General features: G+C 35.1%; 3 protein-coding genes across 6 annotated transcripts in view; 2 read left to right on the forward strand and 1 right to left on the reverse strand.

Annotated features, from left to right (window-relative positions):
- The window catches only part of LOC142349179 (uncharacterized), a 20,565-nt gene extending 11,879 nt beyond the window's left edge, over positions 1–8,686 (forward strand). The window contains exon 4 of the mRNA XM_075400591.1: positions 8,228–8,686. Coding sequence (XP_075256706.1) covers positions 8,228–8,544 — 317 coding nt within the window. The 3' untranslated portion in view covers positions 8,545–8,686. The remainder of the gene's footprint in view (positions 1–8,227) is intronic.
- An 8,876-nt stretch (positions 8,687–17,562) lies between these two features.
- LOC142349425 (uncharacterized) lies at positions 17,563–26,770 on the reverse strand. Of its 4 annotated transcripts, none has more exons than XM_075400970.1 (4): positions 26,299–26,770; positions 24,065–24,447; positions 19,901–20,385; positions 17,563–18,698 (listed from the first exon to the last, which is right to left on the reverse strand). In XM_075400970.1, the coding sequence occupies exons 2-4, from the start codon at positions 24,082–24,084 to the stop codon at positions 17,611–17,613; spliced, it is 1,593 nt and encodes a 530-aa protein (XP_075257085.1). In that variant the 5' UTR covers positions 24,085–24,447; positions 26,299–26,770; the 3' UTR covers positions 17,563–17,610. The 4 variants fall into 4 exon arrangements, with proteins under 4 accessions (XP_075257085.1, XP_075257083.1, XP_075257084.1 ...); XM_075400968.1 differs by having other exon boundaries at positions 24,065–24,611; positions 26,269–26,770; XM_075400969.1 differs by having other exon boundaries at positions 24,065–24,611; positions 26,246–26,770.
- Positions 26,771–37,917: 11,147 nt separating this feature from the next.
- LOC142349180 (uncharacterized) lies at positions 37,918–38,601 on the forward strand. The gene has a single exon (XM_075400592.1). It carries the CDS (start codon positions 37,918–37,920, stop codon positions 38,599–38,601), a length of 684 nt encoding a protein of 227 aa, XP_075256707.1.
- The last annotated feature ends 33,488 nt before the right edge of the window (positions 38,602–72,089 follow it).

Consider the following 72,089-nt stretch of genomic DNA (forward strand, 5'->3'; position numbering starts at 1 on the left):
AAAAACAATAAATCTGGACGTCCGAAACTACTTTTGCAGCTGTTGTTGGTTGTAGATTGTTTGTAAATCAATAATGCTTAGGTTGAACGTAGTTTTGTTTAGATGAGTGAGGGTTTTGATCTATTGTCAAGTATTCAGGTCCATGATTAAGAGGCTTGTCAATAATTGCTTTGCCAAGGAATGGGTTTCCACATTCATCTTGAAGGGTTGGAAAAGGTACGTTGACGTTTCGGAAGCCTCTCTGACTTTCAGGGGTCAAAGCTAGACTGAAACGGTTAACAAACTGCTTTTGTTTGGATTGAGAACCGCTGAATTCTAAATCATTTGCCGTTAGAAAATTGGGTAATTGGTTCAACTGATGATCCAAGTCTGACATGTTGAGAGGCCGCAAAATTAAGGTTTCTTGCTGATGATTAGCATTGGGTTGTTCTAGGGTGTTTGATGCCATTGGATGATAATGACTAGCATGATGTGGTGAGTTGGGGTCAACAAACTGGTTTCTGTTCTGTTGATGGAAATTTTGTTGTTGATTTATCAAATGGCTAATAAGAGGATCCTGGATTTGCTGGTTGTTCAGGAACAGTGATGGCTTGACTGGTCTTGGAGAAATGGGCGGTGGATTAATGAAGACTGTTTTGTCGTTCGGTTGTGAACTGGCTGCTTGCTCGACAAATGTTTCTTCAGTGATAACATTACGTGTTGGTGTTGATCGTTCTGAATACAGTCGTTGGCTGCTTGGGCGAGAGGGAATTATGACTTCATCGCGAAATCTTGTTGAGGACTGGCTTAATAGACCATCATCGTTCAATGTGTCAACTTCCAGTTCGGATTGCTGCAGTCTGGATGTTAAGGGTTTCTGTCTGTCCAGAATCGAAGTTGCTGTACTCTTGTGAGGCTTCGCCCTCAACACTGCTTCTGTCTTCCTGTCCAAATCTGTTTGCAGCGTTTTGGCTCTGCTTATCAGTAGATTTATTGATCGGAAGCTCTTTCTATCGTCTTTCGCCTTCTGTAACAAATCAAGCTGGCTTCTCAAAGATTTTTCCGTTGATTTCAACATGTGTACTGCAAACTGACACTCGTCGTTGTTTCTCTGCGACATCTTGATCTCTGTTGTTGTTGTTGTTATGCTTGTCTTTCAGGTTAAATTGAAAACGGCTAAAAACCGGAGCGACGAACTTTTGATGTCAAAATCTAATTTGGCTAATCAGCCAAAAAATTTCCTATAAAAGTTCAGCGACGCCAATTTTTTCAAAAACAAGAATCCTAAGGTTGTGATGGTGCTAATTATAGTAGATTTTATTTGCTAAAGAAGAAAAAAAATTCGTTCGAACGTTTATTGTCTTTTTTTAACAGGACCAAATAACTGCTACGAATAGATTTTCTTTTTTGTTTTCAAAGTTTTTTTTTTCGGACAATGACTGTAAACTTTAGTTTGTGCTTTCTCACTGAATGTTAGCAAAAAACAATTAGTTCTACTGTTTTACTTTTACGAGAAGCCCAAAAGGAGGTTGCTGAAAAAAATTATATGAAAAGTTTTTTTTTTGCGGAGCGACTAGGCAACGAGGGTTACAAGAAAAAACGTTGGTTGTTGAGTTGTCTCTGTGTTGATTTAGAAAAATCCACTAAGGACTATACTGTGTAGAACTGCTTGAGGTGCTTAAGAAATGCTTTGTTTTTTTGAAATAATTTAAATCTTCTAAATGGGGTGACTACTGATACCAAAAAGAAAAGGCTTCTCATTTTACTTCTGAAACCAGTAAAAATTATCGATTTCTTCTCGATAACTACTGGAACCGTGCAAAATTTGTTCTTCTGATTGGTGACTACTGAGACCCGCAGGGGAATAGGGACTTCTTCTCGGTGACGTTTGTGACCGCGGACAAGGAAAACATTAAACGGTTCTTAAAGTTAACAGAGGAAAACTTTTTGCGTTTGTTTTTTTTGCTGAAGGCTATATTTTATATTTATCGTTTTGCAAATCTTTCCAAAAATCAGAACTTTGTTCTAGCTGGGAAGTTGTTTTATGTGTTTCTTTATCGGAGGTGTTCTTGGGATTTTGTAATCAGAGTTTTCTATTTTTAAAGAAACCTGTTTCGAACTTTTTTCTGTAACTCTTATTGATTCCAGACTCCGAATATGATATATTCGAAAAGAAAAATTTTGAGACAATTTCAAAATCTTACTCAAAAAATGAGTTAGATTGTTTGATTTACAATATAGGTTTTTTTTGTGCAGTCCGAAAATCGAAACCGTTTTTCTTTTCTTTTTTCGAAAGGCCTTTTTAACTTCTCTTTTTTTTCTGAGGCTGACTAATATATCTAATAAGTATCAACTTTCGGCAATTGGACGGTAAGTCAGAGGGCTAGTTCGACAATTTGGTTTGCTTTTCAAGGCGATTTGGAGTCAGAAAAATAAACTATTTTTCTGAATTTTTTCTGATTTCAAAAAAGGAATTTTCTTGGCTATTCGTGTTATTGAGATCACAATTCGATGTTTTGACCTAAACAGCTTTCTTTCCAGTGTAAAATTAATTCACAAGGCTAGCATAAGAGTTCAAACTGCAATTAGACAGGATATAAGGTCGGGAAATCAAAAGGAGTTTTTTTATTTTTCTGGCTTCATAAAAAATTTTAAAAAATTCCTGATCTTTCTTGTTTTTGAGATCCCAGTGTACTATATCGACTAAAACAACTTTCTGGCTACTGCAAAACTAACTCACAAAGATAGTTCAAGAGCTTATTTTGTGAATTAATAGGGTATGGGGGTCAAAAAATCGAAATGGGTTTTTTTATTTTTCTGATTTCAGAAAAAATTTTCTGACTTTTCTCGTGTTTGATGACTCACTATACTAAATCGACCAAAAAAGCTTTCCGGCTACTGCAAAAAACCTCACAAAGACAGTTTAAGGGTTTTTTTTGTGATTCAATAGGATATGGGGTCAGAAAATCAAAATGGGTTTTTTGATTTTTCTGATTTCAGAAAAAATTTTCTGACACTTCTCGTTTTTGATGACTCAGCATACTATATCAACCCAAAATAGCTTTCTGGCTACTGCAAAACTAACTCACAAAGATAGTTTAAGATTTTATTTTGTGAATCAATAAGATATGGGGTCAGAAAATCAAAATGGGTTTTTTGGTTTTTCTGATTTCAGAAAAAATTTTCTGACTATTCTCGTTTTTGATGACTCAATATACTATATCGACCCAAAATAGCTTTCTGGCTACTGCAAATCTATCTCACAAAGATAGTTTAAGAGTTTGATTTGTGAATCAATAACATATGGAGTCAGAAAATCAAAATGGGTTTTTGATTTTTCTGATTTCAGAAAAAATTTTCTGACAATTCTCGTTTTTGATGACTCGGTATACTATATCGACCAAAAATAGCATTCTGGCTACTGCAAAACTAACTCACAAAAATAGCTTAAGAGTTTATTTTGTGAATCAATAAGATATGGGGTCAGAAAATCAAAATGGGTTTTTTGATTTTTCTGATTTCAGAAAAAAATTTCTGACAATTCTCGTTTTTGATGACTCGGTTACTATATCGACTCAAAATAGCATTCTGGCTACTGCAAAACTAACTCAGAAAGATAGTTTAAGAGATTATTTTGTGAATCAATAAGATATGAGGTCAGAAAATCGAAATGGGTTTTTTTATTTTTCTGATTTCAGAAAAAATTTTCTAACAATTCTCGTCTTTGATGACTCGCTATACTATATCGACCCAACATAGCATTCTGGCTACTGCAAAACCAACTCACAAGGATAGTTTAAGAGTTTATTTTGTGAATCAATAAGATATGGGGTCAGAAAATCAAAATGGGTTTTTTGATTTTTCTGATTTCAGAAAAAAATTTCTGACAATTCTCGTTTTTGATGACTCGGTTACTATATCGACTCAAAATAGCATTCTGGCTACTGCAAAACTAACTCACAAAAATAGTTCAAGAGTTTATTTTGTGAATCAATAAGATATGGGGTCAGAAAATCAAAATGGGTTTTTTGATTTTTCTGATTTCAGAAAAAATTTTCTGACAATTCTCGTTGTTGATGACTCAGTATACTATAACAACACAAAATAGCTTTCTGGCTACTGCAAAACTAACTCATAAAATTAGTTCAAGAGGTTATTTTGTGAATCAATGAGATATGGGGTCAGAAAATCAAAATGGGTTTTTTGATTTTTCTGATTTCAGAAAAAATTTTCTGACAATTCTCGTTTTTGATGACTCGGTATACTATATCGACCCAAAATAGCTTTCTGGCTACTGCAAATCTATCTCACAAAGATAGTTTAAGAGTTTGATTTGTGAATCAATAACATATGGAGTCAGAAAATCAAAATGGGTTTTTGATTTTTCTGATTTCAGAAAAAATTTTCTGACAATTCTCGTTTTTGATGACTCGGTATACTATATCGACCAAAAATAGCATTCTGGCTACTGCAAAACTAACTCAGAAAAATAGCTTAAGAGTTTATTTTGTGAATCAATAAGATATGGGGTCAGAAAATCAAAATGGGTTTTTTGATTTTTCTGATTTCAGAAAAAAATTTCTGACAATTCTCGTTTTTGATGACTCGGTTACTATATCGACTCAAAATAGCATTCTGGCTACTGCAAAACTAACTCAGAAAGATAGTTTAAGAGATTATTTTGTGAATCAATAAGATATGAGGTCAGAAAATCGAAATGGGTTTTTTTATTTTTCTGATTTCAGAAGAATTTTCTAACAATTCTCGTCTTTGATGACTCGCTATACTATATCGACCCAACATAGCATTCTGGCTACTGCAAAACTAACTCACAAAAATAGTTCAAGAGTTTATTTTGTGAATCAATAAGATATGGGGTCAGAAAATCAAAATGGGTTTTTTGATTTTTCTGATTTCAGAAAAAATTTTCTGACAATTCTCGTTGTTGATGACTCAGTATACTATAACAACACAAAATAGCTTTCTGGCTACTGCAAAACTAACTCATAAAATTAGTTCAAGAGGTTATTTTGTGAATCAATGAGATATGGGGTCAGAAAATCAAAATGGGTTTTTTGATTTTTCTGATTTCAGAAAAAATTTTCTGACAATTCTCGTTTTTGATGACTCGGTATACTATATCGACCCAAAATAGCATTCTGGCTACTGCAAAACTAACTCACAAAAATAGTTCAAGAGTTTATTTTGTGAATCAATAAGATATGAGGTCAGAAAATCAAAATGGGTTTTTTGATTTTTCTGATTTCAGAAAAAATTTTCTGACAATTCTCGTTTTGATGACTCGGTTTACTATATCGACTCAAAATAGCATTCTGGCTACTGCAAAACTAACTCAAAAAGATTGTTTAAGAGTTTATTTTGTGAATCAATAAGATATGGGGTCAGAAAATCAAAATGGGTTTTTTGATTTTTCTGATTTCAGAAAAAAATTTCTGACAATTCTCGTTTTTGATGACTCGGTATACTATTTCGACCCAAATAGCTTTCTGGCTACTGCAAAACTAACTCACAAAAATAGTTCAAGAGTTTATTTTGTGAATCAATGAGATATGGGGTCAGAAAATCAAAATGGGTTTTTTGATTTTTCTGATTTCAGAAAAAATTTTCCGACAATTCTCGTTTTTGATGACTCAGTATGCTATATCGACACAAAATAGCTTTCTGGCTACTGCAAAACTAACTCACAAAAATAGTTGAAGAGTTTATTTTGTGAATCAATAAGATATGGGGTCAGAAAATCAAAATGGGTTTTTTGATTTTTCTGATTTCAGAAAAAATTTTCTGACAGTTCTCGTTTTTGATGACTCGGTATACTATATCGACCCAAAATAGCATTCTGGCTACTGCAAAACAAACTCACAACAAATTTCATGAGTTTATTTTGTGAATCAATAAGATATGGGGTCAGAAAATCAAAATGGGTTTTTTGATTTTTCTGATTTCAGAAAAAATTTTCTGACAATTCTCGTTTATGATGACTCAGTATACTATATCGACACAAAATAGCTTTCTGGCTACTGAAAAACTATCTCAAAAAGATAGTTTAAGAGTTTACTTTGTGAATCAATAAAATATGGAGTCAGAAAATCAAAATGGGTTTTTTGTTTTTTCTGATTTCAGAAAAAATTTTCTGACAATTCTCGTTTTTGATGACTCGGTATACTATATCGACTCAAAATAGCATTCTGGCTACTGCAAAACCAACTCACAAGGATAGTTTAAGAGTTTATTTTGTGAATCAATAAGATATGGGGTCAGAAAATCAAAATGGGTTTTTTGATTTTTCTGATTTCAGAAAAAATTTTCCTACAATTCTCGTTTTTGATGACTCAGTATACTATATCGACCAAAATAGCTTTCTGGCTACTGCAAAACTAACTCACAGAGACAGTTTAAGAGTTTTTTTGTGATTCAATAGGATATGGGGTCAGAAAATCAAAATGGGTTTTTTGATTTTTCTGATTTCAGTAAAAATTTTCTGACAATTCTCGTTTTTGATGACTCGGTATACTATATCGACTCAAAATAGCATTCTGGCTACTGCAAAACCAACTCACAAGGATAGTTTAAGAGTTTATTTTGTGAATCAATAAGATATGGGGTCAGAAAATCAAAATGGGTTTTTTGATTTTTCTGATTTCAGAAAAAATTTTCCTACAATTCTCGTTTTTGATGACTCAGTATACTATATCGACCAAAATAGCTTTCTGGCTACTGCAAAACTAACTCACAGAGACAGTTTAAGAGTTTTTTTGTGATTCAATAGGATATGGGGTCAGAAAATCAAAATGGGTTTTTTGATTTTTCTGATTTCAGTAAAAATTTTCTGACAATTCTCGTTTTTGATGACTCAGTATACAATATCGACACAAAATAGCTTTCTGGCTACTGCAAAACTAACTCACAAAGATAGTTTAAGAGTTTATTTTATGAATCAATAGGATATGGGGTCAGAAAATCAAAATGGGTTTTTTGAATTTTCTGATTTCAGAAAAAATTTTCTAACATTTCTTGTTTTTGAGATCCCTGTGCAATACATCGACTAAAATGGGTTTCTGGCTACTTCAAAACAAACTCACAGGGCTAGATTAACAGTTTATACTGTGAATCAACAGGATATGTGGTCAGAAAATCAGAATGGATTTTTTGAATTTTCTGATTTCAGAAAAAATTTTCTAATATTTCTTGTTTCTAAGACTCCAGTATGATATATCGACTAGAATGGCCTTCTCGCTATTTGAAAACTAGCTCAAAAAAACTGTTCGAAGGCTTTTTTGGTATTTCATTAGAATATGCAATCAGAAAATCAAAATGGATTTTTTTGATTTTTCTGATTTTGCGACCGTTTTTCTGACTTTTGGCATTTTTCTCACCAAATTTTTCTTTCAAAGTACTTAAATTGCTTTTATTTGCCTTAAGAATAATAAAACTAGTCAAAGTTTATCAATCGAGGTGTTATAGTAACAGAAAACAGGTTTTTGGGGGACAAATTTCAGTTTTTTGGTGGCTCTTTGTCGAAAAAATTAGAGATTTTTGTCTCGATCTAACCGGGGAACAGAAAATCAGAGGTGGCGTCTGAGACCTCGGGCGGACTTCTGCTGGTGACGTCTGAAACCAGTAAAAAAACTAGAACCTCTCGTAGGGGAGACGTCTGAAACCCAACTTCCAAAAAAAATTGTCCTTGGTGACATCTGATTCCAGTAAAAAATCCATGCAGGAGATCATTGTCTGCTCTTGTCACAACCAAGTAATCGTTAGCGTCTGTAATTGTAACATCAGAAGGTTGAATGTCGGTTAGTTACCATTAATATGTAGTGAAAAACATATTTCTAGCATTGAAAAAGTCAAATTCAGATGTTTTGTTTCCATGTTTTTTTGGTAACTGACAGTTAGCAATGTGGGACATAAAGTCCAGTTTTTTTGCGGCAAATCATCTTAACTTCCGTATTCAGCCATCTTGAAGTTGCATCCGCAACATGCTCTACGGGGGCAACAGGAATAAGAAGGCAAAACACGAATAAATCCACCAAATAAATATTGTTTCCAATTCCAGTTAGAATCCATAAACCCAAATTAAATTGAATAAAACTATATGCAACCCCCTTTGCCTAAAACCGGAGCGCAAAAAATATCAACAAAAAAGCTAATCAACGAAAATTTAATTGGATTTTTAATTGGATTTGATTCCTTGGCAATGTTCATCGTTAGTTGGGAATATTATTTTTAGACCAATACGCGCAGTTCTGCCAATGTATGAAAGACAACAAAAATCGCCTATATGGAAACGATTACGACTGTTGTGTCAAAGCTGTCAAAGTTGGGCTTGATTCGGGTTGTATTACCTTTAACACCGGGGGTGTTCTAATGTTCTATAAAGTTCACTACGAATGCGCGAATGTTGCTCCGGCGTGTTTCACAGAAGGTATAAGTGAACTGGCGAGTAATTTGAGCGATTTGAGCAATTTCGGAATTGCAACCAGATGCACCTGGACTGTTACGATATTTATTGTGTTGGCAATTAATCAAATTTTGAACTATATATAGTAGCTATGCTGAAATTACCCGGGGCGAGGATTTCCCCCAAAAATAACTGGGAAAAGAGTGTAAAGAGTGTAAAAATAAAAAAAAATTACACCCCTATTTCTTCGCTTAATTAAGGGTGGAATAGTGTAATTGAAAGAGTGTAATTTTAAAAAATAAAAGTGGAAGACTGTAAATATAAATATTTACACTCTTAAAAGTTACACTAATTAGGGGTGAAATAGAGGTGAAACCTAAAAGTTACACTAATTAGGGGTGAAATAGAGGTGAAACCTAAAAGTTACACTAATTATGGGTGAAACCTCGGCCCGGGTAAGTCAATATTTCACCTGGGTAAAACTGAACAAAGCTAATGCGAAAACAAAACGAGTAAATATATTCTGTTTTATTTTGTTATGTCTTCTTAGAGGATCTGCGGGATTCTCAGCTCCAGTCCGGGCATCAAATTGACCTCTCATTGTTCAGAGAACTTCCGAGATTTACGACTTCCTTCGAACAGCTATCAAGACTTATACTTTTGGACCCTTATGTGCTTGAGTTTGATCGGATCTGAGGCCAAAAATGTTGCCATAATTCTCCAATCCTGTGTGTGCAATGACCGGACAGCGCCTCACAAACTGTTAAGCTAGAAAATGTCCAAGTTCAAATTGTCACGACAGATGTCCAAACGCGTCACAAAGTAATATTTCAATACACTTTGACGCACGCCAAAAATAGCGTATTATCCAACATTTGAATGTCGGAGAGACTTTTCAATGCCGTCCGTGTTCAGAAAAGCGAAGAAATGGGTGCAAGATTAATGGTTACATTGTCTTGTATTGTCTCATTAAAACGTTATTTTTTTCCGTGAAGAATTGTTAGCACGACATTAACAAAAATGTTGATAATTTGATCTTCATTTTTGGTACCCAGATTTTTCCGTCCTGAAAACTCAGTCATTTTGATCAAAATCTGATCCAGTACACTCCACAAGATTATTGCTGCCTTATTCCATTTTAACTGGATTCTGGGCAGTTGATGAGTTGGTTCACGTTTGACCCACCAACCGATGCGACCTTTCTTTCACAAGTCAAGAAGAAAAAGAAAAAAAGAGGCAGAGTCAAATATCAGCTGTCAATTACAAACAGTAGATAGCGTCTCATGTAAGTCGATGGGAGCAATTAATAGCGAGAAAATAATATTTGCCATTGATAGGAGTAGAAGACAAAACAAACAACAAAATCAATTAACAAAATAAACTAATACTTACAACCAAAATTCAGTATTCACTTTCAGCAAACGCTTAAAAAAATAAATAATCAAGTGCGCAGCAGATAATACCAGAAAAAAGTCTAAAAATCTAAACAGCAGCAATTAAAACGTGAACTAACATTTATTTGGCATCAGCAAAAAATTGTTTAGGCCTCCAGATAACATGTGGGGCTGATCCTTACTGAGACTAACTAACAAGTCGACCAAAAAGGACAAAGAACAAAAATTTGAAAATATGTTTAATTTCTTGAAAACAATTTTACAGTGGAAAAAACATTGACTCTCAACTGAAACTAATGTTAACTTTTTTATGAGTCCATACAAAGAGCCATTGAAAACTCTCATAATCCGGAATTTGTCATACGACTAAGATAGAAAAAGACAATTACGTCTAAAAATGAAGTACTTTGTTAAAATTTGGGAGCAAATCGCGTCGAGGTTGTTAAAACCATGAGCTATTCATTAAACTCGGTTCATATGATTATCTCTCATCATCAAAGCTAATGGAAACAGCCACTAATGTGGTAGTAATATACGACATCAAGAAATAAGAAAAATGGGATATATATATATATATATATATATATATATATATATATATTGATCAAATCAAAAAAAGCTTAATGAAAACAACAAAAACTACAGAGCCACAGCATCATTAATAAACAAAAATTAGTAATCAGATAAAATAAAGATAAGAAAATCATGATAAAAGGTGTAAGCTGGGTTTAAATTAGAGAATAGCTAGCAAAATCTCAACTAAGTTTAATCAAAACAAAATTTCAATTTCATGAGAGGCCGGTTGTACCTCAAATCAGTGGAGACTATGACTTAAGGAATCAAATTAACAACGAGTACGGATGGGCCTCAAAACTCCAAAAATAATTTTACAAAAACATATTGTGGAATAACTAGTAGATTAATAAACAATAGATTAGAATATGGCTGTTTAGTTGAGGTTTTTTTCAACATCAATGAGCCTTTGTGTTAAAGGTACTCTGCGAAAAATACAACAAATATGACAAAATGCAATGCAAGTATCAAAAAGTAGAAAAAAAATTCTGAAACCACATAGCGTCATAGCCGTAGAACCATCAGCCTTCCGTTTTGCAGAATGTGCACTGCAAGACACAAAGGCAATTAAAAATAAAACTAAAAAATTCCATTGCACTTTGCAAGATAACGGTTTCGAAGCCTTTGAAACCACACGCTATTCAATAAAACCATTCTCTTTGAACACATGTGTTTTTAAGACTGTTAAGACCCGTTATTAATATGATAATTGGACAGGGCAAAAAAACAACAAAACGGCTACCAAAATGGGCAAATAAACAAATGTGAAATATATATTTAAAATTCGTTTTATCGACACAAAAACCGTTTGGCTTTAACTTACTAGAAGGGAGATACATTTTGTGTTTTCTGAGACCAAGCAACAGGTTGACAGATTTTCGAAAACGAGACAAAATTCAAAAGTAAACTGAGATTATTGTAAAACAAATATATGCGGATAGATAAGAGCTATTAGTAAAAAACTGAAAGCCTTATGTAAATTCAAGTATACCCTATAGGAAATTCAACTGGATCCATGTTTCTGAAGACTTTGTTGTCGAAATCGTTGAAAATTTTTTCTGTAAACAAAATATATAATCACGGTACCTTTGAAAAAATCCTGAGTAAGTAGGAGTCAAAATGTGTTTGGAAATTTTCAGGTCTGTAAACAAACGAAGTAAACCGCTCAAATAGTTTTTAAAAGAGACATTGCCTCAATAGTATCATAATGTTTTTGATTGTCAAAAACAATAAGGAGACCAACACTAGCCATGATAATTCAACGAGTTTGATTGTAACAGCTAATGATCCCAATTGTAACCAAAATAGATATAATGGCAATAAAACAATGTTAATATATCACAACTGAAAAGTTCAAGTTGCTTGATGATTATTTAAAGTTAGCCAAAAGGGGCAAATTTTGTACATCAGAACAATTTTAATAAGGAATGTAAAATTAGCTTTCTTTTTGATTGATTCATGAGGCTTTCAGCAAATTCAGGTCTGTACCTGCGGCAAAAAAGGGGCTGCTTAAATTATGTTTGAAAATTTTCATTAGATATGCATCAAAAAATGAAACAACTATATTTGTTTTCAAATAGCTGTTCAATACACTTTCTTCAAGAATTCTTCCGACATCAGTTGTTTTGGGACAGTTCTTTGTTTTGTTGTTTACAGACCATACATTTGATTGGTATTGGGTCGCCGTCTTTTTTGACGATTGCTCGAAGAGGGGTGTTGATATTCTAAATGTTTTCTGTCGATGGAGCAAGTTTGTTCATGACTTCAGGATTTGATTTTTGTTTTCAAAAATTGACCTCTGTTTTAGATACTTGATTTCTCTTTGCAGATATTGAAATTTAGACTTAACTTTTAGTTTCACAAATATTGTAATCGTAAACTGACAACAAATATTAATGTAAAACGGGAGTTTTGATCAGTTATCTTTCAAAAACACACTCCCTCCTCTGTAATCAAACTATAGACACCTCGAACCGCCTCCACTTGAAACCCATCACATACTTGCCACATTCTTGTCACCAAATCCCTTAATTGAATATCGATTACCAAGTTTTTGAAAACATTTCCCATGGTTTTCATAGTTAATAAATTTTTGGGTTCTTTCATTCATTTTTTCAAAATACTTCTTATGTAGGTGAGGCTAGTTAAGCGATTCGAGTCGTTTACTGTTTTCTACCGGCAATAGTTTTCTAGCTGACGCAGTTTTTCGATGACTTGTATTTTTGTTTTTTTGGACATTGACTTCTCCTTTAAAACGTTGACTTCTGTTTTCCAGTCAATGACTTTAACAGTAACTTAATGTACATAGCTACTGCTTCTAAGGGCAAAGTTCGAAGGGCAACAAAAAGGGCAACAAAAACAACAAAACAACTACCAAAATAGTTGAATAACTAGAAGTAAAATTTATTTAAAATTCGTTGTATCGACACATTAAACGACTTTCACCTACTAGAAGGAAGATACATATTGTGTTTTCTGAGACCAAGCAACAAGTTGACAGATTTTCAGAAACGAGACAGAATTAAAATGTAAGCTGAGATTATTGTAAAACAAATATATGCGGATAGATAAGAGCTATTAGTAAAAAACTGAAAGCCTTTTGTAGATTCAAGTATACCCTATAGGAATTTCAACTGGATCCATATTTCTGAAGACTTTGTTGTTAGTCGTAGAAATCGTTCAAATTTTTATTCGGAAAACATAATATATGATCACGGTACCTTTGAAAAAATCCCGAGTAAGTAGGAGTTGAAATTTGATTGGAAATTTTCTGGTATGTAAACAAACACCGCTACATTAGTTTTTAAAAGAGACATTGCCTCAATAGAATCATAATGTTTTTGATTGTCAAAAACAACGAGGAGACCAACACTAGCCATGATAATTCGACGCGTTTGATTGTAACAGCTAATTATTCCATTTGTAACCAAAGTAGATGCAATGGCAATAAAACGTCAATATATCAAAACTGAAGAGTTCAAGTTGCATGATGATTGTTTAAAGTTAGCAAAAAGGGGAAAATTTTGTTTACCAGAACAGTTTTAATAACGAATCTAAAATTAGCTTTTTTTATTGATTCATGAGGCTTTCAGCAATTTCAGGTCTGTACCTGCAGTAAAAAAGGGGCTGATCAAATTATGTTTGAAAAGTTTTCTTTAGATATGCATCAAAAATTGAAACAACTTTATTTGCTTTCAAACAGATGTTCAATACACTTTCTTCAAGAGTTCTTCTGACATCAGTTGTTTTGGGACAGTTCTCTGATTTGATGTTTACAAACCATTGATTTGGATTGTATTGGGTCGCCGTCTTTTTTTACGATTGCTCGAAGAGGAGAATTGATATTCTAATTGCTCTCTTTAGATGGAGCAAGTTTGTTCACGACTTGAGCATTTGATTTTTGTTTTCAAAAACTGACCTCTGTTTTAGATACTTGATTTTTCTTTGCGGATATTGAAATTTAGAAGTGGAGGCACCGCCTCCACTTGAAACCCATAACTTACCTGCCACATTCCCGTCACCAAATCCCTGAAATAAAGATCGATTATCATTTTTTGAAAATTTTTCCCATGGTTTTGATAGTTAGTTAAATTTTGCGTTTTTTCATTCATTTTTTCAAATTATTTCTTATGTAGGTGAGGCTAGTTAAGCGATTCGGGACGTTTACTGTTTTCTACCGGCAATAGTTTTTTAGCTGAAGCAATTTTTTCATGACTTGTACTTTTGTTTTTTGTTTTCCGGCATTGACTTCTCCTTTCAAACGTTGACTTCTGTTTTCCATTCATTGACTTTAACAGTAACTTAATGTACATAGCTACTGCTGCTAAGGGCCAAGTTCGAAGGGCAACAAAAAGGGCAACAAAAACAACAAAACAACTACCAAAATAGTTAAATAACTAGAAGTAAAATATATATTTAAAATTCGTTGTATCGACACATTAAACGACTTTCACTTACTAGAAGGAAGATACATATTGTGTTTTTTGAGACCAAGCAACAAGTTGACAGATTTTCAGAAACGAGACAAAATTATAATGTAAGCTGAGATTATTGTAAAACAAATATATTAGGATAGATAAGAGCTATTAGAAAACAACTGAAAGCCTTTTGTAGATTCAAGTATACCCTATAGGAATTTCAACTGGATCCATATTTCTGAAGACTTTGTTGTTAGTCGTAGAAATCGTTCAAATTTTTATTCGGAAAACATAATATATGATCACGGTACCTTTGAAAAAATCCCGAGTAAGTAGGAGTTGAAATTTGATTGGAAATTTTCTGGTATGTAAACAAACACCGCTACATTAGTTTTTAAAAGAGACATTGCCTCAATAGAATCATAATGTTTTTGATTGTCAAAAACAACGAGGAGACCAACACTAGCCATGATAATTCGACGCGTTTGATTGTAACAGCTAATTATTCCATTTGTAACCAAAGTAGATGCAATGGCAATAAAACGTCAATATATCAAAACTGAAGAGTTCAAGTTCCATGATGATTGTTTAAAGTTAGCAAAAAGGGGATAATTTTGTATACCAGAACAGTTTTAATAACGAATCTAAAACTAGCTTTTTTTATTGATTCATGAGGCGTTCAGCAATTTCAGGTCTGTACCTGCAGTAAAAAAGGGGCTGATCAAATTATGTTTGAAAAGTTTTCTTTAGATATGCATCAAAAATTGAAACAACTTTATTTGTTTTCAAACAGATGTTCAATACACTTTCTTCAAGAGTTCTTCTGACATCAGTTGTTTTGGGACAGTTCTCTGATTTGATGTTTACAAACCATTGATTTGGATTGTATTGGGTCGCCGTCTTTTTTTACGATTGCTCGAAGAGGAGAATTGATATTCTAATTGCTCTCTTTAGATGGAGCAAGTTTGTTCACGACTTGAGCATTTGATTTTTGTTTTCAAAAACTGAGCTCTGTTTTAGATACTTGATTTTTCTTTGCGGATATTGAAATTTAGAAGTGGAGGCACCACCTCCACTTGAAACCCATAACTTACCTGCCACATTCCCGTCACCAAATCCCTGAAATAAAGATCGATTATCATTTTTTGAAAATTTTTCCCATGGTTTTGATAGTTAGTTAAATTTTGCGTTTTTCATTCATTTTTTCAAATTATTTCTTATGTAGGTGAGGCTAGTTAAGCGATTCGGGACGTTTACTGTTTTCTACCGGCAATAGTTTTTTAGCTGAAGCAATTTTTTCATGACTTGTACTTTTGTTTTTTGTTTTCCGGCATTGACTTCTCCTTTCAAACGTTGACTTCTGTTTTCCATTCATTGACTTTAACAGTAACTTAATGTACATAGCTACTGCTGCTAAGGGCCATGGTCGAAGGTTCATTTTGAGAGCTTTTGTTTCCGTAACAGTCACTCCTCCCTACCTCTCAATACCAACTACCGAACCCGCCGATTATCTATTATCTACCTAGCCCCGCTCCTACCTACCTAGCCCCACCCTCACTTAGATACCCTCCCCGTACACGCCTAACTCTTCCTGACCCCCTCCCCTTCCTACCTAGCTACCCCCCCCCCCCACCCCCCTCCCCCCTCCCACCACCATCCTAAACCCTCAAGCTAAAAAGTTCTCTTCATTTTTCAAAACACTGTAGTTCTATTAGGCATATATTTTTTCTCTTCGTTATTTCCAGTATGAGAAAATTTGCTCTTCCACTTCGCTATTTCTGATTTCTAGCTTACATTGCACGAACTTTCTAGTTCCTTCTGGTATTCTGGCGCCTGTTTTTTTAGGATAATTTTACGCATTTTTCTGATTACTTTCGGCTTTTGAATCGGGATAAACAGGTAAAACTCGGCGGTCATTGAGTGGCAATCAAGCAACTCAACTAGATTTAGTTGTCGTTAGGTTGCTTAATTTACTGTAGTGGCTGGGAATGTATAAACTCTTGGAGAAAACGTCTTTTTTGAAAATTTTGACCACAAAAGTCTGGTTTTTCCTGTTTTTTTTTAGTTTTATCTCTAACGGCAATTCAATTGATATTTAGTTTAAGCTCCAAGTATACTTGCACAAGCTAGAAAAGTTGCTCATAATTGTTTTTCGAGGCATGTGTTTGGGTAATGCAAAATTAATTTTAAAAAAAATTGAAGTCATTTTTTGAAAACGTTTGTCGTTTTTTAAACTTTTCGGTTTTTAAAAGCTAATGAATTGTTTATAGGGTATGTATTTGGATTAGCAGAGTGTTTATAGCGACGAACAGATAGTTTTGAAGATTTTTCAGAGGAATTAAAGCAAATTTTCATTAAATTTTGATTTTTTCAAGTTTTGAGACTTTTACTTTTTTCGATCTTTAGGAGTTTTTCGATCTTTAGGGGCCAGTGAATCTTTTTAATTGCTTCAAAACGATTTAGAACAATAATTTTAGTGAGAACAAAATTGTTTTAAATATTTTGTTATGAGAAATTTCAACAGTTACCTTTACTAATATTTGCCATTTTTTCAAGTTTTGCCCATTTTTGATCTTCTTTATTTTTTTTTACTCTTTAGGGGCCAATGGAGCTTTTTCCAATCATATTTTTGTGTTTGTGGATGGATTTTGATTGAAATAATTGCTCAAAAACTTTTGTTTTTGAATTTTGGCCTATTGATTTTATTTTTGTCTTTTTTGCTTGTTTGTATCTTATATCTGCAAAGTTTTTTCGCTGGCATATGAATTAGTTGTTTAGCGCATTTCGGCAAAAAGGATCTGATTGTGATTAAATAAGTATGATTGATTTAAACAAATTTGCAATGATTTTAAAATGTGCAAGCTTTTGAAATTTTATCATTTTCAATTTTCCTGAACCCAAGACGTGAAATTTTTTTTGAAGTTTGTCTGCTTCGCGCATAAATTAAACGAAATACAACTATGCTTTTGAAGACAATGACATCAGGAAGCGGAAGCGAATCTTCAGTATTTTTACTAATTTCCTTTTGTTTTTGACTGCTTCTGCCTATATATGCATGCCTATATATCCAGCAGGTTTTGTTTTCGAATCCAGGTTCTCTTTCCTTGCTTTTTGATGGTTTTGATTGAAAAGCATGGTATTCAACACGACTATCCTGAAAGAGTATACGTTTTGAATGCCGTTATTGTTTTTCTATAAATTTGTGAAACTATATATGACTATGAAACTGTGCATGACATGGCGTAACTTGGGGAGGTTGTGGTTTAGAAAAAAGGCAAGATCCAGATTAACTTATAATTTATAAATAAAACTAACAACAATATTTTTTTCAACTATCAGTAGATGAAAAATCAACAGAGGGTAACCGATTGTAAAAGTTCAAAGTCTCTTTCAAACCCTGGAGCACCGCATTGGCCGATTCGTCAGAAACCACGTGAACAGCATAGACTAGATTCCAAGTTAAGCACCCGTCGTAAGTAGCCACATTGTTCGCAAAAATCGACCCCCCGAAGACCTCGTTCGCTCCGAACGACACCTGATCGATTTCATACTCGGCGCTGGATCCCAGATCCTTCGGACCGTCAATGATTCCCAAGTTTGAGATACTGAACAGACCAATTCGTCCAGCGCTGCTGTGTGTTGTCGTCTTTTTAAACATTTCGGAAGCGAATGAAGGGTGGTCCATGAAAGGCGCGACTACATTGATAGCTTTGATTGTCTCCGAGTTCCGAACGAGTTTGTGAATATCTCGGGTTATTTGCCGAGCTAAGCTCCAAAAATAGTCGTACTCGCATTCCCGTTTTCGAACTGGACGAACCGAAATTTTGACGACCAGAGGCGATATTGAGGTATAGTTCGCCACGCATTGATCGTACCGGTGGTCCAGGAAATATTTCCTCAAATCTACCGGAATTATGGCACGAAAAGTTGATGATTTTGTTATTTTGCCGTTCTGCATTTGCTTAACTGAAGCGATGCTCATAGCGGCGACTAAAGTGCCGGTAAATGTGCATTTTTGATGCTTTGTGATTTTGATAAGCTTGGCAGTCATTTCAGAACTGAGTTTGAATGTCAGAATCTTAGGAGCTGGTTGAATTGATTTATTTTTCCAGATTGGGGGTTCAAATATTTCCAGGAATTCGTGATGGAAAGGGGGAACAACTTTAGTTTTGGCGAGAATTTTGGACCCTAAGGAACCCAAAAACTCGAACCAGACCGGGAAGTGGATGTTGGGCACAACGTCTTCAAGGGCGACAGGGATCTCTTCATTTTTTGTGACGTCAAAGGAGGTGGAACCCGAAGGAGTGTCGGCAGTGGATTGAAGGAAGTATCGGTGGAGAATTTTTGGGATTTGTTTGTAGAGTTCGATCATGGAAACTCCGTCGCATACGGTGTGGTTGACTACCAGAACAACTCCTGGAATTAAAAAAGTTAAAGTAAACAGATAAACAAAAGCAAACAGTCCAATACATTAGTAAGTGTTTAAGAACACTAAAAATGCTGAATTTCTGTATACAAAATAAACAATTTGTACCGTATTTACACGTGGAATAAAGTCAATAAATGGATCAATAAATAACATCAGCAGAAACAATATGAAGGACACCAGTTAAAAGAACCGGTCCAAAAGTTTCCAAAAATTTGTAGAAGTGCATTGAAAATCGGTGAAAAATTTTGAAAATATATTTTTGTATCCAATTTACTAAATGAGAGAAATGATTTGATTTTCAATTGAATAAAATATATTTTAATCACAAAGCTCTCAAAGAATTCAAATACAAATCGCTGATATGATAAGACTATCGTGCCCTCAAATAACCTTCAGGGCAGACCATTCCAGACCTAAGTGACCTCTGATCCGACAATATCCAGACCATTGTCCAGATTTCTGTGACCTCTAATACTTTACCAGACAAAGAATGTAACTCGAGCGTACAATATGCGCTACTGTGCGCTAGAAATGTCTGATCAGAGGTCACTTCTGCCTGGCCGTTCGGGGTGTAACCGAAATATTTTCATTGCTATAATTTTTTAAAAACGAAAAAAAAGTAAATTTATAAAATCTTGTTTCACAGCTGATCATTGTTATTATTATCAGTTCAACTCGAATCAACAAATCAATCTCAAATCAATCTCGCTACCTTTTTGGAAAAATCGTTTGAGGTATTTTGTCTCATGGTATTTTGTCAAAAAATTCTCTAGGTCGGTTGCAATCAACAAAGTTGTGTGGTTCACACACCAATGATTGAGAGTTCAATCCCCTGCCTCCGTGAAGCTGTCTATGTGAGGATGAGCTCTTACTTAACCATAGCTTCAGGTTGACCATAGCCTGACCAATGTTGGCTGCAATGATGGTACCACGCGAAAGTTTCAGACGCAAAAAAGTGGCTATAGTCACTAAAAAAAGCAATGCTGCTCATGAAAAGATCAGTCTGAAATGTGGGGAATAATAAGAAAAAGGGCAGCCGAGAACTAGGCCTAATGCTGTTCCGCTGCGATTACGCAGAAACCACAATTATTATTATTATTATATGATTTTTTGCCACAGTAAACTAAACGAATAAATGATATCTCTGCTCTTACACAAAATATGCAAATTGTTGTTTTGTTATTTTTACCTGTTCTGAACTGGTATCCCCCATTATTGTTTACATCCTGATCATCATCGGGCAACTCGTAAACAATCACCCGCCAGAGAGGTTCCCGGTCAACATTGAATGGAATACAAATCTCTTTTTCCACTTCCTGGATCAGGTTCTGTCCGGGTTGCAGTTTCCGTTTCTGAATAATGTCGTCGAAAGGAATTTCTGGAATTTCTTTGAAGTAAAAATGTCGCTCATTTTTCTTCGATCCATGTTCTATTATGTTCATTCGCAGTAACGGCGCAAAATTCCAGTAATTTTCCACGAAAAGCTTGAAAAAACAATCATCGAGCTCACTTTTGGACTTAAGAATGAACTTGCAACCGATAATTCCGACGGACAAATCGGTGATGTATTTGAATCCGCGTTCGAGTCTGCTCAACTCCCGTGCGACCCCGGGTGGGGCTTGAACCCGGGGTCTCTCGGTTGCGGGGGAGTTAAGTTTCAGTGATCCATATTTCCTGCGATAAACAAGAAGAAATGACAAAACCGATGCCATTAAGACAAAAAGAACTAACCAAATTTGCATTTCCAGACCGTAATAAATGTTAACTTAACCAGGAAAAATGCCAATTTCGACGTTGGTGTTAATATTAACGGATGACGTTTCTAAGGGTTGTCAGATGATCAACCGTTTATGATTGAAGGAATTTATTACTATGATAAATAAAGGGGGGTTGAGTAGTGATAAATAAACAAAATCCAAAATAATTTGCACTTTCGTTGGTATATGTCATAGTTCGAATTTGACAGAAGAAATTTGTTTACGTTATGATTTATTCTTGGCATTTGACACGGTCAATTGGTTAGTAATAGTTAGTAAATAAACACAGTAGTTATTAATGACATGATTTATTTTGTACTGAATGGCAAAAATTCTAATGACTTGTTGGTATTCATAAAGATTACTAGCATATTTTTGATTACTAGCATATTTTTGAGGTTAAGTTCTACATGCATTCAGAATTTCTTTCTACAAAACCAGGCTGTTCATTTTTGAAACAAAACTGCAACGCGTGAAATTTCCTCTTCAGATGTACGTTAAAGCCATCTAAATTATTATCAAAATTTTGCAGAAAAAAAATTAAATAATTACCGGCCCTCTCTTGGTTTTTTTTCATTCTTATATGTTGATTTCTCGATTATAACCAAAATTTGAACTGATAAGTTTCAGTCCGTGTGACTCAAACTGCGTCATATCATTTGGAAATTGATCATGTTGGGGTTAATTAAACTTTGAATGTTCGTTTCATTGCGTAAAAGTTGAATTCATATTGTCCCAGCCTTCTGATAAATAGATATTATAATGTCGCTTTCTCAAAAAATCTGGTGAACTTTATCTGGGGTTTCATATTGAAACCGTTTTAAAAATTGTTTTGTTTTCTTTTTTTGCACTCGATTTACAATTTGTTAGCATTTTTTCGTATACATTTCTCATGTTCCGGGAGCATCATGTAACAGTAACAAAAGCTCTGAAATTGAAAATAAGCTGGCAAAATTTTAACTTTGAAACACAAATCTCGTCAACTGATGAAATTTCCAACGCATATAATCGACATAAAGGCTTCGATTTGTTTTCGATTCATATACTGGAAACTACAAACAAATTTTTTTAACAAGGTTTCTAAGTAATGTATTTTAGCAAAACTTCAGTGTAAAAATTGAGTGAAAACAAAATGTGAGAAAATAATCGAGTGGAAAAGTTCACCTCGTATCTAGTCGGTGTGAGACATGACAAGGTACTAAAGCAAATAGTGGCAACGCTAATCGGTAGGACAAAGTTTTAAGGATTTTTAAAAGTTAGTTTTAACAAAAGATGAACATTCAAAAATCAGTGGCTTTGAACTAGCTTCATCGCATTAATTTTGGATGCCACAACCAGCCTTAATTTGTTGAGCTAGCAAACAGAGCAATTTTGCCGATCATTATCTAATGATAATTTACTTCCTAGCAATAAATAGCCCGTTTTTGTGAAAATACTTTTGATTTCATCAGAAGTACTGTCCTGGGAAGAAAATAAATATAAAAAACAAGCATCATATGCAACTTGGACAAGATCACAATATCTTACTCTTCCCAAGAAATCATTAACACACAGAAGAACAAAAGAAAAACCAGATGTCCTAAAAATCTACCCGGAAAATGTAATGGATTGAAATGATATTTTTCGCGAAATTGGAAAAAATTTTTTAAGCGTTAATTCACCTTTTTTGTCATAAATAATTGTGGATCAACTTCCTAACTTTCAATTAAGGTCAAAACTTTTTCATAGAATTTTTCAATCAATTTCCTAACTGCAAATTTTTTACAAATCTTTGCTTTTTACTATTCTTTGTTTTTAATTATAAAATGTTTTTGTCTGAGATAGTTCAATATGTTGTTAGCCAATTTTCTGGATAGGTGAGACCTGAGTGCTTTTAAGTTTTTTGAGTTCATTTATTTAGCAAGATTTGAAAATTTGTGCCAAATGTTTACACCCCATCTTTAATCAATCATAAATTATCAAGTCTCTGTCCTGAAAAACATTTAATTCCTAATTTATCAATGCTTTGAACAATTATTTTCAAACTAAGCACAGTGGTAAATATCTTTCATCCCTGTCAAAACTGTCCATCATTTTGCCATTGCAGTTTCAAGATGTACAAGTACTTAGGTTTATCCTATGATGTTATCTACAAATTTAAGAAGTAAAATCTAAAGAACGGTAATGAGTAAAAAAAATGCATAAAAGAACGTCTTATAAAAATATACAATTTGTTTTCGTTAATGATTGTAATTATTAGTTAACAGAAAAAAATAGAAATTTCTAGTCTGATAGCACCTCGCCAAGTATTCGAAAACCAAAAACAATAAATTTTCCCACCGAAACTTTACTCTCTGAGTTAATTCTTTGAAAAAAATTAAATGATAGAAAAAATCTTCAGCTTAGTGCATAGCCAATTTTTCAATGACTATATTTATATTAATTACAATTCAAAATTGGTCTTATGTGATTACCCACACGAACATTTATTTATCAGGCTTCTTACCAATTTCCAAGGAAAAATACCAGAGTTCTTAATATTTTTAGGGCAGCTAAAACCAGTAATGTTGAAAAATTGAGAAAAAGTAGTTCAGTTGGTCAGCACTGATTCGATTCCCAAAACTGATCGAAATTTGTAGAGCGAGTTCTTTTTTTGTGGACAGATCTGTACGTCTGTTCAAAAACATCTCTACTTATGAAATGATTAAAAATTTAGATAGTCCGGTCAAATTTGAAATATTGAATAATGAAATATTTAAATTGTCGATTTTGTGATATTTTTACATATATGTGCTCAATTTGCTCCTAATACTTTACTTTTCAACTTCAGATTAAAATTTTCAATAAAAACAGCTCGTCATTAGTTTTTGAAAAATTCATACAGAATTTCTAGGGCACTGTAAGTGAGTCACGCTCTTTCTCGGAAGGTGTCCCACTTTTTCACCCCTATTTATTTAACCTCCTATTATATAACCCCGATTTATTCACCCCTCTATCATTTAACCCCTCTATCATTTAGCCCCTCTATCATTTCACCCCGATTTTAATCTTTTATAAAATAAAGACTATTTATTTAGCAATATAATCATTTGGCCATGGCTTGCGGTCCATGGCCATGCCTTAGCGGCCCGTGGGACTTGATATGAAACTATCACAACCGAACATGGGATTAAGTTATCTACTTAATTCTGACAAAGTATGCCTTTAATGTCGACTCCTAATTGCCGGGATGAAATGATAGAGGGGTGAAATGATACAGGGGTTAAATGATAGAGGGGTTAAAAGATACGGGGTTAAAATATGCGGGGTTAAATGAATCGGGGCGAAAAGAAGTAGAACCTTCTCGGAAGTATGATAACAAAAAAAGTGCACTTTGAAGTAGATAAATTTTTTTTAAAAAATGCAAAGTTGTTCTCAATAGTCTGTGGGCATTATCCACAATTTTGAGAAATAATTAAACAATTATGCAAACCAATCTTAATGTTTTTCAAAAAAAATTTAACCATTCAAAAAAAAAGGATCAAATTTATTTAAATTACCATAATTGGTTAATTTGTTAAATAGATTAATTAGTTAGCAAAGCTAAACAATTTATTTTTAAACATAGTTGTTCTTACCTCTTCGTTCCAGTCGCCATTGTAAAGCTGAACACATTTTGTAACAATACTTCTCAAAATGCCACAAACAACACAAACAGTCAAGGATAACAATTGTCGCTTCCTTATTTTTGTTATTTTTTCTCTTTTTAAGTCGTCGAATTTCTATCAGTCGGATTTCTAGTCTTCGGTTTTCTACCACGTAAATGATAATTGCTGGCCCAAGAAAAGCCTTCCTGTTGTGACTGTAATCCGGGCGCAGAATGGTTCCATTAAAATAAAGGAAGCGGGTTTTGTGTTAATTGGATTGGGTATATGTAAATTATTGGTACATGCATTTTGTTCATTTTGTTTTTGGTGTGTGAACTGCCTTGCTCTGCCCGAAAGGGCAAAATATCGCCCAACTGGTCGAATAGGGGTTTAACCGACAAAAAAAATTCGAGAAATTTCAACCAGAATTTTGTGTAAAATGAGCAATAAGGACTCTCGAGCTGCGATTGGTCGATTTGGTATTTCGAGGACGAAAAGGTATTTCGTGAAGGGAGAAATAATTGGCAATTTTTATCAACTAGCGCAACCAACCAAAGTGTATCAACGATAGGGGTGGGGGGGGGGGAGGAGCGCCTCAATTGCCTGTCGAAAGTGTCCCAATTGTAATGGTGAGAAGAACTAGAGATAATTTGACCGATCAGATTCTATAGACCAAGCCGAATTATGTCGGCTTAAATTTCGCATTTTACCTTGTCGGCTGAACGCCATGTCGGCCAATATTCCTAGAAGTGCTAAAGTTCTAGAGGCAAGAACAGACTGTACCGACTAGCAGAAAGGTCAATTAGCAATTCGATTTTGAGCTCTGTAACTTTATGGACCCCCAAAATATTAGACCCAATTATTATGGCAAAAATTTTTCAATCGATTCGCTTAACATATATAATTACATGGTAATCAGCTTGGTAATCATTATTGAATATTTGAGAAGGAATAATCGTGAACAAGTCAATCAAAACGCGACCAGGTTGATGCAAATATTTGACGTCAATGGCATCATATTATATGTTTGGTTCTTAGGGTCTTTAGGGTCTAGAGGGACTATTTTATAGAGCACTAGAGATGAGAGCTAATGAGAAAACTCCCGTTGTGGTTTATAGATATTTAAAAAAGTGAATTTTTGACAATTCTGGAATATTTTGACGCCCAATTTTGTTAAAAAAATTTAATTAAATTTTTTTGGCATTTTTGGAATAATTAGTTTTTTTTTATATAATAATAATAATTTTGCTTCTGCTTAATCACAGCGAAGCAGCATTAGGCTTTGAGTCTTCAGTGCCTTAATGGTAGCCTGTTCTTAGCTGTCCTTTTTTTCATACCCCACATCTCATAATGTTCGTTTTGTGAGAATGGATGCTCTTTTTTGGTGACTCTGGCAAATTTTTGCGTCTGAAACCTTAACGGGGTACCCTCATTGCAGACATTGGTCAGCTTCTAAGTGAGAACTTTCTCAAACAAACAAACTCACCGAGGCAGGGGATCGAACTATCGATCATCGGAGTTTCAATCACACACCCTACCTCTCGGGTATTACGCCATTTGCAATTCTACATTACATTTTGGTTGAAAATTTGAGTCTAACTTTTGAGATATGTAGATTTATTTAGCCTAAGAATTAGTGAAGCGTTTATAATTTTGCAATTGTTTCAATTTTCAATTTTCAATAATTTTTCAATTGTTTGCAATTGTTTCACGTTATCTCTTTGAATGTGAGCCAGCACTTTTTCAATTTTCTCAACCGATTGAGAGACATCAGTTTAGTACTAGTAGTTTATTAAATTTTGGGTCTAATTATTAGAGTAAAGGGAAGAGCAATGTGCTTTAAGTGTGACCCGAAGCCATAAAAATCGGTTGATAAATTTTTCATTCGGACAATTTTCTTTAAAAAAAGCAAAAATTGTGTGGAATTTCTGCTCATTTTTTATCTTATTCAGAAATTCGGGAATACTTTTTTTCGGAAATATTCGACTCTTTTCTACAACAATAACGAGCAATGATTAATTATTGAAAAAGAATAAAAATAATTTACAAAAATATGAACAGAGAAAAATTGCGCATTTGGCGTAATTTTTCTGCGTAATTGTTCCAGGCTTTACGTTGTAATCATTAAGCGGGTTGTGGGTTGGAGGAGAGGCTGGTTGCAATGGAAACGACCCAATTTTGAGGATAAGTTTTACCATTTTGTGCCAATTTACAATTCTGCTAACCAAAAAAATGCAAAGTTTATTTCTTCCTTTGTTAATTTTGACCTTTCAAAGTGAGGAAAATGCTTTAGCGGTGCTGGAAAAATTTAAATAAAGGAAGAATTTGTAATCCGCCAGTAATGTATTTTTGCAAGGAATATATTAGCAAAATAAACGAAGATGCAAAAAACAAGTAATCTTTAACTATTGTAGATAATTTGCAGACACAATTTTTCGCTGTTCGGCTGTTATGACTCGAATACTTTTTACACGCTTAGGAATGTAATACGAATATTTGTAAATAAGTGCATAAATTCAGTTTGCAAAAACAAATATCTGCGTTCTCAAACTGTAACTTAGTAACAAAAAAATTGTGGGATGTTTTGCAGACTCAAACTGAGTTAGAAATTGTGATATTAGTTATAATGGTGCTTTATAACTAACCAGAAAGTCCTTTCTAGTTTATTATTAAAGTTAACTCAACTATTCAAGTTCAACAAGCAGCCGCAAAAGCTTAAATTGGATTTACAATAGTATAACTTAACCGCATTGGTAGAATAAGTCAATATTTTGTAAGATATCTTAAAACCGAGCCAAGTTCTGGGAAAGGATTATAATAACTAAGCCTGGTTATAACCCGTTCTGGTATTGTGCAGATTAAATAAGTTCACTGTCTAATGTGAGAAAAACCCTGAAAATTTGATACGGGGTGAAGTATAGTCTGGTTTCTATTTATAGCGCAGCAGTATTTCATATTTTTGCATGCTTTACCAAAAGATTTCAGAACCGATCTCAGAAGTTAGAAAGACAATTAAATCGAATGTTGGAGTCGGATGCTCCCCTGTGATCGATGAATCGAAAAACTTGCAAGAATCTTGAAGAAACTTTAAGAAACTTTCTGTGAATTTAAAGTCTTATAAGAATTTTGTAAAAAGAACTTGAAAGATTTTCAACTCTCGCCAATTTTTATGTTCATAACGCTTGAAAACTTTTCCACTTTTCTTGTGAACAACTAAAATATCTTTTTTTTTGTATTTCAGCCGAGATTCATACCATGCAAAATTCTGGCAAGAATCTTGCAAGTTTTGAATCCGTTCATCGCTAAGATCAACATTAACCTTCAAAAAACTTATATTAATTGGAGGGAAAAGGCTGAATTTCATCAAAAGACTACCTTTATTTCCTTATCGGAAATACCCAAAATTTATTAATGTTTTCAGTAGTCAAATGAATGCAATTTTCGTTGCGTTTTAAGCGCATTTTTGGTAATCGAGTTTTGTATGTTCACAATTTGTTGATATATTTTTAAGATTTTGCGACATAAATAGCATTTTTGCTGAATGAAAGCTTACCATAAAAAATGACTAATGTTTTTAACACAGCTAAGCTAATAAAACGTTAAGCAATATTTTTGTGCTTTAGAAGTTTAACACTTCGGGAAATTATCGATGTCTAAAAAGATATCGTTTGATAAAATCTTTAAAAGGATTTATAGACAACAAAACAAATATTTGTCTCAAAGGAGCGAAAAGTAACTGAAAATGCGTAGCAAAAAAATTAAAACAGTACGAAAACCAAACGCACAGTAGTAAACAAAAAACATCGATTTCCGATAGACTTTAGGTAAATAATATGGAACCCTTAGACGCCCATTAAAGACACCAGCACATAGTTTCAAACAAAGTAGGATCGCTCGCTATTTTTTGACAACTAGGCAGGTACTCATTCCCCATACTTTGTTCAGCTCCGGTTTATATGTTCAATAACAAGCTGCCAGTTAAAAAGTTGCAGTTCAAAATGGTTAGAAATTCTCCGATCAAGGCACCGTGTGAAAGTAAAAGTCATTTTATATTAAAAAAACCGCTTTTCATTTTGATTTGAGCAACTATTGTCCACATGTTGCTGTTGTGCTAAATTGCTCTCAAACAAAGTTTTTAGCAATTATATTAGTCGTGTGGTCTTTAAATAGTGCAATTTTTTGCTTGACCGATTTTTCGTCCGACCCACTTGACTTTTTGTTGGAAGAGCTCACATATAGCCTTACTCATTACTAGTCTCCACGTATACGATTAACCAAATTGGTTTTTGAGACAATTTAATGATTTGAAGGGTGGTTCTTAATCTTAAAAATTTGACCCACTCAGTCATACTCCTCCTCCCCCTAAGACTCATCCCACTCTGAACACTCCCAGACTCCATTCTCCTAAAGATGGCGATTCGAACCCCCTTTGGCCAATCCTTTATCTACCCCGGCCCAGCTGTTTACTACCAAAGCCAAGCGCTCACCGGCGGAGGGGAATTCGCCCGACGTTTATTGATAATCTATACGCTGATTATACCCAAATATGTTTGAATATACTGAACGTCAAATTTAAGTTAGCATCCGCCACTTTTACATTTGCCAAAATTGTTACGTAAATTTGCTCCAATTCCTTCGAAAAAAAATGTTATTTGTGATGATCTAATCTGTCATTAGCCTCACTGATACGGATCTTCAAGCTAATGCACAACAACAATATACGAATCTGTCAATCTAATGAACTCCGGGCAATTTTCAAGGTCAAAACAAAATTTTCACGAACCTTTTCGAGTTCATTATAAAGTTTTTTACCGCAATGGAAGTAATTGCTTCAAATGATAAACGAAAGAATACAATCAATAGAGTTCACATGGATTTCAACTTACCGGCGTTTAAGGGAAAACTCCAAATTTGTATGTGGAAAATAGTATCTCTGTAGGTACTCCTAAAAGTTTTTCAGATCTCAGAGCTACAAAACTTTCTCAGTAACCTGTCATTTTGTAGAAAAATCAGAACAATTAACGTGCCCGTAGTGAAAAAATTCTTCGAATTTTGTCAATTGGAATGAAAAACTGCAATTTTGCCAACACATTTTTTCTTTTTTTTATTTTTTCAATAGTCAGGGTAGTGACTACAAGCGAGCAATGCTAACAAGACGATTGTTTGTTGAAACTTGGCATGTAGTAAAAATCATCAGCGGATATATTAGTCGAATAAATGCAAAACAATTTCAGACATCTGATGTTGCGAAAAAATTTAAATATTGTTGAGATTGAAATGAATGCAATTTATCCGCCTGCGATTAAACTGATTGGCAGTCAAGAGGATTTAATCAACTACCAAAAATGAGAATTTGAGTCCGCAACCGGACCAATTATTGAATGGAGGAGTAAAAATTTCGAACAATCAAATTTGTCACAATATCAGAAAAAAAATCGCCCTATTTTCTCAAATGTAAGCTCTTATGTCTTGCAGCAAATTAACAATTTACTGTGTATGGCGGTGTCTCACTGCATTTAATACCATTTCATTCAACCTAAAAATGTTTATGCTTGCACAATGTGTTTAGCATGGGACAAAAATAAAAGTGTGATGGTTTCGAAAGAACATCCAGAAACTTAGAAGTTATTCCTGTTAAAGTTTCAGAAATCCAAAGAGTAACCTATCTGAGGAACTCTATTGCTATGTCGATAAGTAAGGGTCACGAAACTAAAATGTATTGTATTTTGTCTTGGCGTCACCATTATCTTATTGAACTATCAATCAGATGTCAAAATTTAAATCCTCCGCCCACAGAAATCTGACTCTAACATCCACTGATCTTCAACTGATGAAATTGGTTCTGACAAAGTGTTGATGAAAATAGATAGTCATGTCCAGGATTCGGATCTAAGATTCACATGCCAGTTTTCGCATGGATAGGTCTTATGAATACGGGCTAATTTTGCATATTTTTAGTTCCAATTTAAATTTAAAATTCAACTTATTGAGTTCTTTTGACCCGTTTTGTTGACCAGGACATTAGAGTCCAGGCCACAGAGCGACCGATAAATTTTGGATCTACAAAATTCCGAATCTTGTACTGCATGGACGATGTCATTTGTGGCGAGATGTCGTGCATAGAAGAAAGAGAACAAAATCAACACAGACGGTACCGCAATGAATCTACAGATAACAAATCTCTTTTTTGGGACGTGCGGGACAGAAGAAGTTCTTGAACTTAGGAGCTAAATGAGTCCTAAGAAGTTATTGAACACTCCTTTTAAAGACATCAAAAATGCAATTCAGAATTGCAGAGAGTAGTAACGGCAGAAGGTGTTAAATTTCTTTCTGTCCGTAATGCAAAATGTAATGGAATCGGATAATGATTTCCTAGTACGTCTCAGAGAAGAAGCACAATACTTTGACGTCTAAACATTCAGAAAAATTACCAATCCCGGGGAGGGTTCGTGAAATTAAAGTCTATCTCAGGATCGAAGGACTTTGAAGCAAATCTTAAACTACTATACGATATTAAAAAAAGGAGCAAGTTGTGTTGCTTAAATGAATACGAGTTTACAGTTCAGAAGGCAAGCAATGGCGTTTACGAGCAGTTGATCAATTAATAAGACTTTCACTGTGAAAAAAAATTGGCCACAATTTAAAAAGACATTTTGTAACTCATACAAAAAATTCATTGATTCACTGCTAACACAAGAAACACTTCGCGCACTAAATGTGGAGGTAAGCTATCTTCTAGTTGATCTTGTTCGAGGATAAAGAAAACACGCGACATCCCTGAACAGGTGGAACACTTCACAAAAACGTGTAGAAGCAAACCCCAACTAAATTCAATTAAAAAGATTAATAAAACAATTTTTGTGAAGAGGAATATAATGCTTCAGGGCAAGCAACTTCAGCATTGGAGTTAGGATTGTTTCATACTAAGGAACAAATTGTTAGCATGTCGGCGACATAAGAAAATATCTATATAAATAACGGCAAAGTAAAAAACAGGTAGACGCAGGCACAGATATTACAGCATGTGAGCGATATGGGAATATATCTCAATAAATATCTGCGAAACAAAATGCAAGTGGACACAGTGGCTGATAGCACAGTAATGACATCCAAATATTTGTCTGAGCTTTGAGCTTGGTAAACGTCATTTAGATGGTAAAATAAGACATCTCAACGCTTAAGATGGTCATCTATTAGCGCTTTTGTGTTAACTTGCTTGTGACATGGAGTGGAACCGAAGCAGGCACTAAAGCAACTAGCAGTCGTGCAGACTGAAACAACATTTGAACTGATTGGGAGAGACCTTCTACCCAAGCACAGTGTGAGCAGCATCACAACCAAACTGTTATCTGCTGTGTGCTCTGAACAGTTAAAAGCTCACATGAAATTACTACCATGATCACAACTATTGTTCTGCAAAGCCAGAATAAACCTCTGCTTCTTCGAGACAAGGTCAAGGAGAAGCTGGAAAAGATGGCGAACAGGGCATCCTGGAGACCGTGCAGCAGGGAGGAGTCACGAATGCACGTCAGCAGTGGCGTGACAGAGAATGAAGTGTCAAGAACCGACAACTTGTTTGGACTTGAAAATGTATATCAAGGGCAAAGTCATGACCGAGGACAACCCAATCCAATACATCAACACAATATTTCATAATCCTCATGGGGCCTGCTTTTTTGGCAAAATAGACCTCGCAGATGCATACTATCAAATCAAACATGACAAAGAGGCCAAGGCAATGCACACGATCAACACATCTCAGGGACCAAATGTGCCAACTACCTCAAGTTTTAAGGTAATTTCTTCAATCCTCCAGAATTGAATCGAATCAACTCTCAAAGGAATCAAAAGTGATGTGAAATTTCCAAACGATTTGTTGATCTATGGAACTACCAAGGAGCAGTTCAACAGGTGCATGCTTGCAATCAATAGTCGACTACGTGAGAAAAACATTACTTTTAAACAGAAAAAATCTAATTCAAAACCAGTCAAAAGTGTTTTTAAGGACCAAATAGCACAAGATCTCAAATTCTTTGAAAAATTTAAGAGTGCAAAAGCACCAACAAACAACAATCAAATCGAATGGTTTGTTGTGACAGCAAAATTCTACGGAAGAATGATTACCGATTTCGCTACTGAAATGCTACCACTAAGTGACCTGAAAAATAGCAATTTCTCAAGGCGCAAAATGCAACAAAAAGTCTTTGGCAACATAAACAAACTAATTATGTGATAAGGCCTTGTACAGCCTTACAATTCGCAAACAGAAGCCACATTAAATGCTGACACCCCGTGTTGCGATCCTTGCTTGAAACTTAAAAGTAAGTTGTTATTTACACAACATGTTGTCCCATTATACTGTTCTGAATGCGTTCCCATCAATCGCGTATAATTATAACGGTTGAAAACTTTGAAAATAGTAAAAAAAAATGCTCAGTAACTAAAAAAACTTGGACCACTCATAGCTCCCCAAAATCTAGGAGCTAGGACTCCAAAAATGGGCTTGTTTTTAAATTTGGATCTAGGCCTTTCTAATAGTGCTATTGTGGTTGGCCAGTTTTGACCTTCATTTCACTTCCGTTTTGGATCCAAATATTATTTTTAGAGCCTTTCAAAACAATAACTTTTGTTAACCTGTCACCAGACTCTTATATAGAGTGAGAAAACATCCCAACTTTTCCAGTTAAACACATCAATGCCATCAAATCTTCCTTCTTAACCAAAGACTCGAACTCTAGCAATTTGCACTAACCCCAACACTGATTCTACATTGCTTGTCAAATTTGTATTATCATTTGATTTGTCAGCAACGGTTATTTTCCTTTTATGGTGCAACATACTATTTTGCTTCTTCTCGGAGTTGTATAAGAAAATTAGTTTTGAAAAACCCAAAAAGTGCTAACTTCGACCTCTCATAACTCCCAAAATCTATTTAAATTCAAAATGTAAATCTTTACAACATGTTTATCCAACCTTTCTGTTTTATTCAATTCCAATTCTTTGATTAATCAATTTTCTGTATTAAAGATTTACCAATAAGACATTGGTTCCGAGTGTAGCTTCAACTCAGTTCAGTGTCTCAGCGGACATCATCAAAGTCACCAATGGGCAATCAGAGCACAAAAATAGCTTCATCGAAGTACAAACATCATTTCAAGACGAACATTTCGAGAAGAGGACATCCTGTCCCTTCTTGAAGTGATGGTGGTTTCGGAGTGAACCTCATACCGATCAGCCAAATTGCAAAGCATCATGAACAAATGAAAAAATACGACGAAGCTGCTACAAAAGCAATCGTTAACGTCAACCAGGAATACTCGAAGCTGCTGGCCAAACGACAATGCGTATTGCAGTTGTTCAAAGGAAATTATCGCCTTGTCCGCATTCGCCAGGATGAAGATGAATACTTCGCCGAGGATTAAAAATTGCAAAAAATACTGGACAAAGCAGACGAAAAATTTGGCCGAAGAGAGTTCTCAGAAGATATCCGAAAACGAACGAATGATGATCGGTATAGGCTAGAGCAGCACAAAAAAACGATTTTAGAGCTTTTGCTACTGAAATTGGCTATAGCTTCAGAATCAACCAAGATGGTCAGTTTTGATACCGGTTCAGTCATGACGTTTACTTCTGTACATGAGAATGAGGGACTCGGAGTAGGCTCCAACAGCACAACGAATGTACAGTTTGTTTGAGAACCAGACGCAATTCAACAAAACCTAGCCGATATTGAGCAAAAAACCCACAATTTTCTCTCCAACGACTTTGAAGTTAGAAGCAGGCCCTACCAGGAAGCTGAGCTGGAAGCCATAAGAATTCAAAGACGGTAGAGCGTCGATAAGAGGAAGTCAAAAAAAGACTAGACATTGAAAGGCGGAAGCTTCAGTAACAGCTCGAACAGGCTCAACGAAAACATGAAGAAGAGATCCGAAAACTTGAAGAAGAAGCCAAAATACAAATGTTGGCAAGTGAAACTGATAATTTAAATAAACAGCCGCAAGCAACAGGTCAAACTCAAAAAGTCTGTGACAATAAAAGCCCCTATGAAGAATTACTTGTAAAGAATTCAGTGGCAACAGCACGTTCTTTCAATATAAAGGCATCCCAACAGAGCACGCCTTTTCTGTTCCAAACAGATTCGAGAATTGGGTTGATGATGTGTCATCCGGAAACCGTGGATTTTTGAGATGAAACCAACAACCGTTTTGTCACACAAACAAAGATTTCGAGTCGCCTCCACAGAAGTCCTGAAAGGTCAGTAAGAATGTCATCATCAATAGAACCAGCTGGCTCTTTTTATAGTGGTAATATGTCATCGACCTTTCAACAGCGAAGCTTGCCTAAGTTGAAAGTACGAGACTTCAGTGGCGATCCTCTCGAATGTCCAGAGTGGAGTGGAATGTTTCTTTGAATGATAGATAGCAGCCCGCTCACAAATGACGAGAAGATGGGATATTTGTAAATTCTTGTCAATGGCAAAGCCAAGAGAGCCACAAATGGCTTGGATTTTTCTGGCGCAACGTATGTACAAGCATGAAGACACTAAAAAGGAAGTTTTGTCAACCAAACCTCCTTGCGCCAACTCAGCTTGCAGAGATTCAGAACTTTCCTGTCATTCGATACAATGATTCACCCACTCTCATTGATTTCATCGATGTCATCGCCACGTTTGTGGGAATTCTACAGTTTTGGGTTACACTAATGATCTCTTCTCGAAGAGAAATCTAGATGTTGCTGTCAAAAAGCCTCCAAACGATATCAAAAACAGATTCTTTGCGTCTATCGAAAGCTCATTACGACGCAGAAAGCTACCCAATTTGCTTGAACTGAGTGACTGGTTACAAGAAGAAGCGTAAATTCATGAGAAATTGATAAACAGTACAAATGCAACGAGTAATGTTAACTGAAGGAATGATTACTTCTCACAAAGGCCGATGAATGATGAAAAGCAAGACTTCAAGAAACAGTGGCGACATTCAGGCTCTACATTCCACGCTTCTTTCCATTCAAGCAAGATAACTCAGAAATGCCCTGTAGACGGTTGTAATCATCGGATATCGAAATGTGAAAAATTTGAAGCAATATCGTTTGAAGAACTGCATAATAAAGCCAAGGAAAAGAATTTTTGTTTTTTTTTGTCTTGGAGAAAACATGCTGCCAAAGAATGTCAGAGAGCTCACAAATGTGGAATAGACAACTGCGAGAAGAAGCAAAATCGTATGTTGCATCACAAAACGAAAATAACCGTTGCTGAAAAACCAAACGAAAGTACAAACCTGACAAGCAATTTAGAATCAGTGTTGGTGTTAATGCAAATTGCTAGTCGAGTCTTTGGGGGAGAAGGAAGATTTGAAGACACTCTCGCAGCTTGCGACACTGGGTCAAATCAAGCCTGGATAGACGAGGAGCTGCCTAACAAATTGAAATTCAATGGAGAAACTATTTCCTTTAATGTAACAGGCATCCACGGTACTGAGTTGACAACCTGCAAAAAAGTGCAGGCGTCGATTGGGCGGGAAAATTGAACAGCGAGCAGTTGTTTACGATTGACAGTCAGCAGTGAAAAGTCATTGCAAGTTCAAAACAATTTTTATGACATGCGTGAAATGAAGAAAAATTATCCCTATTTGAATTGTGTTGCCTTTACGGAGATCAACTTGAAGAAAGTAAAAGTAATTCTTGGTCAAAACGCTTATGAGCACATAAGGCCCTTGGAATACAAATGTGAAGGTCGTAACAAACGGTGGGAAGTAAGATTACCACTTGGTTGGACTGTGAGTGGACCTTTACCTACCCGAGAAATAAAACTGAATGGATCTATTTGTCAGCTTGCTAGTCAGGAAGATATTGATCAAGCTGAAGTAGTAAAAAAATGGTGGGATCTGGAATCCTACGGAACTCTAATGATTGCAGACAGACGTATCAAAGACAATAAGTTCGCAAGTGAACAGCTAAAACCCAGTGTGAAGTTCAACGGCGAAAGATATGAAGTTGGTCTGCTCTAGATCGATAGGAAACCCGAAATAAGTAACAATTTTTTGTCTGCTTTGGGACAATAATAATCGTTGCAACGTAGACTCAACGCTAATTCAATTTTGAAAGAGAAAAACTCCATAATAATACAGTCCGATCTGAAGAAAGGATATATTTCTTGCTTTCTGAAGAAGAGTTGAAAGCCTCAAGCAGCAGTAAATTATGGTATGTGCCACATCATCCTGTACTCAACCCTTACAAACCACAAAAAGCGAGGAGAGTGTGCAATGCAGCGAGCAGATTTAGAGGCCTGTCGTTGAATGACGCTTTGCTGACCGGGCCCGACCTACTTTCAAACATAGTTGGAGTAGTTGCAAGATTTCGGGAAAAAACCAATAGCGTTTAGTACAGATATTGCAGGAATGTTTCTTCAAGTGGAAGTCAAGCCAGCAGATAGAGATTATCTACAGTTTTTATGGCAAGATTTTTATGGCATGATATTGTTGTCACCTATCGCTACAACAGACACTTATTTGGAGCACGATCTTCACCTACTTGTGCAAACTTTGCGTTGCAAAAGTGTGCACAAGACAATGCTGCAGAGTTCCTCTACGCTAGTCAGGTTGCTCAACATAGCTTCTACATGGATGATCGTTTAATTTTTGTTGACTTCAGAGCAAAAGCTATTATGCTTGCTTTTGCTTGCAAAGAGCTGACCTTTATGCTTGCAAACTCACCAAATGAGCAACCAACTTCGAGAAAGAAGTTGAGCAAGAAAAAGCACTAACTATTCTGGAACTCGAATGGAATAATGTACAAGATACCCTGAAAGTACGCAGAGGCACCAACTTTAAACCGCAATCCCAGTGGATCCAGAAAAAGGTGTCTCAGTTGTTTTAAGTGTATTTGACCCGTAAGTTTTTTTAGCACCTTTTGTTATTAGAGGACGAAAAATACTGAAGCACACCCTGCAGACAAGAGATCAACAGTGGGATTCGATCATCACCAGTGATCTCAATGAGTTTACACACTGGGTAGCAGAACTCAATGTTGGCGAACCATTCGAAGTACCACGGTGGTAACAGAAAACCAACAAAGCCGTCAAGAGCAAGTCACACGTTATCGGAGATGCATCTGAAGACATCTTCTGTGCAGTCGCTTATATTTTAAGCGAGTCTTATGATTTCAATAGAGTTGTTTCATTTGTTTTTGGAAAGGCAAAAGTTGCCGCTGTAAAACACCACACAATTCCGAAGCTGGAGTTAATGGCCGCAGATAGAGGAAATAGATTGAAAGACGCGGTTCTCAAAGAGCAAAAGATTCTTTTCCATGAAGTTTAGATGTGGTCGGACTCAACTACCGTTATCCAATGGATTCGATCCAGCAATGAGAAGCAGCCAATCTTCGTTGCTAAGAGAGTTGCCAAGATTTTTGATACATCAACAGTAGACGATTGGCATCATATACCCGGGAATAAAAACCCTAATGATCTTGGGACTCAAGGTGTCCGTTTTGATGAGATCGCACAAAGTGACTGGATAAAGGGGCCCGATTGGTTAAGAGAACCAATCGCACTTGATGAGGACAACTTGAGACCTGCTGTTCAGGAAGTGGACCAGCAGATTTTTGTAGTAAAAGCTCACAATAGTGTTTCAAGCTTTAACTGGACAAGATTTAGCCAGTTCAGAAGATTGCGTAGAACGGTTGCTTGAATCCTACGTCGACCAAGAGAGGAAGCTTTCGGTCAGAGTGAGACATTTCAAGAAGAAATCAATGCACTCAAAAGCGGGAAATCCATTCCAATGAACAGCAAATTTGCATCAATTGTACCATTCCTTGACAATGATGGTGTAATGCGAGGAAAAGGAAGAATGCCAAGAGCAGACATCAGTTTTCAAGCCAAGCATCCCATCATACTAAGCTGTCAGCATAGAGTGGTTGAGATGTATCTTAAAGGCGACCACCTAACATACAATCACGAAGGAGTTGAAAATATCCGGGGCATGATACAGAAGGAACATTGGATCATTGGTCTCCGTAACTCAATGCGCGCAGTCAGACACAGCTGTGTGACCTGTCGAAAGCGTTGTCACGGAACGGAGACTTATATGAGTCAACTTCCAGTCAACAGACTGATATTGAACGTTCGACCAATCACTAACACTGGTGTTAAGTATTTTGGAAGTGAAACTGTTTCAGAAAGATGTGAAGTAATGGGTCTGCCTGTTTACTTGTTTGAGTGTAGGGTCGTTCGTCTGGAGTTAGTTGACGGTCTCGTCACTCAAGCAGGTCTGGACGCTGTTTACAGGTTCGTTGCAAGAGGAGGACAACCCAAGTCAATCTTATCCGGCAATGGCACTAATTTCGTCGGAGCAGCGAACGAGTTCAAAGCAGCCTTCTCAGATCTAAAAAGAAATGCATTGACCAAGCACTTGGCGGAGAAAAGAATCAAGTTTTCGTTCAACCCGCCAGCGGCTCCTCATTTTAGAGGCGTTTGGTACGGCTTGTCCGATCGTGCAAAAAAGCCATGTACAACATCCTACGATCTCGATTGATAAAAGAGGATTCACTTAGAATAACATTCTGTTATGTGGAACAGTTGTTGAATAACAGGCCACTCACAGCAGTCAATGGAAACGTTGACGACCTGTAAGCCTTAATGCCAAATCATTTTCTTGTTGGACAATTAAATGTAACTTGGCCGAACAGCCTTTTCTCCGAAACCCCTGCAAGCTATCAAAAGCCATTCAGAGAGCAAAAGAAGATACTTTCAGCTCTATGCGACAGATGGTTTACTGAATTTTTGCCTTCCCTGCAAAGACGGAACAAATGGTCGATAGAAGAATTGGAAACTCCAAAGGTGGGAGTGTTAGTTGGGTTGATATAGAAGGAGACTCAAAGTTTCAACTATCCATTGGGAAAAATACTAGAATTTTATGACGGGCAAGATAAGACAGCAGGCCCAGCGTTAGTAAAAACTCTAGCCGGGAGCTACAAAAATCCCATTGTCAAACTGATACCAGTTCAAAGTGATCGCTAATAAGATTATATTTGCTTTGTGACCCAAAAGTGGGCCGGCTATGTTACGATCCTTGCTTGAAACTTAAAAATAAGTTGTTATTTGCGCAAAATTTTGTCCCTTTATACTGTTCTGAACGTGTTTTCATCAAATATGTTTAATTATAACGGTTTCAAACTTTGAAAATAAAAAAAATTTACTTTGTATTGAAAAAACTTTGTATTGAAAGTGCTGATTTGACCTCTCATAACTCCAGAAATCTAGGATCTAGAACTCCAAAAGGCAAGTTGTTTTTCTATGTGGATCTAGGCCTTTCTAATAGTGCTATTGTGGTTGGCCAGTTTTGACCTTCATTTCACTTCCGTTTTGGATCCAAATATTATGTTTTTGAGCCTTTCGGCACAATAACTTTTGTAATTTGTCACCAGACCCCTATATAGAGTGAACAGACATCCCAACTTTTCCAATTAAACAAAGCGATGCTATTAAATCTTTCCTTAGATAACGTCATCTCTATCCATCCACACTAGACGGTGGGTTTTGTCTTCAAATGAAAAAAAAATTGTTCCTTTACCTGATTTGTGCGTAGTTAATAAAAGGTCATTTGTCGCATGCGACACTTGAAATTCTCTGACAACAAGGTCAGAGGTTTACAGGAGCTCAAGAACCATAGTTCAGCCTCCTACTTTTAATAACACATCGTATATCTCAGAAGAAATATATAAAAATGTTGTGAATTAAATATTTAACTATTGTTATTATAGCCTCTATGTGTTTTTTTCTCTCTCAACATCTGCAGTACTTCAAGTGCCATAAATAATGAGAAGCTACTACCACAGAGGACTTAGCAAGCTATTCAAATTATTGTATGTTGCAATTATTCAATCTTTTGGTAATGAAAATCTGGTTTTACAACCACTTCTATAATAATTCACATTAATCTCAACAATCGGGTGGCTATTGTGATTTATTTAAATGCTTCATCCCAATAACGTACTGAAATCATGTTCATCCCTGTTTGAGGAACTTTTGTTCACCATTGTTAAGCATAAAGCTTAAATTTGGTCGCTTTAGTTCGAAATCAGTTTGTTTTAATGTTATTTTTACTTAATGTTTGCCCTATCAAATGAACTGCGGTTCGAACTGTATTTGTTCTCATTCATTCCAGTTCATCACTATTTGCATAACCTTTATGATGCAATATTGAGTTCATCGTTGAATTAAATTACCATTGGAAAATTCATGAGATGATATTTATCGGATTACATTTCAGTTAAATGTTATGTAATTTTTTACATTTGGAGTGTAAATAAAAGTGTTAAGCAATTTCCTGTTTTATTGTATATATCAATAAACAGTTTTGTCAGAGAAATGGAATTGAATCTTACAGAACAGTTGGGTAAATCTGTTGTAAAGGTTTACATTTTGAATTTAAATACACTCCTTTAATTTGTTTTTGAAGTTATCGAACCAGGCTGCATGACGGTGTCTTTTTTTCACAAATCTTTAACATCAGCAGTAACACCTCTCAAAATGCAGTTGATGGGGTTCTTTCGCAAGAACATCCTATCGTGCATGTTTTGACGAAGTGGACTCCAGCGAAGCAAAAGTACTCAAACATACAGTGGGAAGCACTGGCTACTGTCTTCAAGGTCAAATGATTAGAAAAATTTGTTCTTGACAGAAGATTTAACCAGACAAACCACTAACCACTCAAATATCTCGTTGCATCAGACATGGAAATCCAAAAGACAGCATAGCAAGATTAACAAGAGGGGCAATAGCTCTAATTGTTTTGATTTTCAATTGAAGCACACACCAGAAGAGCAGATAGCCCACGCAGAGTGGAGTAGATTGGATTCTGACGAAAACCGATCTGGCAATGATCGAGTGTGCTTTCAACTCATTAACGTCTACTTCGCTCTGACTGACTTGGTGATCAAGCAGAAATCACTACAGAACGCGAAAAGACAGACTACTCCAGGACAGAATGAAAGGAACAGTCAAATTATAATTCAGTCAGATCTTTGCAAGATTTTGATTTCCTAAAATTTTAGTATCTGATAATGGTCCTGAATTTGTATGTAGTGATCTGAAACAGTGGTCGCAATCACCGGGACTCTAAAAAACTATTCACCCGCCTATCAACCAAGAGCTAATGGACTTGCTAAAATAGCAGTTCAAACATTAAAAAGGGCACTTGAAGAGAGGAGTCCCAATCTCAACGTATCGTTTGGGGCATTTTGAGGAGACCATATCTCAATCAGAACCACAAATTGATAACACAGTTGAGGAACCTTCACACCAAGATGTTTCTGCAGCAGGATCAACTGCAACCACAACCTGAATTATCAGAGCCTGTAAGAGCATCAACAAAAAATTGAAAACAACCAGATAGATTTAGAGAACCTATCATCACAAACGTACAAAAAGGAAGACAGTTATGATGGTCTCGAAAGAAATTTCTCTAATTTTTCTCAGTATTTTTTTGCATAGATAAATTTTATAAATAGGGGCTAACTATTGTACATTTTTAGTTCGAATTTTAATTTTAAATTCAAATTTTATTGACTTCTTTTGACCCATGTTGTCGACCACGAGTAACAAGTACTGCTCGCCGGCAGTAAAATTCTCCGTCAAATCTCTCACTTTTAGGATCGGTACATATTTAAAAAGTTTTGTCGACAATTGACTCACCGTTAGATGAAGTTAATCAAGTCAACAAACCAACGCTAATAGGCTAAAACTACAACAAAGCACTGATTGAGAAGTAATTGTATCAAAAAATTTTTGAGGAGTTTTTTATTATGATTCTATGCCTAATCTTCTTGTCATCTGCCATCTTCTAATTAGTTGGCCTTCTGAAGCAATCATCTTGTTTGTCTTCTAGCAGACAAAAAGTGCTTCGATGAAACGTTTTCTCTGCTCACAGCAGAGTTTGCCAACCAAGTAGTCATTGCATGCAACACTTAAAAACTGATGCCAAGCAGCCTCAAGAACAACATTTGAACCATCGCGGCTGTCATTATCATGAAGTTACTTCGTTGACAAATCTTGGTGAACAGTTAATTTTGAAGAAAAACTTCTTTAACAAATCATAAATGGACGTTTTGAAGAGTCCAAGGAGAGACGAGAGTCGAGAAGTAATACACATCGAAGACAGTTGAATGCGAAGTCAATAATGAACTATATAGAATTTTGTGTTTGGGTTTTTAGTACCAGCACTGAAGTTTAATCAATTCATCGGGCATTTTAAATGTAAAAAGTTTCTTACAGTTACTTTTGTTTCAGTTTAGGCTGTTATTATACTCACTGAAAAATTTCCATTTATTTGCTTCTTTCTCTGTATTTTGGGTCGGGTCCTATTGCTATAAATAAATTCAGACCAGGACCCGCGTCCTTCCAAGGTGAAAAAGTCGCTGGCAAATGGAGACATTCTGATCTTTATAGAAAAATTTTCAGTCATGTCCATAAGCAAACACAGAATAATGGAAAGTTTTTAGTCACAGAACTTTCATTTACGACAAAGTCGTAGTTTTACTAATGTTTTGAAACTTTTTCGATTCATGAAGTCAATGTTCCATAATATGAAAGTTCTAAGATTAAATTTTTTTGTCAACCGGGAGAATTAAGCTGTCGCCCTGTTTCGCAACTGTCGGTACCTATCTCGCAGCAAATTACCAAATTTTAGATGAAGTTATTATTGTCGTCAAACTAACGATAGCACCCTATAGTTAAAACAAACAACGCATTGAAACCCAATCAACACTTTTTTGAGGACCTTTTGACCATGATTCAGTGCCTAGTCTTTTTGTCCTCTGCCATGTCTGATTATTCGGCACTATGGAACCAGCATCCTTTTCTCCTTCTAGCTGACAGAATTGCTGCTTAGATGGCATGCTCACCGCGGGGTTTGCAAACCTAATAGTCACTGTATTCAACTTAAAGATTAACATATGACCCGGCTGCCTTTCAACTGCTTCAAGGCATCACGTGACAAGGCTTGTTTGAAACCTATTGTTGACAAATGAGATGTAAATAATCTCTTTGTGCTGAGTTAATAGCATGTTCTTGGATTCTGAAAACCAAATTATTTTTTTTTCTGACCAATTTGAATAACAGTACGATTCATTGGATAATCTATAGCGGTTAGTTATACGTTATACCTCCAAGTAAAATGAAAAAGAAAAAAAACTGTCATTTAAGGAAAAAACGAAGGAGAATATTATACTTGTCAACAGTGCAATTGTCTGCCCAACGTATGTTTGACAAAGATGAAACAATAAGTTGTACGTTTGACTCAAATTTAATTCAATCTTCAAATTACAGAACCCATGTGCTTGAACAAACTTATTTTTAGCTGCACAGATTGGATGTGTGGAATTTGTAAACAGAAAAACAGAAAAAACAGTCATTTGAGAAAAAAAGAAGAAGAAGAGTGTAATTTGTCAACGCTGGAGTTGTCTCCCCAACTTTTGTTTGATATATATGAAACAACCATTTGACTCAGATTGGTTCAATCTTCAAAATAAAAAATCTATCTGCGGGAGCTAATTAAAAGACGAAGGCTTCATTATTCCTGTACAACAATTGTTAACACTTTTAATTCATTTTCTTCTCTCACTTGTCAAAAAAAATTGTTTTGAACATTTTTGTTTGGCTGGATTTTTCAGAAACTGCTAAGAAAAGACAGATGAATCGAATAACTAATAGCTAACTTCAAATAGAGAAAATAACAAAAAGACAGAATTTGACATAATTACTAAATGTTAATTATGATGTGTTCCTGATATTCGGTAACATTTTTGGAAGACATGTCAACTGAAGCCTTAGTCTAACTAAACTGCGTCCATTTAATCACTTGAACCAATTTTCAGTAAAAAAAAAGTCAAATGACAAAAATCAGTAGGTTGTTCACTACTTCTGGAGTCTGAAATAATCGATTTAATTTCTTCCTGCAAACTACTCTCTGTGTTATTTAGAGATAAAATTTTTTCTGTTGTTGAACACCAATTTTCTGGGAAATTGCTTTGTGTTGCAAAATATTTGCCTAGAAATGTGTTTTAACATGTGTTAGCATGATGATTATATTGAAAGATCGCAAATTTTTCAGTTTTCATTTTAAACCTATCAATTACGGTTGCTGAAACCATGCTTCGATTTGTTTTTCAAGACTGATAGTCAAATAGAAATTTGCCTGTCAACACATCTGGGAATTTTAACATTTTTGAGAACATTTTTTACTCCAAGTGCATTTTATTCGATAACTTTTATCGCACATTTGAGTTATTAGTGGACAGTTTCGCTCCTGATTTTTATTTTTTTTGCATGCCAAAATTAAGCAATTGTCTGTATTTTAACAAACAACTGCATGTTTTGGAAACTATGTCCGTTTTTACATTCAGTAAAAAGCAGTCCAACACAACAGAAATATTGTTTTTGTTAGAATTGCTCCTCGAATACTTTTTGCACCTCCAGAAACCTAAAAACTGCCATTATATAGCGAATCTTGGCACATATGACCAGGAGCTATGAATAAAATGCGCCGATTAGGTTGGAGTCACAAATGGAAAAGTTTTAAGGTTCACATTTATAGAAGGAGCCATTTTTTCACACAAATTGATTGTAAAAGCGCGAAGTCAAAATTACATGCCTTCAAAAGAATCCAAACTATATATTGAATTATTAAAAATTGGAAATAAATCTATCAATGATCTTCCGGTTTGCGATTGATATTACCCGCTAAACTTGTGTCCTTCCATTGGTATATCTCTATGCTGACCTTAAAAAAACTCCATAGAAATTTTTTTGAAATGTAATTTTTCCTCATTGTTTTAATATTAAACGATAACAAGTTCCGTACTCGGGTAGTCTTCAAAACCCAAAATTCTTTTGCTGTACTTAGTATGCTTTTGCGTTCCTTTTATCAACTTTTTTGTTCATTTGTACGGCTGTAATTGTAGGTGGTTTGAATTTTATATAAAAGTTGCTGACATGTACCCCTGAATCAAGTTTCTCAAGTTTCGGTTTTGTTTTCGTATTTATTAGTTCAGCTGGTAGGACATGCCATCCGGGAAGAATAAAACAGCAATGATTAACATTACGACGCATAAAACACATGTTCACATCCAGCCTCATTTTCAAAGGTGCTTAAAAAAGAAGCATTCCTGTTAGAAAAAAGGAGCATTGTTTAATCAGCTTACAAAACCAGTTGTTTTTTCTTCTAGTAGCTGTTTGTTTCCAGAAACATAATTTCATACAATTTTTCAATTTTTTGAGATACTGGTTCCAACAGCAAATTGTACCAACATGAAGTCACTAATGACTTTCTGCGAGAAATTGTTAGCGTATAAATAGAATCTAGTTGTCCTAAAACTGTGCCTGGGGTTACACTAAGAATCACGAAAAAACATTTCCAACATATCGGAGCGTATCTTAACGCTCTGCAATCTTTCTTTAAGAAAGTATTGTAATATATAATTGCAGGCTCAAAACTGTTTAAACATTCCGATTTTTTAGGGAACAATATGTGCAAATTTGAGTTAAATGTGTTTTGTCTAAGAAACTGCATAAGCGTTTCTTCCTTTTTCCATGTTTTCGATGATAGTTTTTGCGTCTGTTGACAATTTTTTTTTCCGTTTCAGAATTCATATTGCTCTTTGTTTAACAGATTGTTTTGGTTGATGTAATGCATCATCTGCGTAAGCAGAATGCAAATGTTAGCGTGACCAACATTGGTCGATAGTAGCTCAATTGTGTGGTTGGTCCTATTTTATGAATTGGTATGACACATGCATGATTTAGAATAATTGGTAAAATACTGTTTTGAATACAATCATTAAAAATATTGGTTGAACAACTTTCTGCCATAGTGATATTCTTTAATTCGAACCAATTTTGAACTTGTAAGGAAAAATACAATTTAACCGTGTATTCCCTCAATAATTTTCTAAGTTTTATAATTTTATCATACTCTACGAGCCAATATTAAACCAATTGGAACAAGCGGTTATAGACCCTAGTAGTCAAAAGTCTGAATATCAACAGAAAACATTGGTCGTTGTAATCGGGAGTTTTGTATAAACAGGAACAAATAGTTCCCACCAAATTGATAAAAGGTTTATCAACACAAAAGTCTTCCAGTTAAAAACACTTGAACTCAATTAGCAAAACGGCTTATTATTATAATACCTTCCCCCGTTGCGTCTGTAATAAACTTTCTAGTTTGACCTGGTTGAACGGTAAATAAAAGCTTCCGTTTTCTGATCTCAAGAAATCAAGCTGAAAGAATTTTGTTGTGAATTATCAAATGAAGTCCTTATGCAATGAATTTTAATCAAAACAATCGGAATCATTTCGACATTTGAAGTGCCCCAGAAAGATCAAAATAGTTAATAACAGTTTGGAGTTTCAATAGTTGCATGTTTGTTCATAGCCCCCAACTAAAGCGTACAGCTCGACAATAAAGAGGGCTAAATATGAATCGGGGTGAAAATGAAGTAGAATCAGTCCAAGCAACTCGAGATTATTTGAAGTAGGGGCCGTATTGTAAGGGTGAAATGTTGGGGGAGAGAGGGGGGGGGGGTTAGAGAACTGCTTAGAAAAGTCTGAGTAATTTTAATTGTATTTCGATTTTTTTAGTAGACAGTTGCTAATTTCGGCAATTTGGTCTATTTTGGTCTAATTCACTTCATTCCAATTCACTGGCATCGAATTCATTTTGTTCTATTTCGCTACTGTTTTCTAATTCATTGACACTCTCATTCCAATATTGTTGCGATTCTAGCTAGAATTTATTCATACTTTCAGTGCGTGTGAAAGCACTGTGATTATAAGTTCAGAAACAATTCAAAACGTGCACGTTCCTAACTCAGATCAGAGGGCTGTCAACTGTTTTGCAAACAAAAAGGAGACACGGCAGTTCTGTTTCTCAACCTAAAAGGCTTGAGGTTACTTGATCAAAGTGAACAACTTTATCCAAAACGAAAAAGAGGAATGGGTAATTTGAGTTAGCGCATAAGCTCCCAACCTGTCGTCAAAAAATTCATCAAAGCTTGCAAACTTGAAAACATCGATGTTAAAAATGGAAAACGTAGATATTTTTGACCCGATGAAGTTCAAGTTTTTCAGCATTAATTTTTACCATTAGCTTTCGAGCGAACTGGGCAGGAAATTTTCGCTGAAAAATGGGCTGTTGGTCATATTCAAACAAAGACGTCAAAAAATTAAATCTTTGTTTTTAGAGACAAAATGCGAGCAAAATTTTGAAGCAACATTTGAAATTTTAAAACATTTGAAGCGAATGCTATTTTTCTCTCTCTAATACAGCAGTAGCCGCATCTAAAATTGTTATTAGGTGTAATAATTGGTTCAATTTCACATGGTTGCTATTCTTTGGCATTCAAGAAGGTTTTAATTCTGGAATGTATTCACATTTTCTCTGCGTCAGAAAAAATGTTATTAAGTTCAAAAACGTGCACATCATTAAAAAAGATCAAAGGGCTATCAACCGCAAAGGAAGCTTTCGATCGCCTGAAGTCTGACATTGTTAGCTGCACTATCAATCCCTACCTTGGGTCTTAACCTCTTTTCGGACGAATTTCAAGTCAATTGGGAACACAGACTCGGAGTTGAGTTTTAGGATCTTTTCTGCTAGCGCCCCTCCCCCACCCCCGCTTAGTTAGGCAACCCCCATTTATAAATGTGTAAACATGTTGTTAAAGTTAAGTAATCTTATACGTAAACATATATGAGCAATATGCACTTAATAAAAGCTAGCACAGCTATGGTTTGAAAATATTACGTATTCAACCAAAATTTGTTGCATCAACAAAAATTTCTGTATTAGATCGATTTTGGTGTTATCGGCAACAATAAGGGCTTGATTTTTAAAAAATTTTAAGCATACTATTCTAAAAGTGCCTTCAATCTACCTAGACACTCTTGATTCAACGAATGCAAATACCGCTCTAAAATTCGGGAAAACTTAGATTTTTGGGGGTGCAAATTTAACGGCTATATAAGGCTGGGGGGGGGGGGGGCGACTGCAAAGTAAGCCGATAGGCAAGCAAGCCGACAGAAAAGCAAGCCGAAAGTTATGTTATAATTATGTAATCTATCAGAAATAATACATTGTCAGCCGTTACAATCAATACTGCGCGTAGTATTATAGTGCATAATGTATTCCAATGCACCAAAGAAACAAAAATGCGTCAATTTTTAGACATCTAGTGGGTACGGGCCTCAGCAGACCGCTGTCCATGGCCATGCCTCTCATCCGCTGTGGGATGTAATCCAGAAATAGCGGGCCGGTTATCGCGGCGAAGCCGCGACGCGCGCGAAGCGCGCCCACCGGCCCGCCAGGGGCAACATAAAATACGGGTATCCGAAAATTTTTCGGATTACTTGACCTCATTTTCAAAATTCGGCTTGCTTGACCGCCACCGCTGGGGGGCACTAGCAGAAAAGATCCGAGTTTTATGAACGCGAACAAACTGGAGAAATTTAGATAAATTTGTTGACCGTGCGGTTGTCAGCCACTTACGAGATGACGCCATATTTAGACATGATAGAATTCACGACCCTATCATAACAGTGAAAAAGTTTGAGCCAATTGAGACAATTTGTACTACAACAATTTCTGTTATTTAATTAAAAAGATAACAATTTAGATTGACCACTATGTTTTTTTTAATGTCACTTTCTACCCTGAAAGAAAAGAACAAAAATGAAGGCTGTTCTCATTTTTGCTCATAAATATGTTTTCCAGGCGAATTCATTTAGGCATCACGTTTTCAGCGACTGTTCTATCAGATTTTCCCAGGTTTCATAATTTAAATAATTATGGAAAAAATTTCTTTTCAAAGAACTACACTATTTCATGTACACTAGCTGCTCTGATTTCAGTACAAAAGAACTTTTAATAGTGAAAATCGCTTAATTTTGTTCTATGGCATATGAGAATACGAAAAAATACAGTCTACGAGTACCTACTGTCTGATTTTTTTTCCAAACAAAATTGATGGGAGTTCAATTTTTACTGAGATTTAGTCAGCGTACAAATATTTCAGTTTGAAAAAGTAGCTGGTTCTGAGAAAGACAACATGGAGAAAAAGAACAAATTTAACCAATGTATGGTAGGAAAATATTTTGGTCTTAATGAAGATAAAGTAACTAGAACGGAAACATGTACGCGTTTAAAGACTATTAGAGTATAAAAAGAGCCTTGAGGCAGTTTTCTTGAATAGGTAAAGTTCACACGTATTCTATTCTCATAAAATCAGACAAATTTTCTGAAAATATTGAAAAAGATTAATAGCAAAGTAAAACGATAGTAGATTTATTTCTATTCATAGATTAAAGTTAAATGATCAAAAACCAAAAAATTCAAAAACCAAAAAAGAAATAATCATTAATTAAATTCATTAACAAAAGATTGCCGTTTGAAATAATTGCCGCAGTTTTTCGCTCTCCAGAAAAATTTTTTACGGAAAAGGTTAATAGTTAGAACAGAGAAAAAGGAAACGTCGTTTTATATCTTCTGCAGAATCTTTAGCTTACATTTGAATTGACTGAAACTGATTTATGCTCTTTTTAATGCTAATTTATTTTTTCAATTGGAAGTCTATCACATTTTAACGTACTTCACAAGCATCAGTTTCTACGAAAGCGTATTTGAAGCGTAAAAAGGCGGGAAGCGTGAAGAGATTTCACAGACTTAAACATCATTATTCTCTCGAGAAACAAATAAATTGAAGAAAATTTTCTTGGATCGATTGGTTTTCACGAATTGTTTTCAGTAGTACGGTTTCTATATTTCTCCTTTAATCGGTTAAAATTGACCCAATAAACAAGCAAAAGGCCCGGCTCGCATTAGTTCCTTAATCCTCTTCATGGAGGGTTAACACAGTCAAAGACATCAGTAAACTGCATCCGCGAAACGCTTTGAGATGCAATGAAACAAGAAGGCTCGTTAATGTGCGTTCGCAAATGATGTTCCCGCCTGAGTTTATCTACATTTTTGACTTAATTGTCAACCAAATGAAGAAATAATCAAAAATATATCTTTGAGTAAAAAAAATCTTTACACACCCAGACTACTAATTACATTACATAATGCCATGCCTCATTAAAGCGCTTACAAGATCTGCCATTAAAAAGACTACAATAAAAAACAAACAACAAACAACAAAATCAGCGAAAACAAAAATTTCTAGGCAAAAACTCAAAATCTATATTTAAAAGCAACTTGTAATAACGTCAAAATGCAATCTGATAAAACCTTAGCTAAACAAATTTACTTTTTCTTAACTACACAGCAGATGGGATTTTTCCTTAATGCGACTAGGTAACAAGTCGTCCAGAAGTAATGAGGCAAAATTTAAAAATCAATGAACACTTTTAAAAACGTTTCATAACTTCATACGTCTCAAAAACCCTTAGCCTTTAACGAAATAATTCTAGATCAGGTTGCAAAAAATCATTACGAAGCCAATAGGACCTGTATTTGTTTAGTCTAAGCCATAGAAACGAACTAAAATTGTAGAAAAACTAAAAAAAAACAAACAAATTGCGAAAACACACATTTTTGAAGCCCTTAAAATCATTAGCTTTATCTGAATATTGTTTCTCCTATCTCAATTATTATCTATACTAATACAGCTAAAATTATACTGAAAGACGAATTATACTGAAACCATACTAAATGAGTTCACTTGGTCCTAATTTGAAAATCACCGGGATCTGTTATTACGCGAATATGCTAAATAAAACATCATTCTGGAAAAGAAAAACAAAAACTGAAAACTTTTTTAGTAAATTGAAAACGAATAATATCATAAACGTTATGTCTATTCGCTATAACCTGACTCCATTGAGTAAATCTTTCATTCAATCTTCAAATAGAAGCTTAGGAGACCTCTCAGTGTTTTACGACTACAAAGAGTCAACTCCGACCAATATTTAACAGTCAAAAACAGCAAAGTAAAAAATAAGAGAGAAAAGTGTCGAATCCACTAAAAAGTGGTCTTTTCAGTAAAAACTTTCTATCTTCAATTATTTTTTGACAGCAATAGGATGCTTCGTCCTTTAAGAAAAGTGACTTCGAGTGTCAACAAATATGAATAATTGTATCAAAACCAAAAAATTTTTAAGAAAAACACGTAATATCAACGACATTAAATTCAAGCTTTCAAAGGAAGTCAATAAATACGCTAAATTATGCCTCGATGGGAAGACTATGATGTTTGTCACTCATATGTTTTAAAAAAGACATCACAATATGTCTTAGGGTTATGAAAATAACAACAAGTACAGGCAAAAACCAAAAATTCAGGAGAAAAGTGCGAGAAGAAATTGTCAGAGCCATTTAAACCATAAGCTTTTCTCTGAAAACTTTCTTGATTATCCATTGAACATTTTTACCAAGCAATTGAAAACTATCAGTATTATGATAATGTTATAAGGTTTCAAAAGGAACCAAAAAAATGAGAATAAAGATCTCCGAAAATTGTGAAAAATCGTGGCATCGAAGTCATAAAACCAATCATTAGGAGTCAAATTCGCTATAAAGGTTAATTGATGTTGCAGTAGAAAGTAAGGAGGTCCTGTCACTACTGAAATTGACAGAGTTCAAAAAATTAGGTTTCTGATCAGTTAATGTTCAAAAAAGTTCGAAAAATTTTTTTCATTGTCTTAACAGCATTAGCTGTCCACTCAAAGCACTATATAGATTCAGTTAATGCTCAATAAGGGAGCTGTTTTCTTTTATTCAACATGTTTATGCTATAGGACTTCAAAAATTTATTAAAACCTTAAAATAAAATCAAAATTTTATTAAAAACTACGAAAAGTCAGAGTAGAAGCTAAAAGAAAATAAGTGCGATCCCTCGAAAACGAATTTTTTGTTCATTTCCTTCATTTGACTGTAAGTGAGGTTTGTTATTAATATAATTTTGATATGGAAACTGACTAGTCTATAAGTGACTTTAATAAACAAAAAATGCGAAGATTTCTAAAAAAAACAGCTCTCACAGAGAATTCGAGTTTTATTTTTTTATAGTAAACTTACCCATGAGGCCAAAACTAGCACTTTTGTCGCCTGTCGTCTATTAGGAATGAAAAAATTTTGCATTTAGTAGGGTTAAATATAGTCTTGAATTGATATTTTTATAGCAAAACTCTTAATTTGAACGAAAATTAAGCTAAAAGTGAACCAAATCATGCCAAATTTCTTGCGCTCACACACTTTTAAACCTCGATAACTCCTCGGAAAAAGCAAAATTCAAAAAAAATTTTAATTCCTAACTCTACGCTGGGCGAGTTTTTTTAATGATACCAATAACATTTCTCTACGATGAATGTATCGATCGGCCAAAATTGTCTGAACAAAAAAAACCCATTTGAGTATATAGTTCCTCCCCCCACAAGTGTAGTCGGAACAAAAAAATTATTACAATTCACAAAAATTTTTATCAAAAATCTTATTCTTGTTAACCAGTCGACTGTGCATAAGTAAAAGCGACACCTCGAAGAATATCTGTTATTGTTGTCGCAATTAAAAAAGATGTGGTCACTTCTTGATAGCCAAAGCTATTATTTGTACATTAGATTTTGGCATTTTCAGTGACTCACAGACCAACAGAAATGGTATCAAATTTCTTTACATCTAAAATTCGAACTAAAAAAACACGCTTTCCTTTTGATAACAGTTTTAGGACAAACTTTAGCCCCTTTGACCAAATTTTTGGCAACGTTACCATTTGTCAATTATTTATTCAAAATCTTTAGTTGCTTCTTTGGTTGCCTTTAACCACGTGGCAACCAATTTTGAGGCTAACAATGGTGAAAATGACTGGTTCAAGTAACTAAAAAGCAGTAAAGGAAAAAAGTGAAGTAGAGAAAAAGTAGTTTATTTTGACGGGAAACGTTTTTCATATTGCTTTTCAATTAAAGAGAAAAATCATAAAACAGGTTTTGATTTTTTCTGCTTGACATGTAAAGTTTATTGTTTTTATTAATTTTAAAGATTTTTTGGCAAATTGAGTAAAATGTTGGTACAGTCTAAATTCGCGGCTTGTTGGTCTCTGATTTTAAAGGGTTGTTGAACGAGGGGAGCAACCTTTTCATTGAAAAAGTGTTATATTTTTTGTCATCAAAGTTTAACATCAAGCCCCTTTTGCAACACTTGGGTGACAAATTTCATGTGATCACGAAATAGGGTACAAGAATGGAAAAAATAAAAAGTTACAAAAACTTCCATATTTTTGCTATTTGCGCTAAATTTTTTTACAGGTCGGGCTTTTTGAAAAGGTAGATTCCCAGCTGCCTTAAGTTTGACCATTTGACAGAATATTTACAATATAAAGTAACTATACGGGTAACACTTGATATCTGAAAAATGATTGTTGTTAAAAAAAATCTGTTTCCATGCAGCAACAGAACGGTTTCTCGTTTTTGGAGATTCGGTTTTTCAGGGGCCAATTTATTGTCCAATTTTGAAAACGGAAGTAATTTGAAATCAAGATCTAAACTATAAGATTACAACTAAAGTTTAATAAAAAAGCCTTGTGAACTATATGCTGGTGACAATGTATCTGTGTTGATAGTGTAAATGATATCACCTATATTTTTGACATCAACAATATCAACAATATCAACCTATTTTTTTGACATCAACCTGATATCAACAATTTTTTTATTTTGAGAGAGGAAAAAGCCTAGCTGTATGGTAATAGGTTTTTGCTTAAATTTAATTTATTATTATTATTATTATTATCATTATTATTTTCTTATTATTATTATTGTTATTATTATTATTTCTTATTGTTTTTTAAAATTGTTTATTTTTTCTATTATTATTGTTTATTATTATTGTTTACTATTTTTATTATGGCAGTGATTGTAAAAGAGAAATCCTTTACGTTTTTGAATGAGAAACGTTCTTTTATTCTATACGTTCTTTTATTTTGAGTTCATCGGTTGATAACAGAAGAAAATCATTGCTTCACATCATTGCTTTAGAACAAATCAACTATAACCATTTAGGTTTGCATTCTTTTATGATCTTTTCTGCACTTGAAAAAGAAGCCTATCATCATCATCCAAGTACATTGTGAAGGGCTAATATGAGCCAAAGCACACGTTGCAAAATGATCAATACTTACTGTTAAAAAATTTTTGCATCTTACACAATCCTATCACAAGGAAAAAGTTTATTTCTATCTTACCCCATGACATATCAGCGTTTAAGTTTAAGGGAACGCGCTTTCTTTTGCCAGTATTTCAGAAAATCATGAATAAGTTGGCTAAGCAAACGCGCATTCTAGTACCAGTACTTTAGAAAATCATGATTAACAAAAATAGAACCCGTGAGTTCTAAGAATTTGCAAGTGTTTTGAGCAGCATATTGACATGTTAAAAAAGTGTTGCTAAAAACTTTTACATCATTTTTAATGCACTGAATTTATTGCAGCTCATTAGATCACAATTTTGGACAATGGGGGATGACTTGTGTGTTCAGAATAATTTTTAAAATTCTGATACGGTAGCTCCTTAACAAATCATCACGGGAACTTACCTACCGACACTCCAAAGCACATAAACGCAAAAACATACAAAAACACTCACAAGAGACCCACACAAAAACGCCTACACACCCGCATACACACACACACGCTCTAACACCATTTTAGCCCACTTGGACAAATAACACGCAATCTTGTTTCAAAAATTGGGATAAAGGTTTTTCAATTGCGACCCCCATGCTTACAAAACAACTCGTTTTTCGTTTATCTTTTTTTCAAAGGAAGTCCAATTACGAACATTATTACTCATGACAGTCAGATCAATTATAGACAAAATTTGGATTACCAGATTTAAAAAGTCTATAAAATAGTTTCAATTTAAGGTCAATGACGGTCATTTTTTGTCGATGGTCCATTTTGTCGAAGAGAAAGCCCATACTGTTCTCTTCGTAATTTTCGTCATCTGGCATTAAAAATTCATCTCGAACCCGCTTACAATCTCTTTTACAATCGCTTCAACTTTTAGTTGCATTTCCCCTCTTATTGGTTAACAAGAAATTATATTTATGCTTGATCTGGGAGCCTATGAGAAAGCATAATCAATTTTTTTCGGTATCCTCGAAATCACAATTTATTAATTGAAATCACGATTATAAATTTTTTCAGTATCCTCAAAAAGTAATTAAATTGAAATATTTTTTCCTTTTTTATGTCGGCGTTTTGAATGTTCTTTAGACGCCTAGAATGTGATAAATTAAGACTGCCCAAGTTTAAATAAAAACAAAAGAAAAGAATTGCCTCAAGATGATTTGTAAATGTCCAGAGTTGATCTGTACTTCAAAATCGGTACAGGTGAATTCATGTATGCTTATTTGCCCAAATTTTTTATCCAGCAATTTTGTTCAACCATCATAATTGCTGTGTTATAACAAACGAAAAAATATACAATGCAGAAAGGTCAGAAGCAATAACTTTATCAGTGATTCAACATAGTCAAAATGCCATTTTAAAATGTCTGCATTTCTCTGTTTTCAGTTCAGCAGTAACCTCTAACTACCCTCAAAGAATTATTATAATCTTGATTGATCTAAGATTAAAATCGTTGATTGTGACGGCTGAGATAACGACGGGTTAGAGTACATTAGAAACAAATGATAACACAGGTCAATATATGAACCGTTTATGATAGAATTAAAACTCACAGCCCTTCACGGGACGTTATAGCTATGTTTGTTATCAGCTACACCACAAACACCCCCTTGTGAAAGTCCAAGAGAACTCTTTCTTACTCGAAGTTCAGCAAATACTTCAAACGAACCAATTGATTCAAAACCAGTCATTGTCAAAGTTATTTAACCTGGACATTTGGATACGGCGTGACCTGCATAACCCAATTGACTGTTATTTGTACTTTTATCAAGTAAATTTTATCAAGTCCGCCTTTTGTTCGATTGAGACAAGTTACGGTTTTTGAAAGTTCATTCATGAATCGATGAATGAAATTCATGAGCGCTTTAATATAAATACATTCACACACTCGCCAGGTTATCATAAAGGGAAAAAACTTATCGATAATAGGGAAAGGGAATTAATAATTCAGGCGAAAATTACATTGAGGTTAATTGAGATGCTATTTAGAATGCTCGCTTATAAGGGTGTAAGGTCAAGACATCCTAAAACGTGCTATCAACAACAGGCCAATGATTTTTAATAACCTACCCTACTGAGGAACAATATAAAAAATACATAAGCTGCTAAAAATTGTTTTTTTTTCAAACGAAAAAATTTTTTTCACTGAAGCAAAAGATTTTTTTGTGAATGCGGTGATCCGAATGCTGTTAATTGATCTAACTTCGCAACTAAGTTTCACCGGTGTCTCTAAATCACCTTTAAGCCATGTATTTTATCACTCCTTATATTACCCAGGTTAGGGTCCAGACCCAATTTTTCTTCTGATCAGACTTTCCAGACCGAAATTATCTCTGATCAGACCTTCCAGACTGATTGGATCTCTGGTCAGACTTTCCAGACCGAAGGACTTCTGATTAGACCATCTCCAGTTCATGGTCCAGACCATTATCAGACTATGCTCAGACCCAATTTCAGAGTTCAACTATAGCTCTAAACGGAGCACGAGCAGGTTTTAAAAACACTGAAAGTCGGCAGTGCCGAAAGTTTCTATGTACGTAGCCAGAAGATTTCATTCATGAACTTTCGGCATTTTCAAAGTGTTTTATTAGCAAGATTATGTGCCTTTGCAGAACTTACTTCAAAATTATCACTAAATATCTTGAACAGGCATCCAGTTCCTGATACACGTTAGAAGTTCTCAATGACTTCAAGCAGAGTCACGCATCCATTTTCTACGCAGCTTCGAACCCCGATCCTCTTTTATGGGTCATATCTCAAATCAAAACAGAAACAGACACGTAAAGATGTTTTTGATAGAGGGCATCAAAAATTAGTTGCAAAAGAATGCAAAAGTTATTTTTGATCTATCTCATCATTGTATATCGAACACCTTTTGCCAAATTCTCTGTCCTTCCATAAATTGTTGACTAAAATGACCGAGGAACCTTGAAATTAGGTATTTTAATCCATTGATCGTTTTGCCTGATTTTCAGCGAAATAGTTTTATATAAACTTGGGGCATTGAAAGCTGCTCTTAAACTTTATAAACTGTAAAAGTGGCGAACACATAGCGTTTATCGAATTAAAATTAATCAACCTTGAGAACAAATCTTTTAAACCAAAAGTTTCTAATTTCTGCTTCCACAAAAATCAAGCATAAATTGTTTGTTAAAACAAAAGATATTGAAAATTTTCACTGACAAAAAGAAACGCCGTTTTTTTATTCTCTTCCGTTCGAAAAAATCCGATAGTGAGCAGACTGATGTCATTTTTCGTTTTTCATGAGTTGAGGGTATGTGATGCGGGAAGAGACATGACGTGATACACGGGTACTCGATCATATTTGAAGTGGATACTTTGATCGTCAAGTGCACGAGTTACCCCTATTTTGTTACGGCTGTAGACAAATTCGGTCGATTTCCGTTTGCCTTGGCATTACGGATTTTAGAGCAAAGACTTTTACTCAGTGCCTCTGGGATTTATTTGATATATTTGGCAATTTAGTGTCCATTCGCTCTGAACATGGAGGGCAACAAGAGTCAAAAGAATTCAGTGTTTTCTTTTCAGAACGAGGAATTGCACACTTCTGTACATTGCCGTACTGCCACCGAGGTAACGGTCAAAATGCATGTGCATTTGGGATTCCAGGAAACTTGCGCAGAACCACTGGGAAGCTGTTCTTGGGTAGGCATTGTCTTCAAGTAGATAATTACTTTTTACCAGCACAAATGAAACACCTCACTGGCGATTTTTAAACTTCCCGCAGAAAGACAATGGTTACGTTAATTTCCCAGAACAGCTGTAAAGTGGCAGTAAGACGTACCTGGAATTTATACAAAGCAAATCTGATCCTCTCTTGGAGGCTGTAAAACAACAGATGTTATTAGTGAGAATGTTGTCCTAGTCTAATATTCTAATGGACGGGAAGCACTTTTTCTGCTGGAGGTTTAGCTCCATCTTTTGTCTGTTATTCAGACACTGAATTAGCAGTAAGTTGTTATTTCGGACGTAACAAAAAGCACGTCAATTTCACAGAAAGAAACTTTTACAGTCCAGTTGTTGGATAATGTTGATGTTTCTAATTGCATTTATGAGTTTGTTTCAGATGTTGAACAAAAGTTTGCAATATGCGGTGTTTTATCTGAGCTACACAGCAAAATTATCTTGTGTTCGCATTTCTTTTGCCGGTGTAGCAACTATAAATTTAAATTGAACACTTTGTTCTTTAGCTGACAATGATGATTGTTCATAAATGTCGTTAGAGATTTTGCGGTTTGAGTTTTCAGTTTCACTTGATGCTTTTCTTGGCTCTCGCAATTTTTATGTTAACATGAACAACCACAGAAATGCAAAAAGAGTTGCTTAAGGTAATTGTCAGCCCAGAATTCTCCCTTCAAACTGCAAAAGATTTTGATGTTCGTTTAAAAATCTGTGATCGAGAGCAACGCAAACATTTTCACCAGCACATGGTTATTGACACACCGAAGATTTTTTCCGACAAATTTTATAAAGCTATGTCCATCAGAACGAAGTCCAGACATTCAAACAAAAAACAGTTTGGGTTGAAGCAGAAGGAAATTTTTGGATCTGTTAAAATAGGCAAAGTCTGTTACGCAACATCTCTGTGTTAAGCTCAGACATTTGTTGAAAGAGGCCAAAAACGACGAATTGTAATCGGCTAGTCCATGAGAATCACTTTATTTACGATTATTGATGCGCATTTGTTTCCGAAATTGGAAGCTGCTAAACAATGCTTGTGAGAACCATTTTTTCTCAAAATTGAACCTACAGAGCGCTTATCATCAGGTACCATTGAAAGAGAAAGGTAAGCAGTTAGTATCTTGCGAAATTTGGAGAAAAATTTACGAATTTAATCGTTATCTTTTTGGGGTAACTACCGCGGTAACTAAGTCTCGGTGGATAACAGACGTTTTTGTTGACTTAAACCAGCTTGAAAGGACGTACCCCTAAATTGACACGAAATATTTGGAGGACCAACCGAAGCAAAGCATGACAAGAACGTTAAAGCTTTTTTTGGCTGCGGAAGAAGAAGGAATTACCTTGAATATGGACAAAAGTCAATTCGGTTTCAAGGAAACTTCTATGCCTGGCCACATCTTTTCAGCTGGTTCTAAGCGGCCGGACCCAAAGAGACTGAGGGCTCTCAATGAGTATACAGTTCGATGCAATGTGAGAGAGCTGCCACGTTTAACTGGATTCTTCGCATATAATGCAAAATGGGTCCCGCTACTCAAGCAAAATTCAGCAGCTATTAGAAACTCAAAAACAACGAGCCCTTCCGTTGAGTTCCACTGTTAATTCTCGTATCAGAGAAAACAATTCCCAGATCGTTGATGCTGATTAATCTTTCCCTGCGCAAATGCTGGTCATTTGCTTTTGGAAACCGACGCCTCCAGTTACGCCATTAGAACATTAGAGTTTCTTTGCGAACATTATCACACACTGAGTGGACACATCTGCTTCAAAAAACGAAGCCCTAAGCATTTTTGAATCTTTCAATAAGTTTTTCATTTTACGGTGGGCATTTCCGGTTACTGTGAAGACCAATCGACAGATCAAAAGAGCATTGCAATTAAATTATCGCAGGAAAATTTGAAATTTGAAAAATAAAGAACGAGAGCCCCTCGGCTGGCGATCGAAACTTGTTGAATTTTGCTATAGTATTGAATACAGACCTGTAATCGAGAAAAAAGGAGCTGACGCTCTCTCGAGGATTTTTCAAGTAAAGACCGAGAGCAAATTCCTTTTCTCTGCACGACTAGATAGCACACCCTGGATTGACTAGATTTTGGCACTACGTCAACTCTAACTACATACCACACACTCCTGAGGATGTTAAGCAAGCGTTTGAAACATGCAACACCTGTCGGCGATTAAAACTCCAAGTTTACAAGCCGAGCTGGTCTGGTCAAGTTATGAATGCCTATAAACCGTTTGACATATATCTATTGATAAATTTGATCCCCTAGTTGGTCCAGTCACGTAATTCCTATTTTGCTACCGCTGTAGACGAATTAGGTCGATTTCCCTTTGCATTCTCATAACGGATTTTTCGGCAAAGATTTTTATTTAGTGCCTCTGGATTTTTTGATACCTATGGCAATCTAGTGTCTATTCAATTAGATCTTGGACGGCAACAACAGGAGTTCAGTCTTTTTTGCTCAAAACGAGGAGTTGCCCAATTCTGTACTTTGCCGTACTGTCCAGAGGTAACGGTCAAAACGAACGTTACAAGGGAATTTTCTGGGAGGCTATTACTTGCGCAGAACCACTGGGAATCTGTTCCTGGGTAGGCACTTTCTTCCAGCAGATAGTTACTTTGTACCATCACGAATTACACCCCTCACAGGCAATTTTTAAAATTCCCGCAGAAATTCTGTGGAAACAGTAATTTCCCGGATTGGCTGTATAGAGGCAGTAAGATGTACCTGAGAAAATTATACGAAGCAAACCTGATCCTCTCTTGAAAGCTGTAAATCAACAGATATTATTAGTGAGAATGTTGTCCTAGTCCAATATTGTAGTAAACCATAGAACTTAATGCATGACATGCTCATAAAATACATAGTAAACGCACAATTCGAAATTTTCGCAATAAATGGGAGAACAAAAAAGAGATGGCTACTAAGAGTAAACCGGATTTTAACAATATAAAAAAAGCATCATACATAATGATGGGAACCATCACGGAATTTCATCTTAACGGGAGACGCCAAGGAATGTTTACTCTTGACGGTAATCGTCAGGCAGGTAAACCTGCTATCTGTTAGTTTAAGTAACAGGGACCGGTGCGGTAGAAAATAACTATGAGAAAATCCAAAAGAGATTAAAGAAAATGGGTAAAAACAACCTAAGATTAATCAACCATTGTTAGGACCGAAACCAAAGACCATATTCAAAACTAAACCTCATATAATTGAGTTGCTTTTCTCTTATTAGCTTTACGCCTTCCTCATCTTTTGAATTTTATTGTGTTTTCGATCAATAAAACTAACTCTATATTGAACCGTTTGAACATTTACATCATAATTAAATTAAAATCTTAGACTTAGAGATTTTTCATCAGTAACCCCGAGGTTTAAAGTGCTTAAGGAAAACACCCTCAACACGTAACCGTACACAGTGCACGGATAATACACTGGCGACAGAGATTTAAAAACAGAAAGAGTTAATATTTTGAAAACTTTAACGAAATTGTCGGTAGGAAGACGCAAATAAAAAGCGCTTTAACCCCGAGAACCCGAGAATCGAATTAATCTCGAGAAAACACAAAATTTGGGATAACAAATCACCAGTTCCACCAATTTCCACCAAAGTTTGTGGGAGTCAGTCGCAGAAGTCACAGCGGAACCCGTCTCAGGAAATCAGTTTTCACAATTGAGAATTTACTCGCGTGGGGATAATTTTTAATTGTTGGTGAAGAGAGAAAAATGCTTGTGTGGAAAGACCGCATCATACCAAGTAAGTAGAAATAAAGAGTTTTCTCTAGTTGTTGTCGTTGGTAATTGAAACTGATCGCCACTGCGTTAGTCTTGTTAGTCTAAGAAAATTTTTTTTTTCTTTCGATCTTAGTTGAAAAAATTGACTTGTAGATAACAAGCGGCATAACCATCGGAACGAAAAAAACTGCAGGATGTTTAATTTGTAAAATCAATTAGAGCAATTGCGTTTTTTGTACTCAGAAAGTTATATATTGACTTTTTCTAAAACTACCAACAAATAAAAAAAAACAAACAAAAAAGCGAAAAAAACTTAATCAGAAAACAATAAGCAGGAGAAAGTATAAGAAAATTAAAATACATGATATAATTCTAGTCGTAATTTAAAAAAATTAATTATAAACATCAATAAAACAGGAAAAATAGGAGTTCAGCTAGTATCATATTAAAATAATAAAAAGAATTTAGGTGGAACAGTCATTTATTGGACTGTAAATTAAAATTTCGTTAATATTAAAAAAAATAAGTAAGAAAGGAAATAACCATCAGTTTGATTACTTTTTTTATTGGATTAAAAAACATATTTTCAATTTTTTTTGTTTGGTACGTGTGTTTTTTCAATCGATATGCTACGCAGTGGTACCAATCCTGTGATTGCTCTGCAACCCATTAACCCGATAGGGGAACTAGGTTATTTTCATCATCTAAAACAACATACTAAGGAACAAAAATTGACATGAAAAAGAACAGTTGAACTGTGTGATGGTAATACAGACATTGTAATTATAAAAGCAAAAAAGGCTAAATCTGTACCAGATATGACAGAAATTGAGATTGACACATTAGACTAATTTAAATTTATGATATGTAGGAATGGCAGAACCAAAAATTGGCGATTAATGCTACTATCTACCCGAGTTGTTCGAGGTTAGGTCGATAGTCAAGCAACAAGTGTATCAGATTGTTGGACTAACATCAAATAAAAGATACGTGGTGCCATTGAGGCAGCTGCAACCGCCCAATATAGTGGATAGAGCCGCAATTAGTATTATGGAGTTAAATGGAAAACATCAGAGAATCGAGGAACAGAAAAAGAAGATTGACAACAGCGAAATGCTGGGAACTGCCGTGGCTCGGCTCGAAGAGGAGCTCCGTCAGTTAAAACCTGAAAATCAAAGGTTAAGCGATCAATTGCTTGAGATCAAACGACTGCTTGAATACGTTGAGAATCAGCGGGAGTCCTGCAGGAGGCAGGTGGAAATATTGAAGAGTTGGCGCAGTTTACGAATGTAGCCGAAACAAAGACAAGAGAATTTATCGCTCTGGTGGATGAGTGGGAGTGTTTAGCTCGAGAGTTGGAGAATAGATATCAGAAAACTAAGGACTATGGTAAGAACAGAACAGACCCCAAAGAAGGTCATCCAGAGGAGGCTGGAGGCGATCAAAGCGCAGAGCCCCTTCAGTCGACCTCTGAACTTTTATGAGCTTCTATTCCTGCCACAGGGGGCCACAACCAGTACTATCCAGAAACATATCAAAACGTTGACAATGCTTTGTCATCCGGACAAGGGTGGTCGGGAGGACTTGTTCAAAAAAATTCGTCAGGCAAAGAAAATTATGGACGATGAGGAGGCCCGTAATATTTATGACAAGAACGGGTTTAAAAAAGCAGAGAAATATATGAATTCGAAAATAGACTTTTGGAACTCTTGCTTGTGAGTGAGTGGAATACTCACATTTTCTAAGAGGGGGGCACTGTAGTAAACCATAAAACTTAATGTATGGCTTGCTCATAAAATATTTAGTGAACGCACATTTCGAAATTTTCGCAATAAATGGGAGAACAAAAAAAAGATGGTTACTAAGAGTAAACCAGATTTTAACAATATAAAGAAAGCATCAAAAAAAATGATTGGAATCATCACGGAATGTCATCTTGACGGGATACGTCAAAGAATGTTTATTCTTGACGGGAATCGTCAGTTCTTTCTCTTATTAGCTTTACACCTTCTCATCTTTTGAAACTTATCGTATTTTCGATCAATAAATCTAACTCTATATTGAACCGTTTGAATATTTACATCATAATTAAATTGAAGTCTTAGACTTAGAGAATTTTCATCAGTGACCCCGAGGTTTAAAGTGCTTCAGGAAAAAACCCCCCACCCGTAACAGTACACAGTGCGCGGCTATTACAATATTCTTGTGGACGGGAAGCACTTTTTCTGCTGGAGATTTAGGTCCGTCGGATCTTTTCCGTTTGTGCCCCCAGTACGTTATGCTACCTCCAGTTACAGAGCACGTGTCATTACATAGTAAATCATAATGTAAAAATTTTGCACGTGCTTTTGGGGGTCGCAAATAATATGCACCCACTAAGCTGGGGGGGGGGGGCACAAACGGAAAAGATCCGGTCCGTCTTTTGATTGTTATTCAGACAATGAATGAGCAGCATTGTTATTTCGAACGAAAAAGAGCACGTCAAATCCACAGAACGCAACCTTTAGTCCTTTGTTGGAAAAAGTTCATGTTTCTACTTACGTTTATGAGTTTGATTCAGATGTTGAACAAAGGCTTGCAATAAGCAGTGTTTTATCTGAGCTACACGACAATATGAATCTGTGTTCGCATTTCCAGTGCATGTGTAGCAGCTATAACTTTATATTGAACGTTTTGTTCTTTAGCTGACGCTGATGCTTGTTCATAGATGGCGATAGAGATTTCGCAGTTTGAATTTTCCGTTTCACCTGATGCTCTTCGTGGCTCTCGCACTTTCTCATTGCTTCTCAGTTTTCCTTTAAAAAAAAGAAAAATATTGTTAATTCCTTTGAGTATGAACTATAAAATACAGAACATAGTTTAAAGGCAATTTAGTGTTAAGAAGTATAAATGAAACAAACGTCACATATTGTGAAAGTTTAAAATTGTTTTAAATTTACAATGTGCTAAAATATCGACAAATTAAAAGAGATGAATTATAATTGAGAAAAATTTTTTAAAATGCTAATTCTACAATTAACATTTTCGAGATAAGAGAATATTTTATAAAAATGCTAATCCTCCAATTAACATTTCATAGAAGACTAAAAGACGCCCTAAAACTAAATCAAATTAAGATTGAACTAGAAAGATTTGAGATTAGAAATAAATTCAGAAACCGTTGGGTCTTTTAGAAACTCATTCCAGAAATGATTTTTTATTGTAGTTTTGAGAGCCCGCTTTTTAAGGATTTTCCGCCTCAAGGTGAGAGGCAAATAGTTATACCAGTCAATTGCTTTTTTTGAAAAACAGTTTTGCATTATATTTGTTTTTTGGTTTGCTCCAAATGACAGCTTGTTTGTACGGTCATTCATTTTAGCACTTAGGGTGGCTAACTTGAGTTCATCGAAAACTGGTGGATCTGCTTTTAGAAGCTTTATAAAATATGTAATAGCCCGATACTTTATGAGGTATTCTACTGGTAAGATTTTGTGTTTGATCTTGAGATCACTGGTCCTGTCGAAGTTGGATCTATTGAAACATGCCTTTATTCCCCAGTTCAATTGTTTATTTAGAGTAACTCGAAATGATTTTTTAAGACCTGAGAACAGAACAATTGGGTAATGCAGATGACTCAAAACAAGAGCGTTCAGTAAGTAGTTTTTTTCAGGAAATATAATTTTGATGGAGTAAATGACCTTTATGCCAACAGCCATTTTTCTTAGTACATTTTTTATTTCTTCATCGAAAGAAAGATTACAGTCAATATGAACTCCCAAGTATTTCACAACTTTTTTTCTCGAGAACTGTACATCCGTTGACAACTATTTCTTCGATTTTGTTTCTTTTAGGGGCTCCAAAAATAATGAATTCGGTTTTGCTTTCATTTAAATTTAACTCATTTTTCCTGAAAAAGTGAATGAGTTTAGCAATACACTTTTCAAGATGTAACTTTGATTCATAAATTGTTTTTCCACGGCAAAAGATAACAGTATCATCAGCGTACTGGATTATATTAGAATTCACATCAGTATCATCTTTCATATCATTTACATATATGTTGAAAAGCAGTGGGCTTAGCACAGTACCTTGTGGTACTCCACGGTTAAGTGCTATACAATTTGATTCATACTTCGAGAATTTGACTTTTTGCACACGGTTTTCTAGATAAGATTTTAGAATTGTATTTGCTGGTGCACTAAAACCTAAAAGTTTAGTTTTGTGCAGAAGAGTAGGATGTGATATCGAATCAAAAGCTTTAGATAGGTCTGAAAAAGCTCCTCTGACGATGGTTTTTTTATTGAGATCATATCTGATTTTTTCATTGCAATATAAAAGAGCATCTGTAGTTGACACTTTTTTTCTGTATCCAAACTGTGTTGTTGCAAGCAACTTATTCTTCTCTAAATAAGCTAATATTTGATCTCGAAGAAGGATTTCAAAAATTTTAGCTAGAGCTCCAGTAAGCGAAATTGGTCGATAATTTATCGGATCTTCAGGATCATCTTTCTTGAAAAGAGGCAACACGTGGGAACGCTTAAGGTGGTCAGGAAAGCGTTGTTCAGTTAAGAATTGGTTAAACAAAAAACAGAGAGGTTCAGCTATGTTCTCTGGCATCTTTTAAAGCCCAAGCTGGAATGAGTGATGGACCCAACGGTTTTTTTGAATTAAATTCAGAAACCTTTGGGTCTTTTAGAAACTCATTCCAGAAATGATTTTTTATTGTAGTTTTGAGAGCCCGCTTTTCTTCAATTTTGTTTCTGTTAGGGGCTCCAAAAAAATGAATTCGGTTTTGCTTTCATTTACATTTAACTCATTTTTCCTGAAAAAGTGAATGAATTTAGCAATACTTTTTTGGTTTTCTCTTGGTTCCTATAAGTGTTTTCTCTTCTAGCTGTGTTTACGTTTTTACTTGCTGACGTTTTTTTATCCCTGAGGTCAGCGCAGGAGGCGTTCTTTTTCTTTTGTGCCTCAATTCAAAAATCTGCAGCTCGAAACAACGGCCGAGTCTGAACTCCCAAAAGCTTTTGATTACTGCCACGGCAATACCAATGCAAATACCAAGCCAAGTACCCTTATTTCAACTATCTGCTTTCCCCTTATTTTCCCTTATGAAGTTTCATTGTTTCCTTCGATTCTTCTGTTAGGACATGGTGAGATCTGGGTGTATACCGATTTAAATTATATATATATTAGGTGAAAAATTTGTGTCTTTTTGTCGAACCTTTTTCAAATTTTTGGTTTCAAACTATTGGCTGTTAATCGTAGAAGAAGAAGAAGAAGAAGAGAAGAAGAAGAATCGTAGGAGCACAATATTTTCTTGTAAATCGGATGTTTTCAACCTTCATTTCAGCTGATAAATTTGGCAGCTCTTCATCTGAAAATTTCGTAAGAACATTCGAAGAAAATTTGATCATTTTTTGAAAGCAAACCGTCGGGGAGTTTATTAATACCCTCTCAAATTATGTCCGGTAAGTACGAACAAGACTTAAAGTACGGTGGGTTATAACGAAATATGTAAATGCTTAGAGCCACAGTGTCCATTTAGAAATGAGCTTCGAAGAATAAATAAGCGGTATGATTGATATGCCGAAGAGACGGTATATACGGCTTGTTTTAGATGTCTGATTGTCAGTCACAACCTGAGAAGAAGAGAAAGCTTGAAGAGACTCAAACGACAACGCTCTCTAACGGTCACGTAAGTAGTTTTAGTAATGTGAAAAGTCCTGTTCATTCAATTACAATGTAAATTACAAAGTTCGAAGTTGAAAAGTAACAATTCAATTATAAGAAATTTTGTTCGTAATTAGAATAAACTTCCTAGCGCTCTAAGAAGAAAAATTCAAGAAAAAGAAGCGATGCAAAAAGACAGGAACGAGTTCCAATGGACAGAAAACATTGAAGCCTTTAATTTTTTTTGGATCTTTTGTTTTGCCTGGGGCGTAAAAGATATAAGCCCACTAAGCTGGGGGACCAAAACAATTGATCCGTCTATTTTATTAAAATAGTTCGTGAACACCGGAAACCGAACCTGTGGTATTATTTAGTTATTCAGAGGAAAGAAGATTTTTTTTATCTTATTACAGCATGTGACTTAAACTTCGTGTTTTTATTAATTACATGTTTGAGATTCTAAAAATGGCGAGAAAATGCTTTCCTGTAATGGTTTCCTTTATCCTTTGTTGCAAAGGCAAATGTTACGAGTCCATTTTATAGCGGAAGAATATTGAAAGCGAATATACCAGAAAATGCAGCGAGTTGTGCAAAGTTATGATCATAGTGGAGCAGCTCCAAAAAACAATTTAAAACCATAAACAAACCAACGTTAACACATGTAAGATCTTCAAACAAAATTTTGCCTTTTGAACAAATTATTGACTTATTAGAGATTACCTTGATTTAGTCATGATAATAAAAAAATTAAAAAAAAAATTAGTCATGATTAGAATGTAAGTTACATATTTTTTATTGTCAAAGTTTGGCTGCTGTAAAATAAATTTTATTCTATCATTCCAGGTGAGCAATTCAACTCTTAATGGGAACTAAATCATCAGTCAACACCATGACGTTATGGCAGTTTCAGGATCTTTTCCGTTCGTGCCCCCCAGTACGTTATGCCCCCCCAGTTACAGAGCACGTGCCATTACATAGTAAATCTTAGTAAAAATATGGCACGTGCGTCTGGGGGGTGCAAATTATATGCGCCCACTAAGCTGGGGGGGCATAGAAATAAATTCAGAAACCGTTGGGTCCTTTAGAAACTCATTCCAGAAATGATTTTTTATTGTAGTTTTGAGAGCCCGCTTTTTAAGGATTTTCCGCCTCAAGGTGAGAGGCAAATAGTTATACCAGTCAATTGCTTTTTTTGAAAAACAGTTTTGCATTATATTTGTTTTTTGGTTTGCTCCAAATGACAGCTTGTTTGTACGGTCATTCATTTTAGCACTTAGGGTGGCTAACTTGAGTTCATCGAAAACTGGTAGATCTGCTTTTAGAAGCTTTATAAAATATATAATAGCCGGATACTTTATGAGGTATTCTACTGGTAAGATTTTGTGTTTGATCTTGAGATCAGTGGTCCTGTCGAATTTGGATCTATTGAAACATGCCTTTATTCCCCAGTTCAATTGTTTATTTAGAGTAACTCGAAATGATTTTTTAAGACCTGAGAACAGAACAATTGGGTAATGCAGATGACTTAAAACAAAAGCGTTCAGTAAGTAGTTTTTTTCAGGAAATAGATTTTTGATGGAGTAAATGACCTTTATGCCAACAGCCATTTTTCTTAGTACATTTTTTATTTCTTCATCGAAAGAAAGATTACAGTCAATATGAACTCCCAAGTATTTCACAACTTTTTTTCTCGAGAACTGTACATCCGTTGACAACTATTTCTTCGATTTTGTTTTTTTAGGGGCTCCAAAAATAATGAATTCGGTTTTGCTTTCATTTACATTTAACTCATTTTTCTTGAAAAAGTGAATGAGTTTAGCAATACATTTTTCAAGATGTACTTTGATTCATAAATTGTTTTTCCACTGCGAAAGATAACAGTATCATCAGCGTACTGGATTATATTAGAATTCACATCAGCATCATCTTTCATATCAGTTACATATATGTTGAAAAGCAGTGGGCCTAGCACAGTACCTTGTGGTACTCCACGGTTAAGTGCTATACAATTTGATTCATACTTCGAGAATTTGACTTTTTGCATACGGTTTTCTAGATAAGATTTTAGAATTGTATTTGCTGGTGCACTAAAACCTAAAAGTATAGTTTTGTGCAGAAGAGTAGGATGTGATATCGAATCAAAATCTTTAGATTGGTCTGAAAAAGCTCCTCTGACGATGGTTTTTTTATTGAGATCATATCTGATTTTTTCAGTGCAATATAAAAGAGCATCTGTAGTTGACACTTTTTTTCTGTATCCAAACTGTGTTGTTGCAAGCAACTTATTCTTCTCTGAATAAGCTAATATTTGATCTCGAAGAAGGATTTCAAAAATTTTAGCTAGAGCTCCAGTAAGCGAAATTGGTCGATAATTTATCGGATCTTCAGGATCATCTTTCTTGAAAAGAGGCAACACGTGGGCACGCTTAAGGTGGTCAGGAAAGCGTTGTTCAGTTAAGAATTGGTTAAACAAAAAACAGAGAGGTTCAGCTATGTTCTCTGGCATCTTTTAAAGCCCAAGCTGGAATGAGTGATGGACCCAACGGTTTTTTAGAATTAAATTCAGAAACCTTTGGGTCTTTTAGAAACTCATTCCAGAAATGATTTTTTATTGTAGTTTTGAGAGCCCGCTTTTCTTCAATTTTGTTTCTGTTAGGGGCTCCAAAAAAATGAATTCGGTTTTGCTTTCATTTACATTTAACTCATTTTTCCTGAAAAAGTGAATGAATTTAGCAATACTTTTTTGGTTTTCTCTTGGTTCCTATAACGGTTTTCTCTTCTAGCTGTGTTTACGTTTTTACTTGCTGACGTTTTTTTATCCCTGAGGTCAGCGCAGGAGGCGTTCTTTTTCTTTTGTGCCTCAATTCAAAAATCTGCAGCTCGAAACAACGGCCGAGTCTGAACTCCCAAAAGCTTTTGATTACTGCCACGGCAATACCAATGCAAATACCAAGCCAAGTACCCTTATTTCAACTATCTGCTTTCCCCTTATTTTCCCTTATGAAGTTTCATTGTTTCCTTCGATTCTTCTGTTAGGACATGGTGAGATCTGGGTGTATACCGATTTAAATTATATATATATTAGGTGAAAAATGGTGTCTTTTTGTTGAACCTTTTTCAAATTTTTGGTTTCAAACTATTGGCTGTTAATCGTAGAAGAAGAAGAAGAAGAAGAGAAGAAGAAGAATCGTAGGAGCACAATATTTTCTTGTAAATCGGATGTTTTCAACCTTCATTTTCGCTGATAAATTTGGCAGCTCTTCATCTGAAAATTTCGTAAGAACATTCGAAGAAAATTTGATCATTTTTTGAAAGCAAACCGTCGGGGAGTTTATTAATACCCTCTCAAATTATGTCCGGTAAGTACGAACAAGACTTAAAGTACGGTGGGTTATAACGAAATATGTAAATGCTTAGAGCCACAGTGTCCATTTAGAAATGAGCTTCGAAGAATAAATAAGCGGTATGATTGATATGCCGAAGAGACGGTATATACGGCTTGTTTTAGATGTCTGATTGTCAGTCACAACCTGAGAAGAAGAGAAAGCTTGAAGAGACTCAAACGACAACGCTCTCTAACGGTCACGTAAGTAGTTTTAGTAATGTGAAAAGTCCTGTTCATTCAATTACAATGTAAATTACAAAGTTCGAAGTTGAAAAGTAACAATTCAATTATAAGAAATTTTGTTAGTAATTAGAATAAACTTCCTAGCGCTCTAAGAAGAAAAATTCAAGAAAAAGAAGCGATGCAAAAAGACAGGAACGAGTTCCAATGGACAGAAAACATTGAAGCCTCTAATTTTTTTTGGATCTTTTGTTTTGCCTGGGGCGTAAAAGATATAAGCCCACTAAGCTGGGGGACCAAAACAATTGATCCGTCTATTTTATTAAATTAGTTCGTGAACACCGGAAACCGAACCTGTGGTATTATTTAGTTATTCAGAGGAAAGAATTTTTTTTATCTTATTACAGCATGTGACTTAAACTTCGTGTTTTTATTAATTACATGTTTGAGATTCTAAAAATGGCGAGAAAATGCTTTCCTGTAATGGTTTCTTTTATCCTTTGTTGCAAAGGCAAATGTTACGAGTCCATTTTATAGCGGAAGAATATTGAAAGCGAATATACCAAAAAATGCAGCGAGTTGTGCAAAGTTATGATCATAGTGGAGCAGCTCCAAAAAATAATTTAAAACCATAAACAAACCAACGTTAACACATGTAAGATCTTCAAACAAAATTTTGCCTTTTGAACAAATTATTGACTTATTAGAGATTACCTTGAATTAGTCATGATAATAAAAAATTTAAAAAAAAAATTAGTCATGATTAGAATGTAAGTTACATATTTTTTATTGTCAAAGTTTGGCTGCTGTAAAATAAATTTTATTCTATCATTCCAGGTGAGCAATTTAACTTTTAATGGGAACTAAATCATCCGTCAACACCATGACGTTATGACAGTTTCAGGATCTTTTCCGTTCGTGCCCCCCAGTACGTTATGCCCCCCCCCCAGTTACAGAGCACGTGCCATTACATAGTAAATCTTAGTAAAAATATGGCACGTGCGTCTGGGGGGTGCAAATAATATGCGCCCACTAAGCTGGGGGGGCATAGAAATAAATTCAGAAACCGTTGGGTCCTTTAGAAACTCATTCCAGAAATGATTTTTTATTGTAGTTTTGAGAGCCCGCTTTTTAAGGATTTTCCGCCTCAAGGTGAGAGGCAAATAGTTATACCAGTCAATTGCTTTTTTTG

The sequence above is a fragment of the Convolutriloba macropyga genome, chromosome 11 (genome assembly GCF_964194025.1).
Source record: "Convolutriloba macropyga chromosome 11, txConMacr16.3, whole genome shotgun sequence".
NCBI classification, from domain to species: Eukaryota; Metazoa; Xenacoelomorpha; order Acoela; family Convolutidae; genus Convolutriloba; species Convolutriloba macropyga.

Bases quoted from the DNA above. Each gene is read 5' to 3' on its own strand.
- LOC142349425 (XM_075400967.1), bottom strand. From the start codon at position 20,453: ATGCAAATTTGGTTAGTTCTTTTTGTCTTAATGGCATCGGTTTTGTCA. The intron at 18,699-19,900 runs GTAAAAATAACA...TTTTAATTCCAG, and splicing joins GGGATACCAGTTCAGAACAG to GAGTTGTTCTGGTAGTCAAC.
- LOC142349180 (XM_075400592.1), top strand. From the start codon at position 37,918: ATGCCAAGAGCAGACATCAGTTTTCAAGCCAAGCATCCCATCATACTA.